This window comes from Hemiscyllium ocellatum, chromosome 26, assembly GCF_020745735.1.
Source record: "Hemiscyllium ocellatum isolate sHemOce1 chromosome 26, sHemOce1.pat.X.cur, whole genome shotgun sequence".
Taxonomy (NCBI): domain Eukaryota; kingdom Metazoa; phylum Chordata; class Chondrichthyes; order Orectolobiformes; family Hemiscylliidae; genus Hemiscyllium; species Hemiscyllium ocellatum.
Window position 1 is genome coordinate 51867295 of NC_083426.1, and position 72089 is coordinate 51939383.

Sequence of the window (72089 nt, forward strand, 5' to 3'; positions counted from 1 at the left end):
CTCTCTGCTTTCAGCTTCAGGTTTTCCTGGACTGCTGTGCCCTGCTTAGACTGGGAAGGCTCCTGACCCACAGGAGAAACTTCACCAAAGATAAATGGGCTACTTGGATCCTGACCCATTATGGTATATTCAAACCAGTGTCTGTTCAATACAGGGTATCAAGAGAGATGGATTAAAAGGAGTTGGGGTTCAGATTGGAACCGGTCCAACAGAGAACAAGCAGTTCAAGCAGCTAATTGGCTGATGTGTGCACCTAAGTGTCTGGATGTGAACTTGCAGTTGCTGGTTTCACCCCATTCATGGAAGTCCCTCAGAAGTGATAGAGCATCACCTGTGCGATAGTTGAAACAGTGGCACTGTTATTAATTTTTACAGGCATCAGTTGAAGTGCCAACCACAGACCCGAAACAGATATCTGAATTACCCAACAGCTATGCAACTCAAAATGTCAAAATCCATTTCTCTGCTACCAGTAAGTTCAATGGTAGCACACTTAAATTGAGACCAGAAGGTTAAAGATTCAAATGCCTCACCGGAGACTTAAGCAACATCCTCATTGACACTCCAAGTGCAGGACAGAAAGGATTGTCCCCCATCTATTGCCCAATATTTAAATTATTTCTAACTATACTGCTTGGACATGTTATCTGGGGCAAGTTAATCCAAACCTTCAGGCCCAGAGCTAGAGACACTACCACTGTGCCACAGGAGCCCTTCCAATGTCTCAGCAATACATCATTGAAACAAATTGTCACTGTTATCAAAATGTACACATTAATTAGCTGCCCACGTACTGGTCAGAGTCTTACGCTCGACATTCAGCCACTTAGGACTGTGATAAGAAGAAATTATATCACTCCAGGATTGATATACCTTTGGAGTTCTCTAGCGTTCCAGTAAGATAACATGGAGTAGGACATTCCAGCCGGAGCTCCTCTGTTCCACCCATTCTTTCTCTTCTTTATCTTTCTTTCTCCCCCTCTCACCCTTCTATCAGCCTCAGACACTTGGCTCTGGCCTCCGAAGCAGGGTCAGCAGAGATGCCAGTGGTCTGAGTGGGGACGCCAGCCATTCAGGGCGGTGCATGGTGACAGCGGCCCAGTGCAGAGTGTGGTGGCAGACTGTGGTCAGAACATATGGAGGCCACCTGTGTTGGCCTGCTGGAGAGACCCCTTGGAGACACACTGTGATGTTTGGCTTTTTGAGTTTGCTTCTTGTTTTTCTGACCTATGGTTATACTGTGTATAGCTGTAATGTAATTGGCCTTTGGTTATACTGTTTATTGATGTAATGTAACTGACCTTTGGTTATCCTGAAGAAGGGCTCATGCCCGAAACGTCGATTCTCCTGCTCCTTGGATGCTGCCTAACTTGCTGCGCTTTTCCAGCAACACATTTTCAGCTCTGATCTCCAGCATCTGCAGACCTCACTTTCTCCTATAGCTGTAATGTAACTGACCTATGGTTATACTGTGTATAGCTGTAATGTAACTGACATATGGTTATACGGTGTATAGCTATAATATAATTGATCTTTGGTTATACAGTGTATAGCTATAAAGTAACTGACTTTTGGCTATACTGTGTATAGCTGTAATGTAACTGACCTATGGTTATTCTGTGTATAGCTGTAATGTAATTGACCTTTGACTATACGGTGTATAGTTATAATGTAACTTTTTTTCTTAATTTCTCTTTTCTGTAACTAAGGATTGTACCTGGAAACTTTGTACCTCAGATTGCATTGTAAATGACTTTTCATTGTATTCATTTCAGTATGTGACAATAAGCTAATTCAATTCATTTACTACATACAAGGGTGTTTGTCCTTCAAAAATCCACAGTTGGGTCTCAAACACTTGGGAGAATCAAAGAACTTGTGAAAAGCCAATTGAATACAGTTTTTAAAACTTTGCAACATCTAGATTGATTCCAGATTTTATGTTTTGTTATGCCAGGGAACTATAGGAATGCTGGCTTACTAAGCCATGAGCTGGTGTTAAACAGGAAGTAAGAATTCAAGTTAAGGAGGGATTCCAGCCAGTGTGACTGAGAGCCTATGTCCTGAATGTGAGCATTAAGCCTTAGATGGCTCAAATGACAGCATCCACTCTCTGTAAAATACTGACATTAACGCAAACATAGTGCAGTGCACAGCAGCAGCACCTCACCTGAGTGTAAATAAAGAGTTTGCACTTACATGGTGCCTTTCAAGATCTCAGGACAACACAAAACAAACTTTTGTATTGCAGCATTTGTATTGTCCCTTAGACAATGAGATCAATGAGCAGAAGACATGGTAGTGATAATAAAAGCAAAATACTATGGGCGCCAGAAATCTGGAACAAACGCTGAAGGAAATTAGCAGGTCTGGCAACATCTGTGGAAACAGGAACAGTTAATGTTTCAATTCTGGTATGACCCTTCTACAGAACTGAAAGGGGTTGAAAATGTTGATATGTTTTACACATTTGTCAGAAGTAGAGGAGGAGAAGCGAAGGGAACAGATGGTGTGGAGACCCAACACAAGGCGATTGCTAATTTTGATGAAAGAGAAATGGAAATATCAAGTGGGTGTACCATAAGATGTGAAAGGGAAAGGATGGCTCCCCTCAGCTGAGAGCAACATAAAAAAGCTGTGGGAATGGGGAGAGAGAATGGAAGAAAAATTGGGGTCAGAGGTCATGAATTCAGGCTCTAAGTTGTAGAACACAGCATTGAGTTCCAGAAGCATAAAATACATAAATGGAAAATTGGGTGATGTCTCTTCAGTATGAAAGGTGCTTCATAAGAATGTGTTTTTGTAAATGGCTGTGTATTAAGGTCAATATACGTGATGTTGACTGATGGACAAATATTGGTCACAATAACAACAATTATTTTGGGGTTGGGGAGAGGCAGGGGCATGTAATGATGTAATAATGTAATGGGAATATTGCTGTAATAATAATTCAGAGATCCAGCATAATGCACTGCAACAGCTGCTGAATTTTTAAATTCAATGAGTAAAATTTGGAATGGAAATAATTTAAAGGTCACCTTTACAGAAACTACCAATGATTGTTGGAGAAAAGCATTTTTAAAAACCTTTTTCAAGGGATGAGAGTGTTGCTGGCTAGGCCAGCATTTATTACCCATCCCAGAGGGCAGTTAAGAGTCAACTGTGGTTCTGGAGTCACGTGCAGACCAGACCAGACCAGTTCAAGATAGTAGTTTCCTTCCTTAAGAGACATTTATGAATCAGATGGTTTTAGTGAAGAAAATATGTTGTCTTCGAGTCATAGAGCTGTACAACATGGAAACAGATCCTTCGGTCTAATTTGTCCACGCCAAGGAGATATCATAAATTAATCTAATTCTATTTTCCAGCATTTGACCCATATCCCTCTAAACCCTTCCTATTCATTAGGTATTCATAAGATACTTTTAAATGTAGTAATTGTACCAGCCTCCATCACTTCTTCTGGCAGCTCATTCCATACACGTACCACCCTCTGCATGAAAATGTTGTCCCTCCGATCACTTTTAAATCTTTCCCCTCTCACCTTAAATTCTAGTTTTAGTCTCCCCTTCCCCAAGGAAAAGACATTGGCTATTCACCCTATCTAAACCCCTCATAATTTTGTAAACCTCTATAAGCTCACCCTCGGCCTCCAAATCTCCTGGGAAAACAGCCCCAGCCTATTAAGCCTCTCTCTCTAGCTCAAACCCTGACAACTTTATCCTGGTAAATCTTTTCTGAACTCTTTCAAGTTTCACAACATAGCAGGGAGACCAAAATTGAATGCAGTATTCCAAAAGTGACCTCACCAATGTCCAGTACAGCCTCAACATGACCTCCCAATTCCTATCCTCAATGCACTGACCAACAAAGGCAAGCATACCAAATGCCTTCTTCACTATCCTGTCTACTACTGACTCCATTTTCTTGGAACTATGAACCTGCACTCCAGGGTCTCTTTGTTCAGCTTGCTTTTTCAATGACCATAGTTTCCTCCCCACTGTGATTGACCAGGCCCTCAACTGCAACCGAAATATCACCCATACTTCTGCCCCTAGCCTTTTCCATTACTCATAACACGTGATTGGGTCACCCTTGTCCCCAGTTTTCATCCCACCAACCTCCACATTCAAAAGATCATTCTCCGCCATTTCAGACAACTGCAGCAGACGCCACCACCAAACACATCTTCTCCTCACTCACCCTGCCTGCATTTTAAGGGACCATTCCCTCAGAACACCCTCGTCCATTCTTCGATGATCTCCAACCCTATGGCACCTTCCCATATCACCGCAAAACCTACCTCTTTCCTGTTCACCATCCAAGGGCCTTGTTATGAACTTGATGACATGTACTGTACCTTTAAGAGAGAGTAAAAGCTGTGTTGCACTGAGAACGTCCAGGCACCTGTCATGTGACTGACTAGCAGTCTCAGAGTGTACTGGAGACTTGAAAATATGCAACATTTGGCTATGAAACAAAGACCTGAGTTTTGGTTGCTGTTTTCACAAAAGTTCAAGTTTAACCAATCAGTTTATATTATGTTGTGAAACTTGAAATAGTTCAGAAAAGATTTACCAGGATAAAGTTGTCAGGGTTTGAGCTAGAGGGAGAGGCTGAATAGACTGGGGCTGTTTTCCCAGGGGATTCAGAGGCCGAGGGTGAGCTTATAGAGGTTTACAAAATTATGAGGGGTTTAGATAGGGTGAATAGCCAATGACTTTTCCTTGGGGAAGGGGAGACTAAAACTAGAATTTAAGGTGAGAGGGGAAAGATTTAAAAGTGATCGGAGGAACAACATTTTCATGCAGAGGGTGGTACATGTATGGAATGAGCTGCCAGAAGAAGTGATGGAGGCTGGTACAATTACTACATTTAAAAGTATCTTATGAATACCTAATGAATAGGAAGGGTTTAAATTATGCCCCAGGGTACTAAAACCCAATCGAATTTGATTTATTGTTTTTGCCAACTTCAAGCAATGAGACGATCCGATGTGAGGGGTATAAAGATGCAAACATTTTGAAAGACAGAGAGTGACTGCCATCTAGAGAGAGACTACCATTCAAAACACTCTCTATCAAAGGTATCTTTTCAGGTGAAACAACTTTGCAGCAAAAGACCGAAGACAACCCAGGGAAACCTTCAACCAGAGCAAGACAGACACCAGAGCTGTCAGCCGCTGTGGGGTTTCGAAATTAAGTTGCTGTAATTTTAACACGGGTGGTTATTAGATCAGTATATCATTATAGAAGTGGAGGTAATAGCTAGCAGTTAAGAAAAAAGGAGGCTGAGATTTATAAATAGTCATTGTTGTAGTTTTCACTTTTAAAGTTAAAGAAAATAGTTGATATTTTTCCTTTAAGTAGTGGAATTTGCGAGTTCTCTGTCCCTCATACTTTAACAGATTACAAGGTGAGGTGAGCTTTTCTGTGTGTTTGGGTTAATTAACAGAAGGGTTCACCATTGTGTCATAACAGTTTGGAAGCTCGGGCCCATGATTTGGAAAGGTTTAGACAATCCAGTCTGAGGTTTGGACAGATTTTGAACAGATTTGGGGTATGAAAGATCCCAGCAGATTTAAACAATTGCTAATTAGTGTCCTAGAATTTTAAATAAGATGTAGATGAGACAATTTGTTTACTTTAAGTTACTTGTGGTTGGTTAAATTAAAAGTGAGAGAACTGGCTCTTAAAATTGCTGAAGAGTTTCTGGGGTTTGAAGATGATTCCCAAATTCGCCAAGAAAGGTTAGAAAGGCAAAAGAAGGCCATCCTTTTAGAATTAGCGAAGAGGTTAGAATTGGGTCTAACCAGGGACAAAAATAAAGCTGAAATTGTAAGGGAGTTTGTCAAGCACTTAGGTGTGTCAGAGAAACAGACAAGTGTAGTAGAGTTAGAAAAACTTAAATTACGAATGAGGCAAATGGAGTTAGAGGATAAAGAAAGGGAGAGAAGGTTCTTAGCTGAACAAAGAGATAGAGAAGAAAGAGAAAGGGAGAGAGAATTTAAACTTCAGAAATTGTGATTAGTCAGGAAACGAAAATGTGTTACTGGAAAAGCGCAGCAGGTCAGGCAGCATCCAAGGAGCAGGAGAATCGACGTTTCAGGCATGAACCCTTCTTCTTCCTGAAGAAGGGCTTATGCCTGAAACGTCGATTCTCCTGCTCCTTGGATGCTGCCTGACCTGCTGCGCTTTTCCAGTAACACATTTTCAGCTCTGATCTCCAGCAACTGCAGTCCTCACTTTCTCCTAGTTGATTAGTCAGGAAAGTCAAGTGAACAGAATGGAAATGAAGAGAGAAGGTTGTGATGTGTACAAATATGTTAAAACTTTGCCACGTTGTGATGAGAAAGATGTTGAAGCCTTTCTTTATTTCATTTGGAAAACTGGCTTGGCAGATGGACTGGTCCGAGTGGTTAATGCTAGTTCAGACTAAGCCGGTCGGCAGAGTTAGTGAGGTATCTGCAGTGCTGTCTGATGAGGGATCAAGAGATTATGAAGCTGCTACACAGGCTATTTTGAGAGTTTATGAATTGGTACCAGAAGCATATAGACAACAGTTCAGAGACATAAAGAAGGAACTAGGTCAGATTTATGCTGAGTTCAAAAGAATTAAGCGTGGTAATTTTGATGAAAGGATGCAGGCCTTACAAATAGATAAGACCTATGAGGCTCTCAGAGAGATTATTCTGCTGGAGGAGTTTAAAAACTCACTTCTAGAGATGATAAGAATTCATGTGGAGGGATAGAAAGTTCAAGAAATGAGAAGAGCAGCAGAGGTGGAGATGAATATGCATTGGTGCATCAGGCAAAGTTTAGCTTCCGGCAAGAATTTCATCCTGTGAGGGATAGAAGTTGGGAGAAGGGGAGATCCTACACTACAAAACAAAGATTAGAGCACACTGTAATAGTTTACCACAGGTTAAAAAAGAAGCCCAAGAGAGTGGACAGGAGGTGAAAGGCCTTTGGTGTTTTCACTGTAATGAAGTGGGACACAGAAAATTACAGTGCTGGTGGTTTAAGAAGGGCACTGGGAAAAGGTGTTTTCACTGACAGAAAGTGGGACACATAAAATCACAGTGCTGGTCGTCAAAGAAAGGCACTATGGGAAAAGATGTGGTAAAAGAGGCTAAGCCAATGGCATTAGTGAGGGTAGTAAAGAAAACCCCAAGAAAAATCGAGGAGCTGCAGAACAGTGCACAGCCTCGGCAGGGACTGGATATGGAGTTAGTGCCTGATCTCTATAGTGAATTCACCTCTGTGGGTCAAGTTTACTCAGAAAGAACCAGGGAAGAAATTTTGAGAGGTACAGGATCTAATCAACCTTTAATAGTAAGATATGAATGTAGGTGCACTCGTTCTGACCTGTTACCTAAGAGAGTGGTAATTTGTGGGATAGACGGACAGTAATTTAGCATACCTCTATGTAAGAGCAGGTTGGAGTGCCAACTCAAGACTGGGGAATTAACATTAGAAGTGATTGACATAGTGTCAGTTACAGGAATACAATTTGTTCTTGGGAATGATTGAGCAGGGTCCAAGGTGGGAGTGACAGCCCTTGTTGTGGAGAAGCCAAAGGAAGACCAGGAAACTGCGGAGTTAAAAGAAAGATACCCTGGAATTTTTCCAGACTGGGTAGTAACAAGATCCTACTATCATAAGTCACAGCACAAAGCAAAAACTAAAGAGAAATACGAAGGCGTTGAGACTCAGTTGGCGGACACCCTGTTTGGCATAATGGTGCAGGAAAAACCTGAACAGGTAGCGGGTCAGGCAGAAGTACTTTGTCCTGAAAAGCTACAGAAAGCTACAACAGAAAGACAAGACAATAAAAGATCCCTATTGATGCATACTCAGAAAAGGAGTCAGAATATATTCCTGAGGATTATTATCTTAAAGATAGAATGATAAAATGAAAATAGAGACCATGGCAGGTTAGTACAAAGGAGAAATGGACAGAAGTGTGCCTGATTGTATTGCCAGGAACACCAGACAGGAAATGTTAAGAGTAGCACATGGATTAGTTGTTGGAGGTCACCTTGGTGTACGGAATAAAAAATGCTAAGGTACAAAAGCATTTCTGTTGGCCTGGAATTCACAAGGATGTGGTTAACTTTTGCCATACAGGTCATACGTGCCAAATGGGAGGTAAGCCACCAGCAGTAATAAAAACAGCAGTTTTGTTGCCAATTCACACATGCAAAAAAAATTTCATACCTGTTATAATTGATTGTGTAGGTCCCCAGACTAATTTCCCTCTGACTAATGCACCTAAGATTACGGGCAACTTAGCATGGCCAATTCACCTGACCTGCACATCTTGGACTGTGGGAGGAAACTGGAGAACCCGGAGGAAACCCACACAGACACGGGGAGAATGTGCAAACTCCACATAGAGAGTCACCTGAGGCTAGAATCGAATCTGGGTCCCTGGTGCTGTGAGACAGCAGTGCTAACTACTGAGTCACTGTGCCACCCCAATTAGTTAGTGTTAGTTACTGCCCTGCAGAGTGAGGAATCAAATCCTGATGTCATGGAGTTTGGTGTGCCTCATAATATGTTAAACAATGAGGAAGTCCTTGAGGAGTGGAATAGGTTAGTGAACTATCTGGCTCAGGAGAAAAGAATCCAGTTGAAAGGTTCGTTGCAGCAGTGTGTGGACTTATGCAGGAATAAGATGGGGAGAACTAATGCTATTGTGCATGAGGTAGAAGTAGGGAATGCTGTTCCGATAAAATAACACCCCTATAGGCTTAATCCTTTCAAAGCCACAGAGGTGCAGAAGTAAGTGGATGTGATGCTGAACAAAGATATCACTGAACCAACTCAGAGCAAGTGGAGTTCGCTGATTGTACTAGTTCCCAAACCTTATGGGACTCAATGATTTTGTGTGGGTTACTATGAAGTCAACATCATAACAAAATCAGACTCATATCCAATACCGAGATTGGAGGACAGCATAGAGAAAATTGGATAAACCAGTTACATCACAAAGTTAGACTTACTGTCTGGTTATTGGCAGGTACCTTTATCAGAGAAAGTGAAAGAAATTTCTGCTTTTGTAACCCCAAATGGGCGATATCGATTCAAAGGGATGCCCTTTAGCGTGAAGAAAGCACCAGCCACATTCTACAGACTCATGAACAGAGTCGTGGCTGGGTTAACAAACTGTGCAGTTTATCTGGATGATGTACTGATTTTTAGTGAGTCCTGGAAAGATTACATGGTACAGTTGGCAGCGCTCTTTGAATGATTAAGAAAAGCAAAACTTAAAGAAAACATAAATCATGAAGGCAGAGGTAATATTCATGTTACATAACATCAGTCATAGAACGTTGACCCCAAGGAACGCAAAGACGAAGGCCATTGAGGAATTTCCATCACTAACCTCGAAGAAAGAGGTGCTTCAATTTTTGGCACTAAGCAGATTCTACTGGAAGTTTGTTCCAAACTATAGCAGCGTTGTGTCACCGCTAGCAGATTTACTGAAGAACACAAAGGTTTGACAGACAGAACAATGTCAGAGGCATTTAACAATTTAAAAGCCATATTAACCACCATACCAGTTTTAGTTATACTAAATTTTTTGAAACCCTTCAAAGTTGTAATCAGTGCTAGCGATATAGGAGTTGGAGCTTGTATTGCTACAGGAAGATGATGATGGAATTGAATGGCTAATTGACGACTTTGCAAAGAAACTCAACACCCACCAGAGAAAATACTCTACCATCGAAAAGGAATTATTGAGTTTGGTACTGACCTTACAATATTTTAATGTTTATGTGACGAGCAATGTGTCAGAGACAGTTGAGTACATGATCACAATCCTCTTACATTCTTGGAACGATTTGAAGACAAGAATGACATTATTTCATTGGAGTCTAATGTTACAAACTTTTAATTTGCAGATTGTACATGATGCAGGTCGCAAAAATATGATAGCAGAAGCGTTATCGCAATTTAAGGGATAAAATATGGGTAAGATTGAACCGATATCAATGTTTTACATATATGTGTGTGTAGAAATTAATACGTATTTAGGCTAATGCCCTATGTATTTCATTGTAATGGTGTTAAGCAATAGAAAACAAAATGAAGCCATCTTTTCATTATGATGGGTCATTATTTCTTAAGCAGCGAAGTATTATGAAGTTGAAGGCGTGTAGTGTACTTTTAAGGGAGAGTGAATGCTGTTTTGCACTAAAAGCTTGCAGGCACCGGTCATAAGCCTAACTAACAGTCTCAGTGTGTCCTGGAAAATTGAAAATATGTAACAATAAATACCTGAGTTGGTTGCTGTTTTGACAATTTGAATTTAAATCATGCCCCAGGATACTAAAACCTAATTGAGTTTTAATTTATTGTATTTGCCAGCCTCGAACCAATGAGATGATCCGATGTTGGGGGAATAAAGAAGCAGGCATTTTGAAAGTTAGACAGAGGATAACTGTCATCGACAGAAGAACTGCCAGCAAAACACTCTCTATCAAAGGTACCTTTTTAATATGGAATATCTTCACAGTAAAAAGAAAGACAATGACCCAAGGAGATCTTTAGCCAAAAGAAGATAAGATACCAGAGATGACAGGCACTGTGTGGTTTTGAAATTAATTTGATACAATTTTAATACAGGTTTTTATTGGAACACTATTATTATAGAGTTGGAGGCAGATAACAAATGTTTAAGAAAAAGGAGGCTTAGAATTGTAAATAGTTCATGTTTAATGGTCACTTTTAGAATTAAAGAATAAATTGACATTTTTTTCTTTAAATAGTAGAATTTGGGAGTTCTCTGTCACTTATATTATAACAGATTATGAGGTAAGGTGAGCTTTTCTGGTTGTTTGGTTTAGTTAACAGAAGGGTTCACTGCTGTGTTAGAACACAAGCATTACCCCAACCTTCCCGTAGCTGCTCATTTTTTCTACACTGACTTACTTGGTCTTCTAAACTTGCCTGTGCATCACACCCAGTGGGGACTCCCATCCTGCTGCAAGATTAGTTTAAATCCCCACCAAAACTGCACTAGCATATCACTCCAGAAGGATGATGATCCCTTTATGGAACCATCGGGACTTGTAAATGCCCTACTTTCCCAAGAAATGAACCCAGTGATCCAAAAATCTAAAGCCCCCCCTCTACTCCAGCACACTCATCTGTTCTATCCACCTATTCCTACATTCACCAGCACATGATACTGAGAGTAATTCAGAATTACAGTCTTTGAGGTTCTGCTTTTTTAATCTGCTATATAGCTCCCTAAATTCTTGTTGCAGGACCCCTTCCTCCTACTACCTATTATTGGTATAAATGTGAACCACCTCTGACTGTTCATCTGCTCCCCCATCAGAATGCTCTGTAGCAGTTCAGTGACATCCCCAGTAAGGCAAGTCACCATCCTGCAGTGATGTCTGTGACTGCAGAAATACCTGAGTCCCCCTCATGACTGATTTTCCCACCATTATTCTTCTCCCTCTCTTTCTGCTCCCTTTGTGCAGCTGAGCTCTGGCTGCACTCCCCAATGGAATCGTCATTCTCACTGTTTCCCAACACAGAAAATCTCTTCTTGAGAAAGGTGCACTCTGGGGGTTTTCCTGAGTCACTGAGTACTTCCCTTTTTCTGAGGGAGTCAGTCAGAAGCACCTCCTTAAGCTGCCAGGTGACCATGTCCAAGCTGTGAAACCCCATTCTCAAGCTGATCAACTCAGTACTACTTCCTGCAGGTGTGGGCAGTGAAAGTGACTGAAGACCCTGAGTCTTGCTCTCTTTTCATCCACAGCCTGGAAGAGATGACCCCTAATGGTCCAGCAGTCTCCAATCCCAAGTGGGTACATTTATAGGATATGTGCAGGTCCAGCAATATTGACACGCTTTATTTTAATGAAACAGAATATTTATTTCCAATAAAATTAATTCTTTACAATATGTACAACTTTAACTGGGAGAAGGGTCCATTGCTTTTATGAACTGGAGACTCTTGATGAAGTCAACCAATACGATGTTTTTGGATCAGTTTCTGTTACAAAAGAGAGGCTCTGGAGGAGATCAATTCTTGTTACAGTGTCCAGGATCTGCAGGCAAGCAATGCTAATACAAAGTGAGATCACTTGCTGTTGGAAACTTGTGGATCTGACAGGGATCAGATGCCATTACAAAGTTAAGGATCTGAAGCACATCTGATGCATTTTGGGAAAGCAAATCTTAGCAGGACTTATACACTTAATGGTAAGGTGCTAGGGAGCGTTGCTGAATAAAGAGACCTTGGAGTGCAGGTTCATAGCTTCTTGAAAGTAGATTCACAGGTATAGGGAACCTCGATTATCCGAATACCAATTATCCGAAGGAGATCTTGAGGTCCTGACAGAAACATTACATCAGTGTTCAACACTGATCGCGTCTTTTTTTTAACAGCGAATAAAAGTGCTGCCGAAAACAGTCCTGGACTGATGGGAGTGCAGGCACCATCTCCAAATGACTCACCTCCCACCCCCTAACTCTCTCTCTCTCTCTCCCCCCACACTTTCCCTGGAGTTCTACATGGGGTATGTACCCTAAACCCCCTTCCCCAGATAATCTCTCCAACATTGTCCTGTACAGGGCAGAGGTGGAACCTGTCAAAAAGTTGCAACAAAAAGTTGTGCGTGTGTGTGCGCGCGCTATTTCGAGACTCACCCCACCCCCCCCAAAAGAGAGCAGCAGCAGCAGCAGTCTTGTTGGTGTCCAGTCTGGCTGCCCCGGAGAGGGGTGGGGGCAGACTGGGGGAAAGTGGTGTTAGGCAGGGATTTGAGGTGGGGGGGTGAGCAGCACTCTGTGCTGCTGCCTAGTCTTAACAGGGACCAGCCTTAACAGAAATCTCTGATCCCCAGAAGAAAGGCATTGAATCGATTAACCAAATAATCAATTATCCGAACAAAATAGTGCCCACCCATCTTATTCGGATAATCGAGGTAGATAGGATAGTGAAGAAGGCATTTGGTATGCTTTCCTTTATTGGTCAGAGTATTGAGTACAGGAGTTGGGAGGTCATGTTGCGGCTGTGCAGGGCATTGTTTAGGCCACTGTTGGAATATAAAGGTTCAGAAAAGATTTACAAGGATTTTGCCAGGGTTGGAGGGTTCCACCAATAGGAACAGGCTGGGGCTGTTTTTCCTGGAGCGTTGGGGGCTGTGGAGCAACCTTATAGAGGTTTATAAAATCATGAGGGGCATGGACAGGAAAAATAGACTTTCCCTCTTTTCCCCCTGGGGTGGGGCAAGTCCAGAACTAGAGGGCATAGTTTAGGATGAGAGGGAAAAGATATAAACAAAACCCAAGGGGCAACTTTTTCACACAGAGAGTGGTATGTGCATGGAAGGAGCTGCCAGAGGCAGTGGTGGAGGCTGGTACAATTACACCATTTAAAAGGCATCTGGGTGGGTATATGACTAGGAAGGGTTTGGAGCAATATGGGCTGGATGCTAGCAGGTGGGACTAGATTGGATTGGGATATCTGTTCGGCATGGAAGGGTTGGATCGAAGGGTCTGTTTCTGTGCTGTACATCTCTATGACTCTATGTTGTGATGAAGCTGAGATGATGTGTTGGTATTACACAAGTCTTGATATTCAGAAGATCAGTCTGTATTTTGAAGGTGAGAATCTGGAGCAGATCAGTAGGTGGTAGGAAAACAAGGGTCTGGGCCATATTCAGAGGCTGATGTACTGAAGCCTCATTTAGGTGCTACACAGCAGCAATTGTTAATTAATATTTTGTGGCAGAAGGTCCATTGGGTGAGTAAGAGCAATGTGTGTGCTTCATGAGGAATGTCACCAAGGCCAATGCATGGTCATGGAGATAGTCCTGATTGGAGCTGAAGGACACACAGATAAACATGTATCAATTTTTCAGGTTGGGGTCATTGTCAAAAGGTTGGTGTGAAATACATCTGAGAAAGTCCAGGTAACTCCAACTTGGTGCCTCTAGCTACCTTTCAATTGAAGAGCAAGCCTTTGTCAATCCAGTGGATGAGAAGATGATCTACAATGTTGTCCTACAACATGGATGATTTTCTCATTCTCACACCCCAAGTGCAACAGCAAGCACACAATGTTGGTGTGAATTTATTGCTGGAAGTACCAGACTCCCCAAACTTGGCCAATGTTCCCAATGTTTGGAAAGCTCCCACTGAGACCTACTCCTTGACCCAAACAGTAGCTGGATCCTGGTAAGGATGGACTTGGTTGTTTCTACTGATGCCTGAAGAATATTTCTTCACAGGCAAGACAACACTGCAAGTGTGAAGACGTGTTCCCGTTATTCCCCAACAGGCTCACCAATACATCGGTCACAATCCAACAGCGTCAACTCCCTCTGAAATCAATGTTTTCTAAAGCTCTGACATGGAAAACTGGATAACAGGTGAGGAGTTGTGCCAGCACAGATATCGGATCAAGCTGTTAATCACAACATCTCTGAGACCCAGCTCAGAAACACAGAGCTTTCAGAGTTCCCTGAAGACGACAATCACAGGAACTGTCTGAGAGTTGCAGAGCCAAAAGATTTGGGTGTTGGCAGATGCAGCCATTGCTCTGGCCTGCACAACAACTCCCTGATCAAATTCAACCCCGACGGGCTGTTGCCAGGTTCCTACTGTCACCATCTTCTCACTAATGTCACTTCGACCAGTCAAACATGGCCAAGTGACCTCACACACCTGTCATTCAGTGACTGACTTGCATGAATATCAAAACCAACTGTGAAACCCCTCCACTGTGATTCAATATGAAAATCACAGGGCAAAAAGAAACACCACATTGGTGAGAGATACAGGTAGGCCACTGAATCTCTATGGGGACAATGCCATCACCTCGTCTGCCATCTGGCTGAGGATGACAGTCAGTGAGACATTGGCAGTGTACATGTCCCCACAGATGGGACAGGGTTTTCTCTCAAGTGAGTACACAAAACGTTTGATAGTAGTCACCACGCAGGCTCTATCCTCAGCTACTGCTTTCCACACATCCCAAATGAACATGTCTTGAGGTGGTGCGGGCGGGGGTTGGGGGGTGTCGACAGACCAAGAGCTGGGACATAGCTGCTGTCGAGTTCTAAGAGGTCAAAGTGGTTATCCCTCATAAAACCCACTGTTTCACCTCATGGTAAGGAATTAACTCCAACTGAAGCCCCAGCACATGGAGGCTCTCGGAGAACACAGAACCGATCCTTTTGGAGCACTGCTGGCCACAGGTCTCCAGTCTGAAAAGCAACCCTCCATGACCTGGCTGTCTCCCACCATTAAGCCAATTATGTATCCAATTGGCAACCGCACCCTGAATCCCATGTGACCTAGTGTTACTAATCAGAACCTTGTCAAAGGCCCCACTAAATTACAAGTAGGCTACATCTGCTGCTGTCCTCAATCTTTTTGGAAGCTTCCTCAAAAATCCAAATTTGAGACATGATTTTCCTTGCACAAAATCTGCTGACTATACCCAATTAATTTTTGCCTCTCTAAATGTCCAAAATCCTAAGTTGTCCTTATGCAGTCAGGCCTACATGTGACCCCAGGCCCAATGTAACATGAATGACACAACAGCCTGCTGCTGAAGATCACTCATTGATGCCCACATCTCAAGAGTGAACTTTTAAAGCTGTGCTTTTAATCCCAAGTGTTAATACACCAGCTCCTCAACGTGTCCTCACTCCCGGACGTTCACATACCCACTCCCAATGCCTACACCTTCACTCCAGTGGAACTGAGCAAAATTGTTGCTGTGAAGCTGGTGTGCAGATTCGGGAGTTGTGTAATTAATAGGAAAGAACACAGACAATAGAGTTTGAGTAAAAAGATTTATTCATTGAAAGATGTAAAATACAATACTGATTGAGAAGTGTTTCATGTACACGTACAACCCTGCCAATTATCTAAACACAGCCTCGGTCCATCAACTGAAGTACAAGGACAGAAAAGCATGAATTAGACAATCTTCTGCCAACTCTAGTTTTAATTTTTGTCACATATTATCCCAACGTATATCAATGTGGGCACTATATAGAGCAGGTATCCCATACTGACTCAGAACAATACCTCCACGTGTGATGGGGAGAAACATACCTCCAACTCCATCAACCTTATTCACCCATGTGACTGTAAATCTGACCAAAATCCAACTGGTGGGACAGGGAAGCCAGTTATAGGCAAGGGAGGCTAAAAGATCTCTAAAACATAAACTGTAACATGGAAGGCCTGTGCTTTTTATCCAAAGCTCAATTTTCAGCTTAACGTTTTGGGCTCAGGTAAGCCCACAAAAGTCAGGCCTGCACAGGAGTCCTGTTGAACTCAGAGACCAGAGGCACACTGCTATAAATGCTACAAAACCAGGATACATCAGGCATAATCCAGAGGTGAAAAACAATACCAAGTGGACTTTCGATAGCTACAATCCCAGTACCATGCAGGTTAATTTTACAACCATGGAGATTTTCACAGGAAGGAAAAAGGTTTGAGCTGCCACATATGATCCCCTAAACAATGCTAAAAATCCCAGGTCTCATGCAATAAAATCAATTTAATTTTTTTTCAGATACAGCTCACCTTAGATTACCACAAAGAGTTTATTCCACAAATGTAAGGGTCAGCAACCAGCTATGGCCCAGCTGGCATATAACTTGGTGTGGTTACAGTTAACACACAGCCCACCCATGGACTTCAGAGATGGGAGGATGAAAATCAGGGCAGTCATGAGATTGTCAAATGCAGGTCACTTGCTATAGCATACACCAGAGTTATCAATACTCTGCATTATCCTGGAAATAATTATTAATCTCCTACATCAGAAGAAAATCATAGGGGTGTTCCTTTCTCCACTTTTGTACTGATTGGACTCACAAGCAGCAGCGGACTCACAGTGGACCCAATCAGGTCCTATTGTATGAATGCAGTAACCAGTAAAATAGATAGAGCAGTTTGGGGTGCTCAGAGAATTGTGGGTATTGCAGCAGACATTATTGACTAATTGCTGTGTACAGCAATCAATAGCAAGAGTGTGGGAGTGCTTCAACTGGATGTGATAAAAACTTTCTAGAATTCAGGTCAAGTGCAGTTGACAACTATCACAACACACACACGCACACACATATGAGGTCAGGAACCACACAGAACCACCTCTAGGTAATCTACCTCCCCTTATGACACTATTGTATATAAACACACAATAGTGAGGTAGCTGCAAACAGAGGTGATGTTTTTGGTTTGACATTTGCTTTGTGAGACGCTCTAGTTATTTAAATAATTTGCAAATCCCACTTTTATTTGATGTGGCTCAAAAGGGCTCAATGACTTACTTACATTACTGTACTATTAACAATCATTACTAACTTCAGAAACAGGAAATGTCAGAATACAACCCAATGTCTCAGTCTATTCTGACTCAATAAGTACTTTGAAAAACCCAAACTTAGTTACAATATGCTATTCAGAAACCAGCCTTAGCCCTTTCAAACTAGCAGAGTACCAGACTGGGTATCGAACAAAGCAACCATTGTTTACAATGCATGAACAGCAGGAAGCAACAGCTCAGATACAGGAGGATGTATTTCTGCTTGTTTATCGACGTTTTCAAATACAGGGTATGGAACACTCCTAGCTGGGTGGGTGACAGGATTAGTTCTGTTCAACCCACACTTTGCATGGGGCAGACAGAGCTAGGTGTCTGACAGGGTTGTGTTTGTGTGAAATGGGGAGTTCCATTCCCCAAAACCAACAGCCATCAGCCAGAAAACTTACCAAAAACACGGGTCTCAGTAAAATATTTTCCCACAGCTCAGGTTGTGGGAATATCGATAGTAAAGTCGCAACAATCGACAGCAAGGACATTGTTGTGAAGACAAACAAAGTTTAAACAGGAAACCAGAAACAAAGGAGATGTCAATTCATTTGGAACAAAATTCATCCCCTGTTCAAATTCAACATTCACAGAAAGATCACTCCATTACAGGGGAAGGGGGGTAGCTCTTGAAACATTGCCATGGCTTAGGTTGGGATGGTTAGCCTCACACACTGCATTTATGAGGCCTACTGTCACCCAGAGGATAGCTGATAAGCTGGGGCTCCTTTGTTGCTGTCTTTGTGTCTCACTTGCATTTAAATGAGAATTCAGTTAACTTCAGCATGTTTTCTCTTGACGATTGGAGGATGGAGGTTAGAGGGGGATGCAGGGGGGCATGGGGTAACATCTCCCATGGTGACAGCAGTGCTCAGACTGCCCTCTGATTGGGGACACGGAAAAGATTTAAGCTTCTCTTCTGTAGGTGAATTGGCTTCCATGGATGGATCAGCTCCCCAGGTGTCCCCAGGTCGCCTGATGTCCCATTCAGGGAAAGCAGTACACATCAGGCAAGAGTCAACTTCAGAGGCTGATGCTTCCAACAGTCTGACCACAAGCTTCCAGACAAAATGGTGAATGTCACAACCCCTCCCCACCCATACCCCTCCCGTAACCAACAAACTGGTACAGTCCAGGTGATGTGTGTCCATATCAGGCCCCCGCAGGTTGACTCGTTAGTCAGATTTGTCTTTCTTCTTAGATGTGAAGGGCACTTTCCCAGCCACAGTTGACCCCACTGTCGAGACACCTCCTGCCACAGCCGACACGCCACCCTTTACCAGTCCCATGCCAACCGCTGGCACTGAAGTGACCGCTGTCTTTGTCACCGCTAGCCCTTTGCCGCCAAGCCAAACAGCACCACCCACCGTGGCACCAACAGCTCCCTTGGTGATATTGTAGAGGCCCCCAGTCACTTTCCAGATCATTCCACTTTCTGTGTTGGGGTGATCCTTTGATGAGTCAGGAACTGGAACGCAAGGAGTGAACATTGTTAATGGTCAAGAGAAAACAAAGCCATCACACTAGAGTGTGACCAGCAGCAAAAGACCCATCTCCCCAGAACCAGCGTACATTCCCCCAACCAACCAACAAGCCCTGAACCTCCCACTGTTCAAACCAAACCAACCCAGTGCAACATGCCCAGCCACACCCAACACTAAAGCTCTCACCCAGACCAACCTCTACTCAACAGCCCCCTTGAATCATTCCCTGATCCAGAGGTCCTGAAGCGAAGCGAAGGAAAACAAGCAACTCAAATCTCCCAGATTCCTGAAGAAGTGCTTATGCCCAAAACATCAAATCTCCTGTTCCTTGGATGCTGCCTGACCTGCTGCGCTTTTCCAGCAACACATTTTCAGCTCTCCCCTGCTTTTCACAGGCTCAAGTTATCCAAATATACTTTCCAGTCAATCAAAATCTTTTCAATGGCAGACATTACAATTTGTTTGCAGCCAGATGCTGTGAACAGCAATGACCAGAATAGCCGGAGCATGCTTTTTGAGTCAGCAGCAAGTAATCCCCTCCTCCTCTACACCTTGGGATATTCTGCATCGGGTGGAAGTGGTGGACTGGGCCTGGGTTGAACACCATCTCTGACAGATGTCATGCTCACTCAGTGCTGGGGTCAGCCTGACCTGTGTATTTTAGCAGGAATTAAACACATCCAGTGGGCGAGAGGTGAGAATTGCTCCCCACGGCCAAGGCTGAGGCTGGACCTCATAAAACCGCAGAGGCATTCGTTAGCTCCCTCAGGAATCAGGGATTGATCCACCTTCTATTTTCCCATAAAGCAGCATGTTTCAAATCGCCCATTTGGCCTCTACCCTCCCCCATCTAAGCAGGCCCATTGCTGACACACAGTCACAAGAACACCAGTCAGCCCCTTGCCTATATGAAGCACAGCTCCAGCATTGTGCAGACTTTCTGCTACAACCTGGATCTGATGGTGCACGAGATTAAGAGTTTGCCCGGACACCCAGCAAATTCCATTCAATAGGGTGTGCCGCTGACAGCTGGCAGCACCGTGCCATAGATCACCAAGGTCTCAAACAGTCAGCCAGAAGGAGATTGTATTTGGTCACTTGGAGACAGAGATCAACAAAAACACCACTCCCTGTGAAGGACGGCAGAACAAGAGGACAGTGAGAGCCACAACATTCATGGGAGGTCAGGAAACACAAGATTGTGGCAATCAAACTCTTCTGGGGCTAAACTGGAAACTTCCTAGCAGTTAGAAAGAAATCAGAGTCGATAAAGTGCGGCGTTGGAAAACGCACTGCAGGTCAGGCAGCATCTGAGGAGCAGGAGAGTCGACATATAGAGCTTAACTCTTCATCAAGACTGGGCTGAGAAATAAATAGGGGAAGGGGTTGGCACGGGGGGAAAAGTAGTTGGGGTGGAGATAGGTGGGCGAAGATAGGAGATGCTTGTGATAGGTCAGTGGAAAAGATGGAGTGGCTAAGTGGGAAGGAAGATGGACAGGTTGGACAGGTAGGTCAGGTCAAGAGGGTAATGCCAAGTTGGAGGGTTGGATCTGGGATGGAGTGGAAGGCAGGGACAGTTGGAAACTGGTGAATTCAATGTTGAGGCCGTGTGGTTGTAGGGTCCTGAGGCAGAAGATGAGACGTTCCTCCTCTAGTTTGTAGATGGCCTTGTTTAGGTGGTGGAGGAAGCCACGAATAGACATATTGGGACAAGGACTGGGAGGGGGACTTGAACTGGCTGGCTACAGGAAGGTAGAGTTGGTTGATGTGTATGGACCAGAGATGTTCCCCGAATTGTTCCGCAAGTTTGCACTCAGTCTGTCCGACATAGAGGAGACCACAGAGAGCACCGGATCCAACAGATGAGGTTTGAGGATATGCAAGTAAATCTCTGCCAGATTTGGAATGATTCTCTGGAGCCTTGGACGGAGGTGAAGGGGGAGGTGTGGGCACAAGTTTGGTTCCTCTTATGGTGGCAGGGGAAGGTGCCAGGAGTGGAGGGTGGCTGGGTGGGCAGTATGGACCTAATGAGGGTGTTGTGGAGGGAATGTTCCCTATGGAATGCAGACAGTGGTGGGAACTTAAATATATTTTTGGTGTTGGAGTCTGACTGTAATTGGTGAAAATGGCAGATGACGATCGGTGGAATGGGAGGACGAGGGTGCAGTTGAGGTTCGAGGGCAGAGGTGCAGGAAATGGAGGAGATATGATGGAGGACATTGTTGATAACAGTGGAGTGGAAAGAATGGTCCAAGAAGTAGGAGGACATCTGGGATATCCTGAAGTGGAATTTGTCCTCCTGAGAGCAAATACAGCAGAGGCAGAGGCGGAGGAAATGGGAGTAAGGGATCATATTTTTACAGGAGGGGGGCTGGGAGGAGGTGTAGTCCAGGTAGCTGTGGGAGTCAGTGGGTTTGAAGTAGATGCCCGTGTTAGTTTGGTCGCCGGAGATGGAGAGATCCAGGAAGGGGACTGAGGTGTCAGAGATAGTCCAGGTGATTTTGAGGTCAGCCTGAAAGGTGTTGATGTGATGAATGAACCGATCAAACTCCTTCTGGGAGCACGAGGCAGTGCCAATACAGTCATCGATGTAGCAGAGGAAGTCCTGATGAAGGATTATGCCCAAAACATTGACTCTCTTGCTCCTTAAATGCTGCCTGACCTTCTGTGTTTTTTCCAGTACCATACTTTATTGACACCAGTTTCATAGCAGAGATTGTTAAACTGAGATTTATCGAGAGGTTGGCTGGAGTTGTGGTACAGTAACCCCATTAGGAGTTATTTCAATTCAACAATGATCAGTCACAAGTAAGTATGTGCATTTAGAATTGATAGTTTCACTTTAATTGTGTCCCACGCCAAGTGTAGTGTTAGTTCTGGTAAGAGCCATTTCAAAGTGTATCTGTCATGCCATTGTCTCCAGTCATGACTCACTCCACTACTCAAGGCTGCTCTTGCTCTGATACAACCTATTCCCACTGCTCATTGCCCAAGGGTTAGGGAGAGACAGGGAGTAACTGGAGACAGTCAGCAATGAGGAAGGCTGGAAAGACGGAATGAATTTAGCACAGGGAGGAAGAGAAGGGCAAGGACAGTCCACAGGGGGCAAGTGAGAAGAGACATCATGTTTCTTTTCTATTTTTGAATGTATTGCATGAATAAAAGAATTTTGGCAATAATTGGGTATACTGTTTGAATCTACCCACTCCCTCCCTTACCCAAGGCAAACCAGGGCCTTTGGAGCATAACTCCAGCTTTTATATCTGGGAAAATCTGATTCGCTTAACACGGTTTATTTTAAAAATTGCACTTTACAGGAGCTCAACAGAGCACTACTACATTGAGTGAGGAATCTTCAGAAATGGGAGTGAGGAACTGCAGAATAAAACCAGCCACGATCCAACTACAGAATAAATGGCCAATTCGTAATAACTATTTTCAAGACTTTCACAGGTGGCTCAATGTTGTCCCTGTGAATCTGCATGTACTATGCCATGAGTCCCTACCTCAGTTGATTGCAGTGGCTGGGATAAGTTCTGTGTTACATGGGCTGGGACCAGTTAAAGGAGGGGAACGGAGTTCCTGATAACCAGTGTCATTACTGAGGAACGCCAAATACCACAAGCTCATCTAAATATGGCAATGATATTAAGTATTGATTCCTTGATTTCTACTTCTCCTCAGTTGACAGATTGACTTCCTTACCTTCAGTTTGTTCATTCTCAAAAATGTCATGCTCCTTCTTGCTTTGGGATGGTGATCGGTTCATTTCTGGACCATTCACAACCTAAAAGACAAAGACAGGAAGAGGTAAACTTCACAACAAACTCCACTGCAACAGCAGGATACAGTGTTTCTTTGGGTAGAATTGTTGGCAAGGTAACTCAGGCCGTCAATCTCCCAAGGTCAGTCGGATTTCCTTTCCCGTCTCTCACAAAATCTGCACAGTCCAAATTACGTTATATTGCAAGGTCTGAGATTTTTTTTGTATTGCCCTTTGTGCTGAGGTGTAAATAAAGTTAGTTCAAAAATGCTTGCCTGCAGGACAGCATGTGTTTCTTAGGCTTACTCAGAACAACATACAACAGAAAGACAAAAGCTGGGATGGAATTCTTTTCTCCACTTTATCTGAGACTATAGCCATGGAAATGGCAGAAAGAGATCATTGCAGATGAGGGATAAGGGAGGAGGAGATAAGGAATCTCTTTCCCTGAGCTGATGGGGTGGAGAGATCCACTGGATTTCAACAAGATCCGGTCTCACAGCCAGAAATAATGACACAACCAATGCCAGGGAGGTCATCAGTTATCAAAATTCCCTATTTCCAGGCAGTGTGTCTGTGGGAAAGTTAATTAGAATCATAGAATCCCTACAGCATGGAAGCAGGCTATTCAACCTATCAAGTCCATACCAAACCTCCAAAAACATCACACCCACACCCTTACCTTATTCCTGTATGCCTTATTCTAGAGCGAATTATACAATAAATGGAACAGCCTTGGGAAATGTTGATGAGCAGAGAGATCTGGGAGTTCAGGTCCATTGTGCCCTGAAGGTTGCTGCACAGGTGGATAGAGTGGTCAAGGAGGTATGCTTGTCTTCATCGGACAGAGTATTGAGTATAAGAGCTGGCAGGTCATGTTAAAATTGTACAAGACATTGGTTCGCCCACATTTAGAATACTGTGTACAGTTCTGGTCGCCACATTACCAAAAGGATGTGGACGCTTTGGAGAGGGTGCAGAGAAGGTTTACGAGGATACTGCCTGGTGTGGAAGGTGCTAGCAATGAAGAGAGGCTGAGTAGGTTAGGTTTATTTTCATTAGATAAAAGGAGATTGAGGGGAGGGGACCTGATTGAGGTTTACAAAATCGTGAAGGATATAGACAGGGTGGATAGAGATAAGCTTTTTCCCAGGGTGAAGGATTTGATAACGAGAGGTCATGCTCTCAAGGTGAGAGGTGAAAAGTTTAAGGGGGATACACGCAGCAAGTACTTCACACAGAGGGTGGTAGGCGTTTGGAACACGTTGCCAGCAGAGGTAGTAGAGGCAGGCACTGTAGATTCATTTAAGATGCATCTGGACAGATGCCTGAGTAGGTGGGGAGCAGAGGGATACAGATGCTTAGGAATTAGGCGACAGGTTTAGATAGTGGATTTGGATCGGCTTAGGCTTGGAGGGCCGAAGAGCCTGTTCCTGGGCTGTAAATTTTCTTTGTTTATATCCCATGGCTAATCCAGCTAACATGCACATGTTTGGTCTCTGGGAGGGAACCACGGCACTGAGAGGAAACCGATGCAGACACTGGTAGAATGTACAAAACATACAGTCGCTTGAAGCTAGAATCAAAGTCAGGTCCCTGGTGCTAACAACTGAGCCACCATACTGTCCCAAATTATATCCTAACAGCAGACAGGAGGAGCAGAAAGAGTAAAGCTCTAGGTCATTGTAAAACTCCAGGAAGATGGCTCAGGACTGTGCAAGCCCTTGAATACTCATGAGACAGAAATGGAAACAGAAGTTGATGGTATTGAGTAGGGAGATCCAGAGTAATCCTCAGTCAGAGAACAAGACAATTAGCGCATGGAAGATGAGAGGAATAGGCTGAAGCGAGAACATCAGCCCCCAATGGAAATAGAAATGGGAACCAGAGACATTTGGTTCAAAGGTAGAAGACAGAGGGTGGTGGTGGAGGGTTGTTTTTCAGACTGGAGGCCTGTGACCAGTGGAGTGCCATAAGAATCGGTGCTGGGCCCTCTACTTTTTGTCATTTACATAAATGATTTGGATGTGAGCATAAGAGGTACAGTTAGTAAGTTTGCAGATTACACCAAAATTGGAGGTGTAGTGGACAGTGAAGATGGTTACCTCAGATTACAACAGGATCTGGACCAGATGGGCCAATGGGCTGAGAAGTGGCAGATGGAGTTTAATTCAGATAAATGCGAGGTGCTGAATTTTGGGAAAGCAAATCTTAGCAGGACTTATACACTTAATGGTAAGGTCCTAGGGAGTGTTGCTGAACAAAGAGACCTTGGAGTGCAGGTTCATAGCTCCTTGAAAGTGGATTTGAAGGTAGATAGGATAGTGAATGCGGCGTTTGGTATGCTTTCCTTTATTGGTCAGAGTATTGAGTACAGGAGTTGGGAGGTCATGTTACGGCTGTACAGGACATTGGTTAGGCCACTGTTGGAACAATGTGTGCAATTCTGGTCTCCTTCCTATCGCAAAGATGTTGTGAAACTTGAAAGGGTTCAGAAAAGATTTACGAAGATGTTGCCAGGGTTGGAGGGTTTGAGCTACAGGGAGAGGCTGAACAGTCTGGGGCTGTTTTCTCTGGAGCATCAGAGGCTGAGGGGTGACCTTATAGAAGTTTAAAAAATTATGAGGGGGATGGATAGGGTAAATAGGCAAAGTCCTTTCCTTGGGTTCGGGGAGTCCAGAACTAGAGGCATAGGTTTAGGGTGAGAGGGGAAAGATATAAAAGAGACCTAAGGGGCAACGTTTTCACACAGAGAGTGGTACGTGTATGGAATGAGCTGCCAAAGGATGTGGTGGAGCCTGGTACAATTGCAACATTTAAGAGGCATTTGGATGGGTGTATGAATAGGAAGGGTTTGGAGGGATATGGGCCGGGTGCTGGCAGGTGGGACTAGATTGGGTTGGGATGTCTGGTCGGCATGGACAGGTTTGACCAAGAGTCTGTTTCCATGCTATACATCTCTATGACTCTATTTACAACCTTGTTTTGTCAATGATTTAGCTGCAGCTGTATCTGGTATCATCAAAAGCAAGCAGATGAAACCCAGGTCACATTCCCTTACTCAAAGCTGCTGTGTACACAAAGCTGCTGCGAGACTGGTTATTCCAATATTAGTGTCACAGCAGGATATGATGATGTCCTCCTACTCAATAGCGGTCATATTTGGAGGCAACAAAGTCTCTCAGATTGGAAGCATCTCTCTTTCCAAGATATGGTTAAACTGGGCCAAGATATTTACAGTTGGGGTAGGTGACTGCATCCAGTAGAGAAAGCACTATGGGAATACAAAGCAGTCTGTGAGGAAGGAGTACCAAAATGAAATGAAATTTGCCCTCATCAGACTGGAGTCTAAAGACAGTTGGAGAGGGAATGGTATAGTGGTCAATATTAGACACTAGAAGATAACAGTTTTTGAACAGAGCGCAAGTCCATACTTGTTTTAAAGAGAGTTTTATTTCAGTTAACCACATTCCATAAAACACTCAGCCCACTGATTACTGGCTCACCATCTTTATACCCAATTTATCACCCAATTAATTTTTCCATCAGTTTCCTTGTTTCATTAGCTCTCAGGCACCCTTTCAGAACTTACTCGACCATAACAGTAAATGTCACTGGACTAATAATCCAGAACCCCAGACTCTAATATTCTAGCGACACTGCTTCCAAACCACCATGGCAGATGATACAGTTTGAATTCAATGAATAAAAATCTGGAATTAAAAGCTTGCCTAAAGATGATGGCGTAACCAGTGTTGATGGTCAGAAAAACCAAAGGGTTCACTAATGTCCTTTCAGAAGTGAGATCTACCATCCTTGTCCAGTCTGGCCTACATGAGACTCCAGATGCACGGTGACGTAGTCCCCTCCTAACTGTCCTCTAAAACAGTCCTACATGAACCCCTCAGGGCAATTAGGGATAGGCAACAAATGCTGTTCTTGCCAGTGACATCTACATCCAATGAAAGAATATAATAAAAAAAAGGACAAATGAAACATTAATATTTTGCAAGGCAAGGCTTCTGCCTTAGTGAGAACTGGGAGCAGTAAAGAAACAACAGGAGTAAGGATCCCTACCCCAGACTGGGATGTCCAGGTTCAAGACCCATCTGCTTCAATGGTAGGGAATAACATCTCTGAACAGACTGATTATAAAAATAGATTAAATAAAAGAAACAATTGGAGAGATTAGTCAAATATGTTTAATAAAGGAAAGAATCAGGTGGAGAGAGTAGAAAGAACAGGGAATTTTAGGAAATTGGAGAGCAGTGAATAAACTACACCCATTGTGGTCATTCACAAAGCAGGCAGCTCCATTTAGATTTATGGAGATTACAAACAAACAGTAAATAATGAGACCAAGAACGATAATTGCCTGCTGGTTTCCTCACTCAACAAGTGGGGAGGCAGTCAATAAGATAGATCTGTCAAATGTATACAATTATAATTAACTATCAAAAGTTACTTTTCATTCATAAGGAGACTTTGATGTGTCTACTGCTCCTGCAGTGTTCCAGAGAGTCTCAGGTCAGTTACGAAGTGGGATGAAGAGAATTGCTGGTTTAATAGTAATTAATAGGAAGATGGAGAATGAACACATAGCATGATGGAACAAAGTCCAACACGGACTTCAAGAGGATGGTGTCAAAGCAACAAAGCACAAAATGTTGTACACAGTGTCATGTGTAATGTACCTGGGTCACTAATGACAGTATCTGCCCAATGAAGGGGAAGAGGAGGGTATTTTGAAAGCAAAGAGACCAGAGAACAAAGATGCTCATCAGGATTGTTGTGTATTATTCCAATCATTAGGCTAACTTTTAATTCCAGATTTTTATTTATTGAATTCAAACTGTATCATCTGCCATGGGGATTGGAACCCATGTCTCTAGAATTATTCTAAGTTAATGATCTTAGGTCATGCATTCAGCCCTTGCATCAACCCCTCAAGGATAGAATAGTTTAGGAGTGGCCTGTGGCCCAACAGAAGACAGTTGAAGCAGGCAAGAACTAACTGACCAGTGATGCTGTTAAGACCCAACGTGAACAACAACACTGGTGTCAGTGCATGGTTCCACACCACAGGGGTGGGTGTGTGTGTGTGTGTGTGTGTGTGTGTGTGTGTGTGTGTGAGAGAGAGAGTGTGAGAGAGTGAGTGAGAGAGAGAGAGAGAGAGAGTGTGAGAGAGAGAGTGTGAGAGAGAGTGAGAGAGAGAGTGTGAGAGAGAGTGAGAGAGAGAGTGTGAGAGAGAGAGAGTGTGAGAGAGAGAGAGAGTGTGAGAGAGAGAGAGAGAGAGAGAGAGAGAGATCTCAGGATAGAAGACATTGTAGAGATGCCTGGGGTATATGTTTCACATACTTTTGAAAGAAGTCAGAATAATTTATATAATTAAGAAAGAGGCATTCAGGGATACCATAGTTCATGAATATTTGTACAGTTGGAAGTCCATTTTAACTATGAAACAAGCCCTCGCTAACACATTTGTTTCAAAGAAGATAGAATCTAGCGTGGTTTCAGAGATAGGTGTTGACTGTGACAGTTCCTCAGTATGAGATTGATTTATTGACTTACAATATTTATTCAAATCATGAACATTCTTGAGATTTCTCAAGACGACAGATTAATTTACAACTCCTGGGTCACCTGTAAATTAGTTTACCGACACAAATCGCAAATTGGTACCTTCCAGAAACTCAAGGACATACTGCTCAATGAAGTGCCCAATTGCCCAGACCAACAGGGAGGGAGCGCCAGGATTTTGACCCAGTGACAGGGAAAGAACAGCGATCTATTTCCAAGTCAGGATAATGTCAGGATGAATCAAAGTCATGTTTTACAACAATATTAGTTTACTGGCTGGAATCCACTTGGTGGATTTAAAAGGAAGGACAGAAAATTCCAGTGACCTGAAACCACAATTGGCTGAATATTTAAACAGGATAAATTCCAGATATATTATCCAACCTGTCTAGAGACCCTGAATACAGGCAATAACCCAAAAGGAGTTTGAGTGCATTATCTCCAAACCCATTCAGAGAACTTGCAAACAATCACCTGGTGAGGGACTATGTTTCAGACAATTTCACATCAGATAAAGTACAGTGGCTGAGAAAGAAATCCACTCAGCCATAACTTAATTAAATCAAAACCACCTCGCTGGAACACACTAACCATGACAATATCCAGCTCACTGGTCAGTTACAGAGAGAGGGTAGAGAAAGACAGCTAACTGTTGTTGTTTGATTAAACTATGTTCTCCAACAGGGACAGAAGCAGAAGAGATACTAAAGTGACAAGATCCCTGCGTTGGTCTCTTTCCCCCACCCCCCCCCTCAACCCCCAGACATCTTATGAGCTCTGCCAATTGGCAATCCACGTGCTGCATTTCGCAATTTTAAACACGTCAACATACCAGAGTCTGCCTCCAGAAGAACAGATAAATTGTCCGCCTACAAATTTTAAATCACCTCCACACTGAAACAATGCAGACCACTGAGCACAGCTGGATCACCATGCTACAAGACCACGTCACGTTCATCTCGACTGGATTTTAATGTTTCACTTTGTCCATCTTCCCACTCATTAGTGTGTGCCCAAGTGTGAGTTCAAAATGTTTTTATTATTTGTGCTTAACCAGCACGAAATAAAATAAGACCTTCCCTAAAATAAGACTATAGGTCTACTCTTGATCAAAGTGATGGAAGGGGTTATCAGCAGTGCTGCTCACTGACACCCAACTGGTGTTCCATCTGGGCCGCACAGCTCCTGTTCTCATTACAGCCTGACTCCAAACTTGGACAAAAGTGCCAAGCCCCAGTGATGAAGTGACTGACTGGCTTTGACATCAAGGCCTTAGTTGATTGAGCATTGCATCAAAGTGCCTGAGCAAAAGTGAAGTCAATGGAAGCAGAGGAGCAACTGCCCACTGGTCAGAGTTATCCCTCACACAAAGGAACAGAGTTACAACTGTTGGAAGTTAATTATCTCAGTTTCAGGACATCACTTGAGTTGTTCCTCAGAGCAGTATTCAGCTATCCGCAGCTACTTCATCAAAGACCTCTCCACCATCATAAATAACATTAGAATTGGGACTGTTTACTAATAATTGTGGAACATTCAACACCATTCACAACTCTTCAGAATCTGAAGCAGATATGTCCACTACAGGGTATCAGATACTGACAGAATCCAGGCTTGGCCTGAAACATGGCAAGTAACTTTTGAGCCGCCTGGCAATGACTGTCTAGAAAAAGAGAGAATCTAACCACCCCCTCTCGTTGTTTAATAACATGACTATTGTGGAATCTCACCATCAATGGCCTTGCACCTCTCATTAGTCAGAAACTGAACTGGACCTGCCATTCTATATTGTAGTTATAAAAACATCAGAGGTTAGAAATTCTGCATTGAGTAACTCATCTTCTGACCCCCCAAAGACCATCCACATGCAACAACGCACAAAAGGGGTGTGATAGAATGCTCCTCACTTGCTTGGATGAATGCAGCTCTAACAGCACAAGTAGCTTGAGACCATCCAGGACAAAATAGTCCACTTGATTATTACTTTAGATCTAGATTAGATTACTTATGGTGTGGAAACAGGCCCTTCGGCCCAACAAGTCCACACCGACCCTCCAAAGAGCAACCCACCCAGACCATTTCCCTACACCTAACACTACGGGCAATTTAGCATGGCCAATCCACCTAACCTGCACATCTTTTGGACTGTGGGAGGAAACCGGAGCACCCGGAGGAAACCCACGCAGACACGGGGAGAGTGTGCAAACTCCACAGACAGTCGTCCAAAGTGGGGATTGAACCTGGGTCTCTGGCGCTGTGAAGCAGCAGTGCTAACCACTGTGCTGCCCAAATTCATGCAGGATAAATCTTAAATATTTACCTCCCATTATTGTTGGCGCAGTGGCAGTGTTGTGTACATCAACAAATTGCAACATACCATCCAAACCCACAACCTCTACCTCTTAATAGGACTTGGGTAGATGATACATGGGAACGCCATCAGCTGAAAGTTCCACTTCAACTCTCACCCCATCCTGACTTGGAATTAGATATCACTGTTCCTTCAGTGTCACTGGTCAAAATCCTGGGACTCTCTCTATCCAACAGCATTTGGGGTACACCTAGATCCCTCTTACTGCAGCAATTCAAGATGGCAGCTCACCACCACCTTCTCAGGGCAATGACAGAAGGACAACAAACACTGCTCCAGTCAGCAATGCTCAATGTCCATGATAGAATGTTAAAAAGAATTTCTGACAAACTTGGGCAAGGAACTCTATGCTCTCCACCATTAAAAAAAAATTCCCCCCCCCCCCTTTGACCAAACACTTAGTTATCCCCCCAAATATCTCCCTTTGATCAATGTTGGTTTTTACCTATGGTGCACCTGGGAGGTATCTGGAGTATATTTTAATTTGAATAGTATAACCTGAGAGATATGGACCCTGCAGGTATTTTGTTTCTGATTCACCCATCCCTCTTTGCTTTCAACACTCTTGTAAAGGGTCTGTGCATCAAATACCTTTCCTGATAAAGCCTGAAACACGAGCTGCGTCAAATGGTGGCAGAGGCGTGTACTTCTCCAGGTGTTCCAGCACAAAATGTAGCTCTGGGTGCTGGGGATAGCTCTCTGATACAGGGATAGGAAACGGTGCCAGTTACCACTTAATCAGCAGTCACACTATTCACTGAACTCAAAGGCCACCTTTTATCTGTGACCATCAAACTGCACAACAGGGAACCAGTGAACCTTGCCTAGTACTCAAGTGATAACAAAATACAGCACGCCGTGTTGCAATCCAGCCTAAAAATCAGAGATAATTCAAAGTGACTGCCTTTAATGCAGATCAGCAGAATAATCATCCTTCTAAAAATATGAGCAGTATTCCAATGTGCGCTGTCTCAATTAACACATACTCCCTGCGGCCCTTCAACTGTGAGAAAGCACCATTCATGCACAACATCCTTAAACTGCCAGAAATCTCACTGGGATTTCAGTTCCCCATCAAACTGTCATACGTTTTTTCTCAAATGATAAAAAATGCTAAGCGGTTGAATTGAACACACTTTCATGTAACACTTACGTTCATGAATTTTTAGCTATATACACAAAGATATATACCACCACCTGCAAGTTCTCTTCTGAGTCTTATAGGTGATCCTGGCTTGCTGCTCCTTTACTATTGCTGTGTCAAATCAAAGAACTCTCTGCCTAACAGCACTGTGGGTGTATTCATCCCACTGGTCTATGGTGGTTCAAGCAAGCAACTCACCATCACCTTCAGAAGAAATAGATGGTAAATCCTGGCTGACCCACATCTTATGAATGAATTTTTAAACAAAGGATAATTAGTAGCCCCAATGAAGAAACACACAATTGTTTGCCTTTAATGTGGGGGTGTAGTCAAAAAAAGGATCGATACTGTGTCAAAAAGTTGTTTTATAGCACAAGTAACTAAAATCTTGGCAAGTTTTAAGAAGGGTCTTCAAGTAGGAGATAGAGACAGTGTGATAGAGGCAGAGATAAGGCCTAAGGCAAGTGGCATGGCCACCAATGGTGACACAAAGATAGTTAGGGTACAAGAGACCAGACCTGCAGGAAGTCAATGGTTTCCAATGGTTGTAGTCTTCCAGTTGATTGAGGTAGAGAGATGTGAGGAAATGAAGGAATTTGAACACAAACACATATTCGAGAACTTTAGAATCCTGACAGCTATGGACCAGAATCCAATGCACATTGTCAAGCACAGGAGTAGTAAGTTAGCTAAATTTGGTGCAAGTTACGATAGTTCACTAGAATTTTAGAGAACCGGAAGTTTGGAGGGCGAGACAACAATCAGGAATGAGACCGTTGGACTGGGTGAATATGGAGGTAATGAGATACGAGAGAGGGCTTCAACAACACAAGAGCTGAGGATAGGCCAGACACAGGTGAGCTTACCAACTTACTGGCCTTGGTGATGGAGGGGCCACATAGGTCAGAGACTCAGCTCAGGTTCAGCTAGCCTGGAGTCACAAAGTCACAAAGTCAGTGCAATTCAAAAGGAGGCCATTTAGCCTATCAGATCAATGCAGGCTCTCCTCAGAACAATCCTATCAGTCCCATTTACTGAATCAATTCCACAAAGTTCTGATAGTTCAGTTCTCTCAGCAGCCTACTGCCCATTCAATTTATTTTGGAAGTTCCTGATGATCATTGTTTCATTATCCTGTAAACAGCTAGCTCCAGGAATTCCACCCATCTCTCCTGTCCAAGCCTGCATCTACAAAAGACTACGCCATGACTGCAGACAGTTAAGTTCAGTCTGGGACAGTAACAAATGAGTGGGTTGGAACTGCTGTCAAGGGAACAGAATTTGTGGGAAAATTAGGGAGGGGATGAGTGGATGTTGGCTCAGTCACAAATTCTAATTAGATTCACAGGCAATTGAATGCAGTAATATTAACAGAAATCTCATGGGTGAATATGCCAGAATACTAGCATTAACATTAATGAGGAGACAAAGTGCAGCAGTTAGCTAAACACACAGTAAGACCCAAGACAGCCTTCGTCATAATAACATCAGATTCTAATTTCATCCAGAAATGAGTATGACACCCTTCTGGCAAAGCAACTCAAAATCTCTCTGGGACAACCCTCAATCACAAAATTGCTCCTATGTTCCAAGTGCAACACTAGATTATGAAAAAAAATCAGAATTAAATGTATTTAGGGGATTAAAAAGTTGAAAATATCTTGTTTTCCTTTCAAGTGTAGACATAAATTAAGAGCTGATCAACACTACTCTATAGACTGTTTCTAGTTACTGTAATGATGCACACACAAAGTAAAAGATTATGAGGATTTGGCCAAGACTGAAAAAATGCAGATGAGGGAAGGTCAGACAAATTGGGGTTGTACTGTTTGGAATAGCTACCGAACTGATGAAGGAGCAATGAAAGCTTGTACTTCCAAATAAACCTGTTGGACTTTAACCTGGTGTTGTGTGATTTTTAAACTTTGTCCACCCCAGTCCAACAGCAGCATCTCCACATCATGGAATACAGGAGATTAAAGAGAGATTATATTGAGGTGTCCAAGGTGGTGACATGTCTGGAAAGAATAGATGGGAAGCAATTATTTCTCTCACCAGAGAGATCAATGACACGGGAGTTATAGATTTGAAGTAATTGTTGGAAAGAATAGAATCACACAGCACGGAAACTGGCCCTTCAATCTAACAGTTCATGCTAACCATAATCCCAAACAAAACTAGACCCACCTGCCTGCACTTTGCATATCCCTCCTAATATTTCTGATTCATGTACTTATCTAAATATCTTTTAAACGCTGTAACTACACCCACATCCACCACTTCATCTAGAAGTTCATTCCACACACGAACCATCCTCTGAAAAAAGAATTTTGCCTCCCATGTCTTTTTTAAATCTTTCACCTCTCACCTTAAAAATATGCTCCCTACTCTTGAAATCTTAAGATGAAGAAAGTATTTTCATCCAGACAGCAGTATGGATCTGGAAGTCGCTGTGAGAAAGTGTAGCGGAGGTAGAAACCCTCACCCCATTTAAAAGATGTCTGGATATGGACTTCCATGTTCTGTAACATCCATGAATATGGACTGAATGCTAGGAAGTTGGGTGACTCATTTCTCAGCTGGCACACCCAAGGTGGGCAGACTGGCCTCTTATGGCACTATAAACTTTATATTACCCCATGGTTAGAAGCTAACAAAGAACATAGACCAATACAGGAGCAAAATCAGCCCAGAACCTGAATACTGCTGATAAAATCTTCGAGTAAAAAGTGAGGTCTGCAGATGCTGGAGATCGGACCAAACAACCCAACCACCCCGTGGCTCAACACTAACTCTCCCTCCCACTCCACCAAGGACATGCAGGTCCTTGGACTCCTCCATCGGCAGAACATAACAACACGACGGTTGGAGGAAGAGCGCCTCATCTTCCGCCTGGGAGCCCACCAACCGCAAGGGATGAACTCAGATTCTCCAGTTTCCTCATTTCCCCTCCCCCCACCTTGTCTCAGTCAAATCCCTCGAACTCAGCACCGCCCTCCTAACCTGCAATCTTCTTCCTGACCTCTCCGCCCCCACCCCACTCCAGCCTATCACCCTCACCTTGACCTCCTTCCACCTATCACATCTCCATCGCCCCTCCCCCAAGTCCCTCCTCCCTACCTTTTATCTTAGCCTGCCTGGCACCCTCTCCTCATTCCTGATGAAGGGCTCTGGCCCGAAACGTTGAATTTCCTGTTCCTTGGATGCTGCCTGACCTGCTTTGGTTTGACCAGCAACACATTTACTGCTGATAAAAGACATATTGCCAAAGCTTTTTCCCTCTTCACTTCATCATGACATTTCACAAGAACAGCAATTCAAGAGGAAAAACAATATTTATACTGCTCAAGAGGAAAATGCAGATTGGTTGGCAAGTGGACTCTGATTGGTGGAGGCATTGTCATGGAGAATTGCACCCACTAATGCTGACTGACAGTTCTGAGGAAGGGTCACCAGACCCAAAAACAATAACTCTGATTTCTCTCCACAATTGCTGCCAGACCTGCTGAGCGTTTCTGACAAGTTCAGTTTTTATTTCTGACAGTTAACAGCCAGCATTTATGGGCATATTCCCCGTGGCAACACCTCTGCCAAATCAGCGATTTCCTCTCTCACAGTATAAATGTTTGTTTACCCCTTAACTGTTTTCTTTTGAAACTAAAAGCTTCGACAAAACATGTCATTTGCACAACATCAACCCCATCATTACAGTGGAGAAAACCTGACACAAGCAAAATCTTCAGAATATGTCAGTTATGTCGAGTTTCAGAGTGGAGGTGCAATGTTAGGAGGATATTAGTCAATACTAACAACATTTTGATGTATTGGTTGGTATTGTGTTCAACAAGGCAGCTCTTAAATGGAAAATGACAATATTCATTTCTTACCACAGGATTCAACACCATACCATTCAAAATATGTCTGTCATGTGAAGCATTGGACTGCTCCTCACATTCAGAAGGTTACACCAGTCATTTAAAGCAGACAACTGCAACAGCAAGGTGACCCAGAGAGAGGCTGGAATGGAAACTGAGTCACAATGGTCAAGTGACATTCCAGCAGCTCCAGTCTCATTCAATGACTTCAGCCTGCCCTCACCTCTTCCTATCCCTCGCTGGCCCTCTAGTAACCTCCCCCCTAAACTGGAGTTCATCCAAAACTCCATCACTGTCTCCACTCACAAGCAACTCTTTGATTTTTACAATTCTCCTCCTTGTTTTCAAACTCTCAATAAACTGGGCCCTTCCCTATCGTTAATCTCCTTCTGCCCCACAACCCTCAAGAGATCCGTGCTAGCCCAATTCTGGCCTTTTCTGTAGTTCTCTTGGTTGCACTGGCAGTTGCACCTTCAATTGCCCAGGCTCCAAGATCTCGAATATTGTACCCAATACATCTCCACCTTCCTTTCCTTCTTTATGTCACTCACCAAAACCCACCCCCTTGGCCTAATATCTCCTATGGGGCTTGGGGGTCATATGAGAGCATTTTATTATACTAAAGGTACTTTATAAATGTAAAGTTGTTGCTATTTTCAGTGATCTTCCAGCTGTTGTCAGATTTGGCAGTACAGATATGATCTAGTGAAACGTGGTACAGGTTTATGGAGCTGAATGGCCTCCTGTTACTGCTATTGCTAACATAATATATGTAGCCTGTCTTACATAGACCCCATTGAAGCCAACTGGCTGCAAATCAGGTGAATGGTATCACAACAATTTGATATAAATTGACCACCAAACTCCTATCTCTGCTTAAATGCATGTCCAAAAATCCCTTCAGTGGGCCGGCAGATAATTCTCCATTTCACAGAACTTCAGAAAACCCAATGACCTTAAATCTTGAAAATTGTAATTATCCCTCAGAATTTACAGCCTTTAAGGGAGACCATTTCGGACAGTGTGTGCGTAAAGTGGAACATGCTTTCTGATCTTACTCCTACATAGCCTGACTCATGTCCTCCTGTTCTAGACTAGTCTTACCCAGCGGAAAATGTGTCTTGATATTAGATTAGATTCCCTACAGTGTGGAAACAGGCCTTTCAGCCCAACAAGTCCACACCGACCCTCCAAAGATTAACCCACCCAGTCCCATTTCCCTCTGGCTAATGCACCGAACACTATGGGCAATTTAACGTGGCTAATTCACCTGACCTGCACATCTTTGGACTGTGGGAGGAAACCGGAGCACCCGGAGGAAACCCACGCAGGCACAAGGAGAATATGCAAACTCCACACAGACAGTCGCCCGAGGCTGGAATTGAACCCGGGTCCCTGATGCTGTGAGGCAGCAGTGCTAACCACTGAGCCGCCGTGCCACCCATATCTACCCCATTGGATTCCTCCATCATTTTAAGCTCCTTGATATCTCTACCCAACCATTTAAACTGAAAGGACACAATCCATTTTAGTGGCCCATCCAAAATAAAAAGCACTTCTGGCAGTGCAGCATTGCCTTATTACTGCACTTGGATTAGCAAACCTGGATTACAGGCTGAAGTCACTGTAGGCTGAGTAGAAGCCACAACCTTATGACTCAGAGGCAATGGTGCTACCATTAAACTAGGCTGACACCCAAACAAAGTGCACATCTGCCCTTAAAGGGGAGCCAATGGCCCCATAGTATTATTGCTGGACTATTAATCCAGACACCCTGGTAATGTTCTGTGGGCCTGGGTTCAAATCCCACCATGGCAGATGGTGGAATTTGAATTCAATAACATCTGGAATTAAGAGTCGAATAATGACCATGAATCCATTATCAATTGCTGGAAAAACCCCGTTTGGTTCACTGACGACATTTAGGGAAGGAAACTGCCATCCTTACCTGGTCTGGCCTATATGCGACTCTCGACCCAGAGCAATGTGGTTGACTCTTAACAACCCTCTAGCCAATCAGGGATGGGCAATAAATGCTGGCCCAGCCCGGCAATGACCTCATCCCAAGAATGAATTTTTAAAAATGTGAAGAGCTGGAGGAACAGGAAGACTGCACCAGTCTCAGTTGTGGTGGGTAATTCCCACAGCAAAGGGGAATAAACGTACACCAAAAATGGCTGAAGTGAATCAGAGCAAAGGAGGCTTGGAAAACATTAAACTGCACAAGAGTCCTGGTTCAGATAAATATCCCTTCACAGCACATGCAAACACTTGTACCAGCATTATATACATATTCATAAAATCTCTACAGTGCAGAAGCAGGCCATTCGGCCCATTGAGTCCACACCAACCCTCCGAAGAGCATCCCTACCCAGACCCATTCCTGTAACCCTACATTTCCCATAGCTATTCTACCTGGCCTGCACAGCCCTGGACACTATGGGCAATTTAACATGGCCGATCCACCTAACCTGCACATCTTTAGACTATGGCAGGAAACCGGAGCATCCAGAGGAAACCCACACAGACACAGGGAGAATGTGCAAACTCCACACAGTCGCCCGAAGGTGGAACTGAGCCCAGGTCCCTGGAGCTGAGGCAGCAGTGCTAACCACTGAGCCACCTTGGGCATGTGTAGAGTATAATTTTGTCTGTATGCATGTGCATGAGAGAGTGTTACCCAGATTTATATCAATTGGGCTGTGCTATTTTTTTGTTTTCTTCTTTCTTACACCAACCATGACAAAAGATTCACCCACACTCAAAATTCACACTCACATGAGGAATGGTCACATGGGAGGAATGGGATGGACAGAACTGCCTGGACTGTGAAGTATGCAGTTATGCAAACTCTAGTTAATCACACTTGGAGCACGGAGTGCAGATCTGGACACCACATGTTAGGAAGGATATATTGACCTTGGAGGGAGTACAATGTCGGTTTACAAGAATACCACCTGGATTTCAAAGGATAGTTATGAGGTGAAATTATTCAAATTAAGTCTGCTTCCTCTACAATGTAGAATGTTAAGGAGTGATTTGATCAAAGTCTTCAAGATATTATCAGGGTAGCAAAAGAAACTACTTCTACTGGTTGGGAATTTTAGAACCGGGGCATAGTCTGACAATTAGGACTGGATTCTTCAGGAGAGAAGTTAGGAAGCACTTCTACACACAAAGGATGGTAGATGTTTGGAACGCTCTCCCACAAACAGCAGTGGATACAGGAATGGTTGTTATGGAGTCAGAGTGATACAGCACAGAAACACGCCCTTCAATCTAACCAGTCCATGCCGAACATAGTCCCAAATTAAACAAGTCCCACCTGCCTGCTTCTGGCCTATATCCCTCCAAACGTTTCATATGCATATACTTACCCAAGTGTCTTTTAAACATTATAACTGTGCCTACATTCACCACTTCCTCAGGGAACTCAGTCCACACACAAACCACTTTCTGTGTAAAAAATTTGCCTCATGTCTTTTATAAATCTCTCTCCTCTCACCTTAAAAATGTAGTGGCCTAGTCTTGAAATCTGCCATCCTAAGGAACAGACATTGACTAATAATCCCTCCATACCTCTCACGTTTTATAAACCTCTATGAGGTCACTTTTCAATCGCCTATGCTCTGGTGAAAGCCCCAGTCTATCCAGGCTCTTATAACTCAAACCTCCACATCCAACGTGTGCTAAATCTCTTCTGACCCTCTCCAGCTTAATAATATTCTTCCTATAACAGGGTGACCAGAAATGGACACAGTGTTCCAGAAGAGCCCTCACCAACGTCCTGTACAACCTCAACTTGACGTCACAACTCCTATACTCAAAAGACTAAGCAATGAAAGCAAGTAAGCTAAATGCCCTATTTACGCAAAAGTATTAAGGGATATGGGCCACAGGCAGGTGTACGGAGTTAGGGCACAGATCAGCCACGATCTCATTGAATGGTGGAAGAGGACAAGAGGCTGAATGACCTAATCCTCATCCTATATAATAGCATAGTGCTTCAGTGACAATCAGTATCTTCTGAAGAGAATACAGAGGCAAGAGTAGGCCATTCAGTGCCTCAAGCCTGCTGTTGTCTCAACTCAATTTTGATTTGGAGGTGCCCGTGTTGGACTGGGGTGAACAAAGTTAAAAAATCACACATCATCAGGTTATAGTGCAACAGGTTTATTTAGAGAATCCCTGGCGAGTTACTAAGGTACAGTAGAGCAGCTCTCTGAGCACATGACCTCACCTCCCTCACCTGGATGGAGGAGAACACACCAGCGGGTCTTCGAGGTGCTGTAACTATGGCCACCTTCAAGAATGGAGAGTAGACCGATTGTGGGAACACCCATGCAATCTCCCCGCTGTCCATCTCAGAGAAGGCCATTGGAAAAACCGTCCTCAGCCACTTCCTCCTCGTGGCTGAACAGCTGCTCCCAGAGTCACAATGTAGATTCCATCCATCCAGGGGCACAATGAAGATGCTCTTCACAGCAAGGCAAGTCCAAGAAAAGTGCAGAGAGCTATATATGGCTTTATTCAACTTCACAGATGTCTGGGACCCTATCAAATACGATGGATTATGAAATGCCCTCCTCAAATTTAGCTGTCCACAGAACAATATGCACAACATGTGAGCGGTGATCCTGACCAGTGGATCCACAGACACAATGCGTGCAAACTGGGGTCAAGTTGCATCATCGCACCAACACCCTTCTCGATTTCCTCTACCCCTTCTCCATGAAGCTTCTTGCTGGATTGGAGCTTCTCAACAGGATGAGCAGGATTGAGTTCAGATTGCATCAGCTCCAGTCCAGAACCAAGACCACCACATCCTCTATCAAAGAGCTACACTAGACAGAGAACCGTTGTGTGTGTGTGCATACTTTGAGGGTGAGCTCTAAACCATCATCTTCTGGAAAGACATCCAGGAGACAAAGACCTTTCTCCTGCTGGACACCACTGACCAACTATTGGTGGGCCACTAAATAATTTATTTTTCCTCAGGCATCTCCACTCAATGAGGATGAAATTCAACATCATTGCCAGTCACGTATACAACCTCAGCCATCTGAGGAACAGAATGTTTGACAACAAAGACCTCAAACCCAGCACCGAGTTCCTGCTCTCCAGGGAGGTAGTGTTACCAGCCATACACTATGTGGCAATTTGGACCATATATGGACAATGTACAGCAGACTTCAAAATCTCGAGAAATATCAGCAGCAATGCCTCCACAAAAACTTGCAAGTCCAGTCAGCACTCCAGTATCAGCGTCCTCTCTTCAGCTCAAATTGCCTGTAATCTGTGCAATACTGGTGATCAGCTGCATCTGGTAGGCCACATGCCGAATACTAGACTTCCATAACAAACTTTCCAATCTGAACTGCATCACAGCAAGTGGTTAGCAGGAAGGCAAATACCTCAGAGTACAATGGGATCTTGATCAGATCAACCAACAGGCTGAGAAGTGGCAGATGGAGTTTAATTTAGACAACTGTAAGGTGCTGCATTTTGGAAAAGCAAATCAGAGCAGGACTTATACACTTAATAGTAAATCCTGGGGAGCGTTGCTGAAAAAGGTACCTTGGAGTACAGGTTCATAGCTCCTTGAAAGTGGAGTCGCATAGTGAAGGAGGCATTAGGCATGCTTTCATTTATTGGTCAGAGCATTGAGTATAGGAGCTGGGAGGTCATGTTGCGGCTGTACATTACATTAGTTAGACCACCTTGGGAATGTTGCATGCAATTCTGGTCTTCTTCCTATCGGAAGGATGTTGTGAAACTTGAAAGGGTTCAAAAAGGATTTAAGTATGTTGTCAGGGTTCGAGGATCTGAACTCTAGAGAGAGGCTGAACAGGCTGGGGCTGCTTTCCCTGGAGCATCAAAGGCTGAGGGGTGACCTCAGAGGTTTATAAAATCATGAGGGGCATGGATAGGATAAGTAGACAAGGTCATTTCCCTGGGATGGGGGAGTCCAGAACTAGAGGGCATAGGTTTAGGGTGAGAGGGGAAAGATATAAAAGGGACCTAAGGGGCAATTTTTTCACGCAGAGGGTGGTGTGTATAGAATGAGCTGCCAGAGGAAGTGGTGGAGGCTGGTACAATTACAACATTTAAAAGGCAATTGTATAGGTATATGAAAAGGAAGGGTTTGGAGGGATATGGGCCAAGTGCTGGCAAACGGGACTAGATTAGGTTAGGATATCTGGTCAGCTTGGACGAGTTGAACCAAAGGATCTGTTTCTGTGCTGTATGTAATATCCCCACTGATGTGTGGGAAAGCCTTGCCCAAGGTAGTGCTAACTGGCAAAGTAGTGTCTGTGAAATTGCCAATCATCTTAAGCATTTTCAATAGGCCCAGGTGAAGCCTGTGTGGAAGGAGCATGCAAAAACCTGGGCATCCCAATAACTGTTTCTTTAAACACCTTCCCTACCTGTGGTAGGCTGTGTGCACCCAGACTCTTTAGTCACCTCAGGACTCAAGCCCCAAGTGGAAGAAAGTCATTTTCAATCTTGAGGAGGAAGACAGAGAATGAAGTGCAGTAAAATGTTGTTAGTTGTCGAAATGCCTACTGATGTAAAGTGCTCGGGGTCTTTCGAATGATGGTCAGATGTTGCAATTTGATTATCGCAACCTGGCTGAGGGGATGAACATTGTTGAGGGAGACTGCAATGGGAACTCTCAATGTCCACAGGGAGGGGACAGATGGAGCAATTCTTTTTCAACTCATCTGAAGGAAGGCACCTCCAATGATGCAACACTCCCTCAGTCCTGCCCTCAGCTTAGATTTTTTATGCTCGGCTCCTGGTGCGGAATGTGAATCCACAACAAGCTTCTGATTTGGAAGGACGTTACCAACCAGCCTTTAAGAAAAGCAATAATCAACTTACCGAGGGAGGGTGTCTGAGAAACAAACAGTAATCATTTCCTTGCTGGTTTGTCTCTTGCTCTGCAATCACTCAGGAATTGTCTTTCTGCCTCTAGCCATTATGTGCAGGGAGAAGCCTTTGTGACCTAACACAAAGTCTAATATAACTAGCAACTGCCGAACCTGGACCCAAAACTTGGCCCAGGGATTAAACATCCTGCTGAGGGTATAGGGAGAACCATGACTCACAATGCCATCTGGAAATGTGCCAATTCCATCCTCCTGATTGCAATATGAACACACATACGTACACAGACACCTTCTTCCAGTAAGCAATGGTTCTTGCTGCTGAAGGTTCAGTCATAAAAGCAATCCCTCAATTCCACCAACAAGTTTCTAAATATCTGCAGTCAGCAGGGTTGAAATACCCACGACCAGAAATAAATTTTTAATGTAAAACCCTGAGCCTGGTGTTCATGTACCACAATATCCTTTCCCGTCCCTTTGTCTGTTACCTCTTGCAGCCCAACCAAAGATTCTGTCTTCCTCCAATTCTGCCCTCTTGTGCTGCTCAGACCACCATTTGCAGTCACACCAGTTTTTTTCTTGGCCTCAAGTCCCAGAATGCTTTCTCTCAAACTCTTCTCACTCCCCTCCCCACCCCACAACCCCTCCTCCCAAACACAGCTTAAAATCAGACTTTTGGTCATGTGTTCTGCAACCTCCTTAAGCAGTTCAGCATCAGATTTTATCTCTTAGTATGACTGTGAATCATCTGGAGACATGTTAATAAGCTAAACTCCCTAATCTCATCAACCCATTTTGCATTGAGCATTGACCCTTACAGGTACATTGTTTGAAGGACAGTCACCTCTTTAACACCTAGTTGCTTTGAATTGTGGATATTCATTTAATGAACTCCAACTGAATGAGGTTTTGCTGTTATTGCAAGCAAAACAAGAAATATGACCCACATTCCAGGCTACCACTTAAGATTGTGGCTGATCTTCAACTCCGTCTGTTTCCAAATCCCATGACTCCCTTAGTTTATCGATTTTTGATCTCAGCCTTGAATACATTCAACTACTAAAGGTTCCATAGTCCTCGAAGGATTAGAATTACAGAGAATTCTTCACAGCCCACTGTGAAGAAACTTCCCTTCACCTCAGTCCTATATTGTTGACCCTTCATCATAAGACAGTGGCCCCAGTTCTTAAAGTTTCCGTGTCAATAGATATGGAGCTGGAGAAGCAAAGCAGGTCAGACAGCATCAGAGGAGCAGGAAAAGGCTCAGCCTGAAACACCAACTTTCCTGCTCCTTCGATGCTGACCTGCTGTGCTTCCCCAGCTCCATATCTATTAACTCTGGCTGCCAGCATCTGCAGTCCTCACTGACTCTTAAATTTTCAGTGACTGGAAATAGCCACTAAGGCACCAAACAGACACATCGACCTAGACCCTATATACCGGCCACTGCAGCGGACAGCAACTGACAACCGGAAGCGGCAGATTCAAACCACTATAAATGCCGGAGGAATCAGCACAGAAGCACTTCACAGGAAGCTCCCAAGCACTGAGGATGTCACCTAGAAAGGGGACGAAATGTTTGCAACAAAAACTCCCAGCTTGGCGAACAGAACCACAACAACGAGCACCCAAGCTACAAATATTCTCACAAACTTTGAGCACCAAACCTCCTCAAAATCTCATGTCTCAGTGAAATTCCCTCTCGTTCCTCGAAATTCAAGTACAGGCTCAACCAGTTCAGTCTCTCCTCATAGGACAACACTTCCATCCCAGAAACGGGCGGCACGGTGGCACAGTGATTAGCACTGCTGCCTCACAGCGCCTGAGACCCGGGTTCAATTCCCGACTCAGGCGACTGACTGTGTGGAGTTTGCACGTTCTCCCTGTGTCTGCGTGGGTTTCCTCCGGGTGCTCCGGTTTCCTCCCACAGTCTAAAGATGTGCGGGTCAGGTGAATTGGCCATGCTAAAATTGCCCGTAGTGTTAGGTAAGGGGTAAATGTAGGGGTATGGGTGGGTTTCGCTTCGGCGGGTCGGTGTGGACTTGTTGGGCCGAAGGGCCTGTTTCCACACTAAGTAATCTAATCTAAAAAAACCAATCTGGTGAATCTTTTGTCCAGACAGGTTTCCTCCCACAATCCAAAGATGTGCTGGTTAGGTCAGTTGCCCATGCTAAATTGTCCATAGTGTTCAGGGATGTGTAGACTAGGTGCATTAGTCAGGGTAAATGTAGAGTAATAGGTGAGGGGAATGGATCTAGGTGGGATGCTCCGAGGGTCGGTGTGGACTTGTTGGGCTGAAAGGCCTGTTTCCACACTGTAGGGAATCTATGATTCTTAGCTGCATTCCCTCTGAAGGCAGTTATCTGTCTCACCATGTGGAGATGTAAAGAGTTCTCCAGGTCTGGTCTTACACAGCCCAGTCCAGTTGAAGCAAGTCCTTCTTAATCAACCACTTTACATTAGCCAATGCACCCCTTGCCTAAATATAATCAGTGTGCTTTCTATATTTTGTTTACAATGACACAAATTTAAATGGTGGTTGACCTTGTAAAACATTTCAAGTGTTTCTATTTTACCACACAACATAAGTAGGCTGTCGTTCACCTAATCTGGATATATTCCTTTGCTGTCCGTGTCCTCCTCAGTGCTTACCCTCCCACTTGGCTTTGTACCAATATCAAAGTTGGATGCCTAACTCTCAGTCCCCTCCCCTAAATCATACAGACTGTAAATCCTCCAAAGCCCCAAGTGCTGGCTCTTGTGAGATCCCACCAGTAAAAATTTAGCAACCGAAAAATGACCAGTTTCTTCCTTCAAAAATTCATTGACAATGCTAACAGTTACCCCAAACCCATGGCCCCTCATATTATAGCACAACGTTTTACTATGGCACTGAAAATCCAAATTTATACCGCTTCACTGGTTCCCCCTCACCTAGGTAAGAAAGCATTACAGGTTTCAAAATAACTGTACAATTGCCTACTAACAGATCACCTTTTCCCCCATTTCGGTCAACGACTAAGGCAGACACCTCCTGCTAATTGAGTTCTGTAATGTTTCCGACAACAATCCAACAGCAGATGCTATAACACAAGACAAAGAGATAAAAACAGACAAAGGCAATTGCAGATGGTCGAGGGAAGGGAGCGAAGTTAACCGCCCCATCTCCCCTCCCCATGGTGACATGGCAGCGCTGACTTGTCACTGCCGACCTGAGATGATGGGAGTGGGGCAAACTGTGTCTGAGTTGGACACATATCAAAGCGTTTGTATACATAGATTGGACGTGTTTGCAAACATACAGCGCAGGTTCACAAAGTGCACCGAAATGTACAAAGCGTGTCGCTTTTACCTCGTGGTGACTCCGGGCAATGAACAATCCTTTCCTGCTGCAAACATTTGGAACAGGTTTTGGGAGAGAGAGAGAGAGAGAGAGGAGATCTTTTAGCTCCGTAAATAAGGGCAACCCTGCCCGACCGCTTATTGGTAAAAGTTTCGGAAACATGTTGATAGGAGCATTGAGGAACTGGTCCTTGCTATGCTTTTTAAACAATGCAACTGAGTCGAGCAGATCAATAAACAATTTAAAATTTGAGAACTTTCTCCAGACACAGAAAAACCCACAGAGTTGTGTTATTTTTGCTCTGTGACCATTAAGGGCTGTCCTACCTTCACCATTCTGCGGTATGCTTCCCCGGCTCTGGTGATCGGGGGAACGCCGCTGCAGGCTCCCTCAACCCCGGTCTCTCACAAACACTTTCCCGGTCCCTCTGCAAATCCAACGCTGCCGACGTGGCGCTCCACCCCACACTACAACCGGACGTGGCGTCAACTACAGCGCAAAAAAAAACTAAACTACACTAAAAAAACAAAGTCTGTTAACCGTCTCTGCACAGATGTCTGTGTTTGGGGCTCTGGGAAGGGTACCCACACCGACTGCAAACCCATCTGCTCCTTTACCTCTCTCTCTCACACACACACACACACACAAAAGGTGGAACTCTCTGTGAAAAGGCTAATTTCAACTGACTGCTGTTATCCCACACAGATTAGTCTGCATGCAGCAATCCCCAGTAAATATTGACTCACCCTCGGGCAGCCAATGTTAATTTTGATCCTTTTTGCAAGCTTTTGTAAAACTATTTATTGTCAATATTGACATACTCCCCTGTTCACGAGATTTTGGGTCACTCCGTCCACATTTACAAAGTCAGCCAGACCTCCTGTAAATATTGATCAATTCTTGGACCTGCTGCGATTATTGATACACTGTGGGTTACTTGCTGTAAATCATCAGCCATTTCTTCGATCGGGGCTCTTTCAAAGTCGATTGAATTAGATGGTCCAAAATTTTACACAATCCAGTGGGAAAGGCAAGGTGGGAGGGAGGTGATCATAGAGTCATAGAGATGTACAGCACTGGAAACAGACCCTTCAGTCCAACCCATCCATGCTGACCAGATATCCCAACCCAATCTACTCCCACCTGCTGGCACCCAGCCCATATTCCTCCAAACCCTTCCTATTCACGTACCCATCCAGATACCTTGAGGGTGTTGCAATTGTAGCAGCCTCCACCACTTCCTCTATCAGCTTATTCCATACATGTACCACCCTCTGCATGAAAAACATATGAAAAAAAATCTTTCCCCTCTCACTGTAAACCTTTGCCCTCTAATTCTGGACTCCCCCACCCCAGGAAAAGACTTTGTCTATTTATCCTAACCATGCCCTTAATGATTTTATAAACCTCTATAAGGTCACCCCTCAGCCTCTGACGCTCCAGGGAAAACAGCCCCAGCCCTACCCAACCTCTCCTGATAGCTCAAATCCTCCAACCCTGGCAACATCCTTGTAAATCTTTTCTGAACCTTTTCAAGTTTCCCAAAGTCCTTCCGATAGGAAGGAGGCCAGAATTGAACGCAATATTCCAACAGCGGCCTAACCAATGTCCTGGACAGCTGCAACATGACCTCCCAACTCCTGTACTCAATACTCTGACCAATAAAAGAAAGCATACCAAACGCCTTCACTATGCTATCTACCTGCGACTCCACTTTCAAGGAACTATGAACCTGCACTCCAAGGTCTCTTTGTTCAGCAACACTCCCTAGGACCTTACCATAAAGTGTATAAGTCCTGCTCAGATTTGCTTTCCCAAAATGCAGCACCTCGCATTTATCTGAATTAAACTCCATCTGCCATTCTCAGCCCATTGGCCCATCTGGTCCAGATCCTGTTTTAATCTGAGGTAACCCTCTTCACTGTCCACTACACCTCCAATTTTGGTGTCATTTGCAAACTTGCTAACTATACCTCATATGCTCACATCCAAATCATTTATATAAATGATTAAAAGTAGTGGACCCAGCACCGATCCATGTAACCCTTCACTGGTCACAGGCCTCCAGTCTGAAAAACAACCCTCCACCACCACCCTCTGTCTTCTACCTCTGAGCCAGTTCTGTATCCAAATGGCTAGTTCTCCCTGTATTCCATGAGATCTAACTTTGCTAACCAATCTCCTGGAGGAACTTTGTCAAACGCCTTATAGATCACGTCCACTGCTCTGTCTTCATTAATCCTCTTTGTTACTTCTTCAAAAAAAACTCAATCAAGTATGTGAGACATGATTTCCCACGCACAAAGCCATCCCTAATCAGTCCTTGCCTTTCCAAACACATGTACATCCTGTCCCTCAGGATTCCCTCCAACAACTTATCCACCACCGATATCAGGCTCACTGGTCTATAGTTCCCTGGCTTGTCCTTACCACCTTTCTTAAACAGGGGCACCACGTTAGCCAACCTCCAGTCTTCCGGAACTTCACCTGTAATTATCAGTGTTCCAAATATCTCAGCAAGAGGCCCAGCAATCACTTCTCTAGCTTCCCACAGAGTTCTCGGGTACACCTGATCACGTCCTGGGGATTTATCCACTTTTATGCATTTCAAGACATCCAGCACTTCCTCCTCTGTAATATGGACATTTTGCAAGATGTCACCATCTATTTCCCTACAGTCTATACCTTCCATATCTTTTTCCACAGTAAATACTGATGCAAAATGCTCGTTTAGTATCTCCCCCATCTGTGGCTCCACACAAAGGCCGCCTTGCTGATCTTTGAGGGGCCCTATTCTCTCCCTAGTTACCCTTTTGTCCTTAATATATTTATAAAAGCCCTTTAGATTCTCCTTAACTCTATTTGTCAAAGCTATCTCATGTCCCCTTTTTGCCTTCCTGATTTCCATTATAAGTATACCCCTACTGCTGTTTATACTTTTCTAAGGATTCACTCGATCTATCCTGTCTATACCTGGCATATGCTTCCTTCTTTTTCTTAACCAAACCCTCAATTTCTTTAGTCATCCAGCATTCTCTACACTTACCAGCCTTCCCTTTCACCCTGACAGGAATATACTGTCTCTTGACTCTCGTTATCTCATTCCTGAAGGCTTCCCATTTTCCAGACGTCCCTTTACCTGTGAACATCTGCCCCCAATCAGCTTTTGAAAGTTCTTGCCTAATACCATCAAAGTTAGCCTTCCTCTAATTTAGAACTTCAACTTTTCCATCACTATTTAAACTAATAGAATTATGGTTGCTGGCTCCAAAGTGCTCCCCCACTGACACCTCAGTCACCTGCCCTGCCTTATTTCCCAAGAGTAGGCCAAGTTTTGAACCTTCTGTAGTAGGTATATCCACATATTGAATCAGAAAATTTTCTTGTATACACTTAACAAATTCCTCTCCATCTAAACCCTTAACACTATGGCAGTCCCAGTCTATGTTTGAAAAGTTAAAATCCCCTACCATAGCCACCCTATTATTCTTACAGATAACTGAGATTTCCTTACAAATTTGTTTCTCAATTTCCCTCTGACTATTAGGGGGTCTATAATACATCCCTTTCTTATGTGATGGCTGTTCCTATCCATCTCCCATTCCCATTGAAATAATTGCACAGAGACTAGTATTCTGTCACTAAGGCACCCTTTATTTACACGTGGAGAGGCCTTGACACTGATCCAGCTCCCTCAGAGTGAGCAGAACCTCTGACACTCCTGTTCTCATCTGCTAGCCAGGACTCCCTGATTGGACCAGATTAACAACCCCAATCCGGGAACTCCTATTTTATGAGGTCCACCTGACTGACCTCGTTACGTCCCTCCCTCTCTGAGGCCAAGCACATGAACTGGTTCTTTGTATTGTAGTTCTTCCTGGGGCATTTTAGTACCAGGTTAGGCTCCTCCAACTCTGCCTGTGATATGGGTGGCATTTAACACACAGTGGTTTGCCTCTTGTACCCAGAGCATCTCAGAAGAAATTCATTCTCTTCCTTCGGCAGCAAAGGCATCAGGGCGACAACATCCACCATGTCCATCTCAAATTCTGAGTTATCTTCAACGCTTAACTGAGAGGGAGAACCTACAGGTTCTGGAACACTCAGAAAGGCAATCGAGATGCTGGGAAATCTTTTCTCCCTTAGCATTTGCAGCTTTCATTTGGTCTACGTACTTATTGAGGAATGGCACATCTCATGTTCTGGGGACCTGGCTTTGAATCCCATTGTGGCAGATGGTGGAATTTGAAATCAATAAAAATCTGGAATCAAGAGCCTAATGATGACCATGAATCCACTGTCGATTGTCAGAAAAACCCCATCTAGTTCACTAATGTCCTTTAGGGAAGGAAACTGCCATCCTTACCTGGTCTGACCTACATGTGACTCCAGACCCACAGCTGTGTGGTTGGGCATTTAGGGATGGGCAATAAACGCTGACGTAGCCAGCAATGCCCTCATCACGTGATGAAAGTTTTTAAAAATCTGAACTTTATACATCACTGGACTTGCCCTTGCATCGACCACATCTCTTACCCGTCCATTCCCATAGTTTCAGAACCCAACTTCATCCTCTGAAGGAAATGGTCTCTCTCACTTAGAGGAGTCTTGTATCCAGCATTGGTGTTCCCGATATTGTTTCACCCTGCACCCCAGGTCCAGGAAGATTAATCTTTGGTGGAGTTTTCTCCTCATTAGCAACTCTGTTGGAGCTATCCCTGTGGTTGCTTGAGGGATGATCCTACAATCAAATAGGAACTCTGACAGTTTGGTACCTTATGAAGCTGTAGGCTGTTTCTTTCAGCCTGTCTTCAAAGTTTGGAGTGGAATCTCTCCTAGACCATTGGATAATGAATGGTATGGAGCTGTCTTTATACGTCAAATACCTTTCAATTTTCAGAAATATTCAATTCCCTGCTGGTAAACAATGGCTGGTTATCTCTGGCCAACACTTCCAGGAGTCCGTGAATTGCAAAAGATGCCTGCAGTTTTTCTATTGTCATTCCTGTGTTTGACAAATGAACTCTGTACACATCCAGCCACTTTGGGTGTCCAAACTGAGTAAGAACATTAAGCCCATAAAATGAACAGCAGGGTCGATGTTTAATCCAGTCCAAGGTTTACGTGGCCATTCCCACAAATACGGGGGAGCTACTGGTAATACATTTTATCCTTGTGGGCGCTCTGGGCACTGCCCTATCAATGTCGGCTATGTCTGCATTCAATTCTGGACACCAGACATGACTTCTCACCCACATCTTCATTTTGGAAACCCCTGAATAATCCAAGTGGAGTTCAGCCGTATCTGGCAGAGCCCTTTACTTGGAACAATCACTCTTGTTTCCCATAATAATATGCCACCCTCTACTGTGATCTGGTCTTCCCAGCTCCGGTAAGGTTTCAGTTCTGCTTGTGATGGCCCTTTAGTTTCCCACATCCCCACCAGCCTGTCTCAGTTTTGCCAGGACCGGATCCTTCTGCATCCGAAGTTTGAGATTGTCAGCTGTGACTGGAGGTGTATCCAGAAAATTTTAAAATTTTGCAGACTCTTTCAGTGGCAGTATCACCAGTGGCGCATCCACATGTGGAAGGTGGCTCGATGCATCCACATTACAACTTGGCCTCCTAGATGGTGTTCCAACTTGTAATCATATGTATTTAGTATTAGAGCCCATGGCTGAATTTGGCCTGAAGCGATGGGTGGCACTGCCTTGTCCTCTTTCAGTTGACCAGACTTGCAGTCTGTTATTATTACAAATTTACATCCATAAAGATATTGGTGGAACTTCCTGACTCCAAATATGACGGCCAAATCTTCCTTCTCTATCTGGGTGTTTTTACGCTCTACATTAGCCAAAGTCCTGGATGCATACACTAAGGGGCATTCATCACCATTGGGCCACCATGAGCTAATACTACCCCAATGCTGTACAAGGAGGCATTACATGTAAAACCAGATCTCACTTGGGATTACAGTGTGCTAACACTTTAGACGATGCTAGCTGTTTCTTCAATTCCCTGAAAGCTCTGGGTTGGCTACGCAACCACCTCCAAGGCTGATGCTTTTTTAAGTGTTGATGTAAAGGTGCCAGGATGGAGGCCAGGTTATGTATGAACTTAGGTAATAATTCACCAGCACAAGGAAAGACTTAAGTTCCAGTACAGGCATGTGACCGGGGCACCTTTGATCACCCTCACTTTAGTTTCCAAAAGGTGTAACACAGTCTTGTTGACTCTGTAGCCCAAGTGGGTCATGAGGGGTGCCTGGATTATACAATTTTCCCCTTCTAACGCATATGCCTACCTGGAAGCAATGTCTAAGGACCATGTCCAAGTTCTCTGAGTGCTCCCTATTGGTCTTCCCTGTTATTAGCACGTCATCTAGATAAGTGGTGACCTGTGGTAGACCTTGTAAAATATTCTATATCGTCCAATGAAAAATTGCACAGGCAAAATAGCCATCCCATATATTTGTACAAACTCTTATGGATATTAATTGTAACAAAGTTCTAGGAATCCTCATCCAACTGCAATTCCAGGTATGCATGGCTCATATCCAGCTCCATGAAGGACAGCACTCCCTGCCCCACCAGCTTTGTATATAAATCCTCTACGTGAGGGATTGGGTATTTCTCCAGCTGTGAAAAGCAGTTTACTGTGTGTTTAAAATCCCCGCAAAGGAGAACCAACCCCCTTGGGTTTCACAATCGGTACGACTGGTGCTGCCCATTCCACAAGCTGGACTGGTTTGATGATTCATTCGCTTTCCAACCTGCTGATCTCTGCCTCTACTTTTGCACATAAGGCAAATGTCACCGGGCAGGCTCTTTCAGAATCATGGAATGACTGCCTGGTCAACATGCAAGGTGGCCTTAGCTCCTTCAATAGTCCCAAGATCTTCATAAAAAATGTCGAGGTATTTAATTAGGACTTCACTCAGGCAGCCATTTTCTAATCGGAAAATGTTGAGCCAATCAAGGTGAATATTTCTCAATCAATTTAATCCTACCAAGACTGGGCCTGAGCCTTTCCTACATTCAGTGGTAATGAACCAACTATGTCTCATAAGAGACCAGGGCCAAAGTTGTACCCTTCACCTGTAAAAGGTCCCCGGTATAGGTCCACAGTCTAGAGGTCTTGTGCAGTCTAAGGATTGGCGTCCAAAACAAATTTTGTTAAAGTCTTGTTCTGCAATCAGTGAAATGGCTGTGCTGATATCAATCTTCATTAGAACCAGGTGACCATTTAATCAGTCATTTTATTTTGATTCATTCTGATTTGGATGTTGCTAAGTGATTTAACTGATCCAAGCCAGATGTAGGTAGACTTTCCAGGGTGTGCACACTCCTGGATACGAGACTTTGTGTACTTTTACTCAATTTCGGTCTAGCAGGACTGCCTTGCTGTCTCGAGTCCACCTACTAGCAGCAACTACAATAGATGGCCAACCCTGATCCTGAAGAAAGTTTTAACCTTCTGGCCGAGGATTGGCTTTGTTTGAGATTTTGCTGTGGGCTGACCTGGAGTCTGTCTGCTCAGCGTATGTCCTGAGTAAGGCTATGCAATGGCCTTCACTCAAGTTGTGTTCCTCAAGCTCAGTTAGACTAACAAGGGTGTCCATTTCCATCAAAATACCTTGCAATTCATATGTTCCACTTGCCACATTTTCCAATGATCAAGGCAGTTGTATTGCCTGTTGGATGTCCAGTTAGGCTTTAGCTAGTAGGCACTTTTGCATGGTTATATATTAAGTGGTCTGTCAGCATCTCAATAAGGGCTAAAACAAAGTTACAGGCCTCTGCCAGTTATCTTAACCTAATCAAAACTCCCAATACGGATTCCCCTGGTTATTGAAGTACCAAGTAAAACCAATAGTGTCTCAGATTTTAGTATCTGGTGACTAAGGAAACATTAGACTCTGAATAACTAAGAAAGCTGTGAATCCACAGGCTGTCAGGAGAATTACTCGTTGCTTTTCATCTACCCCAACGTCATGTCCCAGAAAAATAATGCATTCTTTTCACATACTGGGCCCAGTCTTTGACGGCAGAATTGAACAAATCAAGCTTACTAAGTGATGGCATGATGCCAGAAATGTTTACCCCAACTCAAAGATGAATGTAGTGAGAGAAGATTTTCAGGTGCATGCTTTTCTCTTGTCACTACTGAAATAACTCCATAGAGGCCGGTATTCTGTCGCTGTTTATTTACACATGGAGCACCCTGGACACTGATCTCAGAGTGAACAGGATATCTGACACTCCTGTTCTTTTTTTTTGTGTGTGCAGGTGTGAGACACAGTGAAAGACACAAGGTGTACAAATCTTCATTCAATTTCCACCACCAGGAAGAAAAGAAACACCCGAGTGGCCAGTGACAAGCAGTGCCCTTCACGTCAAAGGGCAATGCTGCATGATCAAAGAGTGAATGACACTCCTGTTCTTTTTTATTCATTTTTCTTTCCTTTATTACCCCCACACTGCCACCTAACTGCGGTGGTGCTTATTTTTCCCTCAGCACCCATGTTGTGTGTGTGCAGGTGTGAGACACAGTGAGAGACACAAGGTGTACAAATCTTCATTCAATTTCCACCACCAGGAAGAAAAGAAACACCCGAGTGGCCAGTGACAAGCAGTGCCCTTCACATCAAAGGGCAATGCTGTGTGATCAAACAGTGAAGGGGACACTCCTGTTCTTTTTTTTCAGGTGTGAGACACAGTGAGAGACACAAAGTGCACAAATCTTTAATTTCCGCCACCAGGAAGATAGGAAAACACCCGAGTGGCCTGTGACAAGTTAACTCTCATTTATTTTTTTTTTATTTTTTTCTTCTTTTTAGTGCACAAATCTTTATTTAATTTCCACCACCAGGAAGAAAGGAAACACCTGAGTGGCCTGTGACAAGTTAACTCTCATTTATTTATTTTTTATTTTTTTCTTCTTTTTAGTGCACAAATCTTTATTTAATTTCCACCACCAGGAAGAAAGGAAACACCTGAGTGGCCTGTGACAAGTTAACTCTCATTTATTTATTTTTTTTAGTGTGTGTGCAGTTGTAAGACACAGTGAGAGACACAAAGTGCACAAATCTTTATTTAATTTCCACCACCAGGAAAATAGGAAAACACCCGAGTGGCAGGTGACGAGCAGTGCCCTTCACATCAAAGAGAGCAATGCTGTGTGATCGAACAGTGAAGGGGACACTCCTGTTCTTATCTGTCGGCCAGGGCGTCTTGATTGGAGCAGGTTAACATCCCCAATCAGGGAACTCATACTCTATAGGGTTCACCTGGCTGACCTCATTACAATCATTACACTTATTGTCACCTCATGTGCGCTGGTCAAATAACAGACAGCAGCTAGGGTGATCACCTTTAAGGTGATAGGAATGGGAGCTGGAACAGGTCATTTGAATTGGATGGAATGTATGTATGGAGCTGAATGAGAACAGTTGTGTGCTAAATCGTGCAGAGTTTCCTTTATTCTTTCATGGGATGTGGACATCACTGGCATTTGTTTCCCATTCTAATTGCTTTTGAGAATATGGTAGTCAGCACCTTCACGAAGCACTGCAGTTTCTGTGATGTAGGTACACAAACAAGACTGGTGGGAAGGTGTTCCAAGATATTGATCCTTTAACAATGAAAGAACAGTGAAATTATTCCAAGTGAGTATATTGGAAGTAAAATACAGGTAGTGGTGATTACAAGAATCTACTGCCCTTGTCCTTCTAGATGGTAGTATTGCAGGTTTGGAAGGTACTGTAGAAGAAGCCTTGATAAATTGTTGCAGTGCAGTTTTTTAAGTATAACTATTACTTCTACTGTGTGCTGGTGGTGAAGGAATTGAATGGTGAAGGTAGTAGCTGGAGTGCTAAGTTAATGGTTGCTTTCATCCTGGATGATGTCAAGTTTCTTAATTGTTGTTGGAACTGCACCCATTCAGACAAGTGGGGAGTATTCCATCACACTCCTGACTTGTGACTTGGAGATGGTGAACAGGCTTTGGGGAGAGAGAAAGTGAGTTACTTGGCTTAAAGTTCTCATATCTGACCTGCTCTTGTATTCGAGGAGAAAGTGAGATCTGCAGATGCTGGAGATCAGAGCTGAAAATGTGTTGCTGGAAAAGTGCAGCAGGTCAGGCAGCATCCAAGGAGGAGATTCGACGTTTCGGGCATGAGCCCTTCTTCAGCCATTCCTGAAGAAGGGCTTATGCCCGAAACGTCGAATCTCCTGTTCCTTGGATGCTGCCTGACCTGCTGCGCTTTTCCAGCAATACATTTTCAGCTCTGCTCTTGTATTCCCACAACAGTATTATGATGAAACTTTGGCTTTAAGAGGTGTATTTTATGATGTATTTTATTTTAAGTGAAGAAAGGTTGAGATAGAGGTGCTGAGCAATCTGCTCCAAAACCATTAAATAGCCTGTTAGGCCTTGAGTTTTTTTTAAAGTCAGAACAATAGAAGCAGCCTGAATGGGTGGGGTCAAGCTCCCACAGAATTAGAATTTTTTACTTTTAGTTTTTCAGTAGCAGCTGTTAGAGGTTTGAAGCTGGATGTGGAAGCGGTTTCTCTTCTCTCCATTACAGCTAAAAGTTGGGTTCTCTTCCTGCTGCTAGAATTGGATGTGAGACCATCTGTTTTTACTAGTTTGCCTTTGCCAGGAGTATGTTTATGGGATGTTACTATTTTGGAACAGTTGCTGTTTAGTAGTTAAATGATCTACTATTCTGTTAAGATTTACAAAAGAGTTACGTTATTCCAATTTTTCCTTGTTTTGTTCTTTTTTATCTATAGTATACGAATAAAATGTGTTTTGCTTCAAGATTGGTACTTTGACCAATCAAATTGCATCCAGAATGCAACACCTGGCACTTACAGTCGTAGAGATGTACAGCATGAGAAGAAGTTGGGCCTAGGCTATCTTCTTAATATATTTTGAGGGGGGGTTGATTTGGTCTCTAATTTTGGGCGGCACGGTGGCACAGTGGTTAGCACTGCTGCCTCACAGCGCCTGAGATCTGGGTTCAATTCCCGACTCAGGCGACTGACTGTGTGGAGTTTGCACGTTCTCCCCGTGTCTGCGTGGGTTTCCTCCGGGTGCTCCGGTTTCCTCCCACAGTCCAAAGATGTGCAGGTTAGGTGAATTGGCCATGCTAAATTGCCCGTAGTGTTAGGTAAGGGGTAAATGTAGGGGTATGGGTGGGTTGCGCTTCGGCGGGTCGGTGTGGACTTGTTGGGCCGAAGGGCCTGTTTCCACACTGTAAGTAATCTAATCTAAAAAAACAGTATGTACTAAATAGTATTTATATGGCTGATTCAGTTCTGTCTCTGATCACATGTAACCCTCAGGATGTCAACAGTGGGAGATTCCACGATGGTAAAGTGACACTGAATGTTAAAGATAGATAGTTAGATTTGCTCTCATCAGAAATGGACAATGCTACAGTTTTGGCCAAGGTTAGAGGGTACACAATTTCTCATCTCACTTCTCCACTGGCCAAATCAAAACATTAAATATAACCTATCATTTGGCTTTTATACTGTGCCAGATTCAGTATGAGCACAAGTCAATCTAATGTCTTTACTTAACAATAAATAACTGACTTATTTTCATTGATAAAATTCCTCCAACAAAGATGCGATGATTATTGAGAAACCGTTTGGGTAATACAAGTTAATATCTATCCTTTAAAACAAAACACACAAATCTGGGGAGCAACAAAGAAAATGAAAACTCTGAAGGATGTTAATGTCAGTGTACTTGAATCAAGTAATATTTAACTCAGGATAAATTGGCAAGTCATGAATTCCAACAAATCTTCTCTAGGAACCCTCTATGAGTGATAAAGATGACTTCTGGTAGGGTTTCAGCTCACACATTGCTAAGAGGAGTAACAGAGAAAGAGTCAGTGGGCAATACTTTGTTGCTGTTCAAGCAGGTCAAATCCTCTGATTAAATTCAAAAATGTAATTGTTTTATCCCATTCACAAAGTGGGCCATGTCACCTCTCACTAAAGTTCCTTCAGACTGAATGACTCCATCTTTGCAGTTGCTTACGTTATTGCTGTTGAACCCAGTATCTTTTCCTTAAAGTGTCCTTTGTTTAACAGTTCAAGGGTATATTGATATGGATCAACCTAATTTTTTTTAAAATTAATATTTGCATTCGTCTCTTCCTCCTCCACCCTTGGCAGAAGTGAAAACAGTTCATCGATACACTTCATTGCTGGATGTCAAAACATAAGTGAACAAATTAAGAGACAAGCTTACACTCACACACCACAATACACTCTAAGACTAACTAGTGCAATTATGCTTTTCCCATCTTGGTACGCTGGTAATTCAGAACCAAGTTAAATTCTGCAAGTGCATCAACCTCATTACTTTTCCCTGCACAATGGACAATCTTCAAGTGAGAGGGCTGCAATAGCAAACTCCATCTAAGTAGTCTTGCATTCTGGTTTTTTAAACTTTTTCCACTCAGGGTCAGGAAACACCAGTGTCTCCTTCCACCTATGATGGACATATAGTTAAAAGTATTCCCGGTAATAGTCACAAGATTTCCTTCTTTTCAGTAGTATTTCTCTTTTATACTTGATGTCTAAAACTACCGTTTACACATATAAATTTTGTATATCAGGGAAGTATCCCTGTCAATGCCTGTACTTTTGTTATTCCTGGCAGCATTCCTGTCCCTAATCCACTGTATACTCCAAGTATGTCACCCTTGCTGGTTAACGTAAACTTAACCAGAGTAATCATTAAATCAACTAGGAGAAAGTGAGGACTGAAGATGCTGGAGATCAGAGCTGAAAAATGTGTTGCTGGAAAAGTGCAGCAGGTCAGGCAGCATCCAAGGAGCAGGAGAATCGATGTTTCGGGCATAAGCCCTTCTTCAGGAATGAGGAATATGTGCCAAGCAGGCTAAGATAAAAGTAGGGAGGAGGGACTTGGGAGAGGGGCGTTGGGAATGCGATAGGTGGAAGGAGGTTAAGGTGAGGGTGATAGGCCGGAGAGGGAGTGGGGGCGGAGAGGTCGGGAAGAAGATTGCAGGTCAAGAAGGCGGTGCTGAGACTGAGATAAGGTGGGGGGAGGGGAAATGAGGGAGCTGGAGAAATCTGCATTCATACTTTGTGGTTGGAGGGTTCCTAGGCGGAAGGTGAGTTGTGTTGCCAAGTTCAACACCCGCACCAACCAACCCAACCACCCCGTGGCTGAACACTTTAACTCCCCCTCCCACTCCGCCAAGGACATGCAGGTCCTTGGCCTCCTCCATCGCCAGACCATGGCAACACGATGCCTGGAGGAAGAGCGCCTCATCTTCCGCCTAGGAACCCTCCAACCACAAGGGATGAATACAGATTTCTCCAGCTCCCTCATTTCCCCTCCCCCTACCTTCTCTCAGTCCCAACCCTCGGACTCAGCACCGCCTTCTTGACCTGCAATCTACTTCCCGACCTCTCCGCCCCCACTCCCTCTCCGGCCTATCACCCTCACCTTGACCTCCTTCCACCTATCGCATTCCCAACGCTCCTCCCCCAAGTCCCTCCTCCTTACCTTTTATCTTAGCCTGCTTGGCACACCTTCCTCATTCCTGAAGAAGGGCTTATGCCCGAAACGTCGATTCTCCTGCTCCTTGGATGCTGCCTGACCTGCTCCGCTAATCATTAAATCAACTGACTGTAACCTTTCAATAAAACTTTTCCAGTTGTTCCAAGTGATCCCTCAAAGTGTTACTTTATAATAGTGCTTCATTAAAGTAAATACTACATAATTAGGAACATGAGTTACTAATCGGTTCACTAGCCTATGGGAAGTGATCAGAGCATGTATTTTTGTTTGAATGATATGAACCAGCATTGGAAAGGACCATTCAGTCTGACAACGGACTATGTTTGTTTATCTAAGTGTGCTCTATGAACCTGCCAGAAACCCTTTAGCAAATTTATTGTAGTTATAAATGTAGCACTTCCAAACCTGTCAATACAAGGAATACAAAATAAAAAAGAAACATACAAATTATAAGAGGAACCATGTAAGGGTCTGCGCTGGTTACTGCATTCACCTTTCTGAAGTTAATGCAAACTGTTGTTGAGCCATTAGGCTCAGGGTCAGGCACTAACATGACTGAGGAATCCTAGCCTGCCTTGACTGTACGATCAGGTGGTTCTCCTGGTTTTGGATCCAGGCAAAAGGAGAGAGTTTTATAGGAAGGGCCTACGACAACTTCATGTATGGCACATAGAAGGTGATGCATGTATGGAATGAGCTGCTAGAGGCTGGTACAATTACAACACTTAAAAGGCATCTGAATGGGTATATGAATGGAAAAGGTTTGGAAGGATATGGGCCTAATGCTGACAAATGGAACAAAATTAATTTAGGATCTCTGGTTGGCATGGAAAGGTTTTTAAGTATAAATACTACATGGACAAGTTGGACCAGAGGATCTGTTTCTGTGCTGTATAACAATGGCTAAGCCTCCAAACGCTGGTTTGTTCCCACAGAGTGAAAGGGGAATTTAGAATGACACCACACAATGATACACATTAAATTCAACCATACCTTTCCCTGGAACTGCGTTCTTTGGACTGCTGTTTTGAAAAGTCAAGTCACGGATTCTTTTCCTAAAGTAGCAGCAAAAAGTAAGGTGTGCACTGAAGCATCCTTTTGTATTTCTGACAACACACAAGAAATCATTTACAGATGAAGTGCTGAAAGAAGGAATGACTGTGGTTATTGACTCTTTATTTAAAGACTTCAAGACAGAGGAGAAATAACAGTAGCAATCTAGAACATCACTCTTGGGGCTTTGACAGTCACAAGATTACCTCTGTCTGAAAACATTTTTCAGTAAGTTCAGCAGGACCTGAAGGACTATAATTTGATGAATCCATCAATATGGCTAACAGGCCCCAGCTGATGGTGCATAGTTTTTAAGAACACAACCACTAAAGAGAATCTTCTCACTCTTTTTCCCCTTAGACAGAACAAGATGTGAGGAAATCTAAAATAAACTCAAAAGATGCAAGCTTGAGAAAAGCATCCCAACTGAGAAATCTGGTGCCATCACAACCATACTTGGTGTAAAATCTGGGCTTTGTTGTGTTTTATGGAAATGATCCTGGTTTCACTTCTTTTGTCAATTACCTGAAATTCCAAAAACACTCAAAAGTTTGACATCCAGGACAAGGTAGGCCCGTTTGATTGGTACTACTTCCAAAATCGGTCAGTCGCTCCACCACTGACTCTCAGTACAGCAGTGTGTACCATCAACAATATGCACTGCAGAAAATCACCCAAGTTCCTTAGACATTTTCGTCCAAACCCATGACCACTTCCATCCAGAAGGACATGGGTTACAGATTCACGGGAACACTACCACCACTCCTTTACTGCCACTGGATCAAAACCCTGGAATTATCTCCCCCTAATAACTCTATGGATGTCCCTACAGCACCCGGATTACAGCAGTTCAAGAAGGCAGCTATGTTGGTCTGTCCAAGCTAGTCATAGAGTCATACAGCATCGAAATAGACCCTTCAGCCCACCATGTCAATGCCAGCTAACAAACAGCAAACTATACAAACTCATTTCCCCACACCTGGTCCATAGCCAAATACGCCCTCACATTTTAAGTGCTCATCCAGAAGCTTCTTAAATGTTATGAGGGTACCTGCCTGCACCACCCTCTCAGACAGCATGTTTCTTATTTCTACCATCTCTGAGCAAAAAAGAAATTCTTACTTTACACTTATGCCCTCTAGTCTTAGACATGTCTACCAGAGGGAGACATACTCACAATCTACTTTATTTTTGCAGCTTCCATATGTCAGTGTAATCCCTCCCCACTAGGACCCCGCCTCCCTCACCCCCGCTCCCCCCCCCCCCAAGCCTCCAGCCTCCTCTGGGAGGAGGACAATCCCAGCCTATCCTACTCCACCTGAGACCTTTCCTCCCAGGCAAAATCATGGTAAATCTCCTCTGCACCCTCTCCAGTACAGATACGTCCTTCCAATAGTCTGGCAACCAGAACTGCGCACAGTATTCTATCTGTGGCCGAACCAATGTTTTATAAAGCAAGACTTCCTTGCTCCTATATTCGAGGCCTCAGCTGCTTGTGTGCTGTGTAGAGTCTTTGGTTGAGTCCATCAGAAAGGATTGCAAGCCTGAAACTATCTCAGGCAGTGGAGGCCTGCAGGTCAAAGCCTTTCTGTACATGAATGACATTGCCATTTTCTGCCATTGTCAGAGCGGACCCATAAGCACCTGCAACAAGTTCAAACTGGCCTTGGGAGCCAAGGTGAATTGAGGCAAGAGTGAGGCCCTGATCTTTGGGAACTCACTTGACTGATCTTTTATCCCCTTCACTGCCAGGACACATTACCTGAAGGTGCTGGGAATATGGTTCAGAGGAACTGGGACGTGCACAAAATCTTGGGAGAAGCATATTGAAGTTTAGCATGTCCATGGTGTTATGAAGGATGGGACTGGTCTTTTTACCGCAGAAAACTCCAAGTAATTGGACTGTTCCCAACCACTTAGCCCCCGTGGAAAAGTATGTAAAAGAAAACACTTTTGACCACAAGGATGTCTGGAAGTGGTCAGCACAGAATGTTAATAAGACCGTCCGGGAGAAGGAGAGGATGGATCCTGTTAGGTCGTTCCCTGAGCTAACTGTCAAAGTCATTTGGCAGAACGTCTCATCGCCAGAACCTTCCAAAAAGCACCAAAATGTGGCTTAACTGATGGTGAAAATGGCACTGCTGATCAGATCCTTCATGCATGCCTGGTCTCTGTGCATCTTTGAAGTGGCTGCAGGAGTCAGGTGCCTAGAGGCTGTCACACATCTCCTTCTGATATGTGCCTTTGGACAGAGTTCTAGACAGAGGTGCAATGGTTTTAGTTGATGTTTGTCCCAAGTAGCTCCATGACACAGGACTGTGTTCTATGGGCTGTTCCCCATGACGCACACTGAGACAAGCATTGACTGTGCATGGAGGAACATCAACTCAGTGAAAGACGTTCATTGGTCTGTGCAAAACTTGCTGCTCTTCCAGAACAAAGAGCTGACCTAAACCAAGTTGCAGAGTGGCACATTCCAAGGTCCAAGACTACGTGCTGAGAGACGCACTAGATCCTGGAGCAGCAGCTGCCAAGGCACAGTTGGGAAAAATCCTGGTCTGAAGTCTTTTGATCAAAGTTCAACAAGGGATCCATTCAGTATCAGACCCGCTCTGTGCTGCAAACGTTTATAAATATTATTGTCTGTAAGTAAGAAACGCCTCGGGTTGTATGCAATTGCAGGGAATGTCAAAATCCAATGTTTTTTGTTCTTCAGGTGCAAAGACTCTACAGAACTGCTTCAGTAATTGTGTATGTACATAAAGTGTTTTTGTGAATAAAAGATGGCACAGTAGCTCAGTAGTTAGCACTGCTGCCTCACAGTGCCAGGAACCTGGGTTCGAATCCAGCCTTGGCCAACTATCTGTGTGAGTTTGCACATTCTCCCTGTGTCTGTGTGGGTTTCCTCTGGGTGCTCCGGTTTCCTACCATAGTCTAAAGATGTGCAGGTTAGGTGGATTGGCCATGCTAAATTACCCCATAGTGTCCAGGGATGTGCAGGCTAGGTGGAATAGCTATGGGAAATGTAGAGTTAAAGGAATAGGGTAGGGGGTGGGTCAGACTCGGGATGCTCTTCAGAGGGTCAGTGTGGACTCAATGGGCCGAATGGCCTGCTTCTGCACCGTAGAGATCCTATGAATATGTATATAATGCTGTTTGCATGTGCTGTGAAGGGATACTGATCAGCACCAGGACTTTGGTGCGGTTTGATGTTTTCCAATCCTTCTTTGCTTGGATTCACTTCAGCCATTTTTGGTGCATGTGGTCCTGCCTTCAGGACGAACCAGAAATTCAGCCTGGTATCTTTCTGTTCTCAATATAGGCATTGCAGTAGTCACCACTGAGCCATTGAGTGACTTAATTTTGCTTTTTTGGTTTCAGTTTGATCCACCAGTTAGTTACTTTCCTGTGTTTTCAGCACTGCAGTATGCAACATACACAAGTGAGCTAATCACAGTGAAGGCAATCAGTCACATCTTTAGGTTTGTGGTTAGTTTTAGGGGATCATAGACGTTACCTTGGCTCTTCACACTATAGATCTCTGAGCTAACCTGTCAGGCTGGTACGCAACCAGAGGTTGGTGCTGCCAGAGTCAGTCTTTTAAACAACTGTGATTATGTGAACAGTTTTGCAAAGTCACCACGCACTGTGAATTTGAATAGCACGTTTTATTGTAGAGAATTAATGCAGTCTTTGACTCCCATTTGTTTGATAAATGGTCAATTCCGTGTGTTCTGAAGGAACCTGTTGCTCTAAAGTATGAGCAGGATGCTAATTTGTGGAATGGTATGTTTGGAGATCAGTCCAGGACATGTTCCTGATTTCTCCAGGTGTATCAGAGGACCGAGCTTTAATAGTAACACAGCTGATTGCCTGTGGAATTGGGAATAAGCTGGATGTTCACCCAGCAAATCCTAATTAACAGCACATTTATTTCCCTTTGCTGTAGGAATTACCCACAACAACTGAGACTGGTGCAGTCTTCATGTTCCTCCAGCTCTTCACATTGTTTAGAAGACTGGAAGGTAGCGAATGTTGTGCCATCAGTCAAGAGGGCTGCAAAAAAAAAAGTTTGGGAACGACAGACCAGTGAGCTTACCATCTGTGGTGGGTAAACTACTTGAGAAGATTCTGAGAGATAAGATCTACATGCATTTGGAAAGATAGGGTTTGATTAGACATAGTCAGCGTGGCTTTGTGAGTGGGAGATCATTTCTCATAAATTTGTTAGAGTTCTTTGAAGTCAGCAGAAAGGTTGATGAGGGCAGGGCAGTAGATGTAATCTACATGGATTTTAGTAAGGCCTTTGAAAAGGTTCCACATGGCGGACTGCTCTGGAACTCTAGATCACATGGAATCCAGGGTGAGCTGGCAAATTGGATACACAATTGACTTGATGGTAGGAAGCTGAGGGTAAGTGGAAGGATGCTAGTCAGACTGGAGGCCTGTGCCAAGTGGAGTGCCTCAGGGATCAGTGCTGGGCCCATTGCTGTTTGTTATCAATATCAATGGTGTGGATGAGAACAATAAGTATACCGCTTTGGATACTGTTGGGGGGGACGGCCTAGCAGGGGTAAGCTGCAGTGACCAGGTCTATGGCACAAGGTCTGGCTCTGAGGCTTAGAAGGGAAAGGGGAGAGGAGGAGAGCGCTAGTTATAGGAGACTCTATAGTTAGAGGAACAGACAGGCGGTTCTGTGGACATGGGCGAGACTCTCGGATGGTTTGTTGCCTCCCGGGTGCTAGGATCCAAGATGTCTCGGACCATGTCTTCAGAATCCTTAAGGGGGAGGGTGTGCAGCCAGAACTCGTGGTGCACATTGGCACCAACGACATAGGTAGGAAGAGGGGTGGGGAGGTCATTCAAGAGCTCAGGGAGTTAGGCTGGAAGCTAGAAGCTAGGACGGACAGAGTCGTCATCTCTGGGTTGTTGCTGGTGCCACGTGACAGTGAGGCAAGGAATAGGGAGAGAGTGCAATTGAACACATGGCTGCAAGGATGGTGTAGGAGGGAGGGCTTCAGGTATTTGGACAATTGGACTGCATTCTGGGGAAGGTAGGACCTGTACAAGCAGGACGGGTTGCACCTGAACCAGAAAGGCACCAATATTCTGGGAGGTAGGTTTGCTAGCACTCTTCGGGGGGGGTTTAAACTAATTTGGCAGGGGGATAGGATTCGGACTTTTAGTCCAGCAAGTAGGTTAGCTGTTTTCAGGATGTCCAAAAATGTAAGGAGGCTGTGGAGAAGGTAGCACTGACAGGGAATACTTGCGCACACAGAGATGGGTTCAAGTGTGTATACTTCAAGGCAAGGAGTATCAGAAATAAGGTGGGTGAATTTAAGGCGTGAATCGGTACTTGGGACTACGATGTTGTGGTCATCACGGAAACGTGGATAGATGAGGGACAGGAATGGTTGTTGGAGGTTCCTGCTTACAGATGTTTCAGTAAGATTAGGGAGGGTGGTAAAAAAGGAGGGGGTGTGGCATTGCTAATTAGAAATGGTATAATGGCTGCAGAAAGGCAGTTCGAAGGGGATCTGCCTTTGGAAGTAGTATGGGCTGAAGTCAGAAATAGGAAAGGAGCAGTCACCTTGTTGGGTGTTTACTATAGGCCCCCCAATAGCAGCAGAGATGTGGAGAAACAGATTGGGAAACAGATTGGAAATGTGCAGAAGCCACAGGGTAGTAGTCATGGGTGATTTCAACTTCCCAAATATTGATTGGAAGCTCTTTAGATCAAGTAGATTGGACGGGGCGGTGTTTGTGCAGTGTGTCCAGGAAGCTTTTCTAACTCAGTATGTAGATTGTCCGACCAGAGGGGAGGCCATATTGGATTTGGTGCTCGGTAATGAACCGGGACAAGTGATGGGCTTGGTAGTGGGTGAGCATTTTGGTGATGGTGACCACAATTCTGTGGCTTTAACCTTGGTTATGGAGAGAGATAGGTGCGCACAACAGGGTAGGTTTTACAATTGGGGGAAGGGTAAATACAATGCTGCAAGACAGGATCTGAGGAGCATAGGCTGTCAGGGAAGGATGTCATTGAAATGTGGAACTTTTTCAAGGAACAGATACGACGTGTCCTTGATATGTATGTACCTGTTAGGCAGGAAAGAGATGTACGTGTGAGGGAACCTTGGTTGACGAGGGAGGTTAAATGTCTTGAAAAGAGGAAGAAGGAGGCTTACATAAGGTTCAGGAAACAAGGTTCAGACAGAGCGTTGGAGGGATACAGGATAGCCAGGAGGGACCTGAAGAAAGGGATTAGGAGAGCTAAGAGAGGGCATGAAAAATCTTTGGCGGGTAGGATCAAGGATAACACCAAGGCCTTTTATGCGTATGTAAGAAACATGAGAATGACAAGAACGAGGGTAGGTCCAATCAAGGACAGTACTGGGAGACTGTGTATAGAGTGAAGAGATAGGAGAGGTCTTGAATGAGTACTTCAGTATTTATAAATGAGAGGGACCGTATTGTTGAAGAGGAGAGTATGAAACGGACTGGTAAGCTAGAGGAGATACTTGTCAGGAAGGAAGATGTGTTGGGCATTTTGAAAAACTTGATGATAGACAAGTCCCCCGGGCCTGACGGGATATATCCTAGGATTATGTGGGAAACAAGAGAGGAAATTGCACAGCCGTTGGCAATGATCTCTTCGTCTTCACTGTCAACGGGGGTGGTGCCAGGGGACTGGAGAGTGGCGAATGTTGTGCCCCTGTTCAAAAAAGGGAATAGGGATAACGCCGGGAATTACAGGTCAGTTAGTCTTACTTCGGTGGTAGGCAAAGTAATGGAAAGGGTACTGAGGGATAGGATTTATGAGTATCTGGAAAGACACTGCTTGATTAGGGACAGCCAGCACGGATTTGTGAGGGGTAGGTCTTGCCTTACAAGTCTTATTGAATTCTTTGAGGAGGTGACCAAGCATGTGGATGAGGGTGGAGCAGTGGATGTAGTATACATGGATTTTAGTAAGGCATTTGATAAGGTTCCCATGGTAGGCTTATGCGGAAAGTCAGGAGGCATGGGATAGTGGGAAATTTGGCCAGTTGTATAGAGAACTGGCTAGCCGGTCGAAGTCAGAGAGTGGTGGTAGATGGTAAATATTCAGCCTGGGCTGAGGAATGGCAGATAGTGTTCAACCCTGTCAAGTGTGAGGTTGTCCATTTTGGAAGGACAAATAAGAATGCAGAATACAGGGTTAACGGTAGGGTCCTTAGTAAGGTGGAGGAGCAGAGGGATCTTGGGGTCTATGTTCATTGCTCTTTGAAAGTTGCCACTCAGGTGGATAGAGCTTGTAAGAAGGCCTATGGTGTATTAGCGTTCATTAGCAGAGGGATTGAATTCAAGAGTCGTGAGGTGATGTTGCAGCTGTACAGGACCTTGGTAAGGCCACATTTGGAGTACTGTGTGCAGTTCTGGTCGCCTCATTTTAGGAAAGATGTGGAAGATTTGGAGAGTATGCAGAGGAGATTTACCAGGATGTTGCCTGGAATGGAGAATAGGTCGTACAAGGATAGGTTGAGAGTGCTAGGCCTTTTCTCATTGGAACGGTGAAGGATGAGGGGTGACTTGATAGAGGTTTATAAGATGATCAGGGGAATAGATAGAGTAGATAGTCAGAGACTTTTTCCCCAGGTACAATAGAGTGTTACAAGGGGGCATAAATTTAAGGTGAAGGGTGGAAGGTATAGAGGAGATGTCAAGGGTAGGTTCTTTACCCAGAGAGTGGTGGGACATGGAATGCGTTGCCTGTGGGAGTGGCAGAGTCAGATTCATTGGTGACCTTTAAGCGGCAATTGGATAGGTACATGGACAGGTGCTTAAGCTAGGACAAATGTTCGGCACAACATCGTGGGCCAAAGGGCCTGTTCTGTGCTGTATTGTTCTATGTTCTATTAGTAAGTTTGCAGAAAAAAATTGAACATTGAGGAAGATTATCAGAAATTGCCGCGGGACCTTGATCAGCTGGGGAAGTGGGCTAAGAAATGGCAAATCGAGATTAGATTAGATTAGACTTACAGTGTGGAAACAGGCCCTTCGGCCCAACAAGTCCACACCGACCCGCCGAAGCGCAACCCACCCATACCCCTACATTTACCCCTTACCTAACACTACGGGCAATTTAGCATGGCCAATTCACCTGACCTGCACATCTTTGGACTGTGGGAGGAAACCGGAGCACCCGGAGGAAACCCACGCAGACACGGGGAGAACATGCAAACTCCACACAGTCAGTCACCTGAGTCGGGAATTGAACCCGGGTCTCAGGCGCTGTGAGGCAGCAGTGCTAACCACTAATAGAGGTGTATAAAATCACGAGAGGCATGGAGAGGGTGAGTGCACTCAGTCTTTTTCCCAGAGCTGGAGAACTGAGGACTAGAGGTTATCCATTTAAGGTTAGAGGGGAAAGAATAAAAGGGAACGTGAGGGACAACTTTTACACAGAGGGTGGTACTGCCTCTGTGGAATAAGCTGCCAGCCAAAGTGATTGAGGCGGGTGCATTAACAACATTTAAAAGGCATTTGGACAAATACATGGATGGGAAAGGATTAGAAGGATATGAGCCAAGTGCTGGGAAATGGGGTTAGCGTGGGCGGACATTTGGTCAGCATGGACCAGTTTGGGCCAAAGGGCCTATAGGACTCTATGAATATTTTAATATTTCTGCTGAATTGCAGGAACTCTTTCCCTCCTGGTTTCAGACCTTTTAACTGGAATTCCCTTTCACTCTCCCTTTCTCTCTTCAGTAATCTAATCTAATCATTTGTGTCTCCCCGAAATGCTCATTTTCCTTCCTGTCTTAGTCTTTAAACATTAGTTCTAGTCTTGCCCATTCTGAGTTTTTGCTAGTCCTACCTTATTTACTTCCAGGCCTACACTTGCCCTTTTACTCTGCTCACTCAACACCCAGATTGTTGGTCTTCAGGTTTGCAATTGCCCATCTTTTGGCTAAACACCAAAGTTTCCCCCAGTCAGTGACGCCATAGAACATGAGCATATTTTAGTATGCTCTTTAATGTACAAGAAACCTGTACTGGCATTTCTTTAAATTACTGCCTCCACCTCCAATTACATTTCTTTATGTGTTCAGTCTCAGACATAAGCTCCCAAACATATGTTGCGATCCAGTCTGGAGAGGTCACTGTTTCTTTTTCTAGTCTCAGTTCTCCACTGCTCATAGCAAATATAAATTTCATCAGGTTGCTGAGATGTACATCTCTATGGATCTCAGTCTGTGTCAGGCTCAGTGATGAGAACAAGTCAGGAGAGAATGAGGACAGCAGAGGCTGGAGAGTCAGAGTCGAAAAGCGTGGCACTCGAACAGCACAGCCAGTCAGGCAGCGTCCGAGGGGCAGGAGACTCGACGTTTCAGGTATAAGCCCTTCATCAGCTCTTCGTCACATTCCTGGGAAGAGCTTATGCTCGAAACATTGACTCTCCTGCTCCTCAGTTGCTGCCTGACCAGTCTTTTCCAGCACCACTCTTTTTGACAATTGAGAACAAGTCAGTCAGGTTTCTTCAGTCAACAATGAAAAAGCTTATTGAAATAAAGATTCAAACACACTGCCAAATATTTTAGATTATTCAAATATAGGTGGATGTATTTTTAAAAGGAAACTAACCACATTCACATTGAACTCTGGGGAGAAACAAAGAGCAGAATTTTACAAGGCCTTGTGGTGAGGAACTTGGGAGAGTTCAGCGAGGACTTATGCAGTGTCAGGAGCAGCAAGTCCCTTTTCCCAAAGGAGTTCTGAGCATCAAGATGAGATTCTCACCAGGGAGTGCTGAAAAGTTTATAATGAAGAGTATTACACTCTTCATTAGCACCAAATCTCACCTCATTAATATGCAGGTTCCTAATATAGCTCAGGCCATATAGGAAGAATACACCATGAATTCTCAGCATGGAAGTCTGAGCGAGTGCCTAGTGAGTCCAGCTCACTGCTTGCTCCTTCAGACCCCTATCTTGAACACCCAGCACCAACATCTCAGGGTACACTCCATGGACAGTAATTGCATTCACTCTATGTCTATAGACTTTAGCTTCCAACATATGCCAGCCTCTCTACCCCACCGCTGCACATCTTCAGGCCACTTGCAGTACATTTCTGCACTTCAATGTTGCATTGTGGAGTGCAGCAGCGCCTTTCATTGCAATGTTGCTGCCAGAACAATTTTCACGCTGAGACAGTGAAGCAGCTGGTGGATTGTACCAGTCCAAATCTCTGGAGTATTCAATGGCTCTGCTAGTACACACCTTGCACCTCCCTGGATATTCATTGCATGTCCGTCTTGCCTTTCCTTTTAACATATACACACCAAGACAGGCAGCTTGTCATGGTTATTAACTAGTCACCAGTCCAAGGGAGTGGACATGTTGATATTATAGCAGACACACTGCATGTGTTTCAAACAAATGACCGTATCTGGAAGTCGTGGCCAGCAGCAAGGTATTAGTGTCCTGAAACAGAGTGTTTAAACACGAAATGTTAACTTTGTTCCTCTCTTCACAGATGCTGCCAGATCACCTGAGTTTTTCCAGAAATCTTTGTTTTTATTTCAGATTTCCAGCAACTGCAGCATATTGCTCACCTGTCTTGGAAACTATTAAACGTAAGGTTCACTGGATGTCGTCAAATCAAAAGGAAGCTCATTGATGTGCATTGTGTAGTGAACATTCCTGACGGGAAAAGGAATTAGTGAGCATGCCATATTAAAATGCTCAAGAAATAACACATACCTTTTGAAATGTACTTTTTAAAAATTCATTCCTGGGATCTGCGTATAACTGGGCCAATATTTATTGCAATCCCTAGGTCCCCTTGAGAAAGAGGTGGTGAACTGCCTTTTTGAACTGCTACAGTCCAATTAGTGAAGGTACGCCCGCAATATTATTTGGGAGGCAGTTCCAGGATTTTGACCCAGGGTCACAAGGTGATATATTTCCAGGTCAGGATGGTGAGTGGCTTGGAGGGGAACTCACAGGGGGTGGTGTTCCCATGTATTTCCTGCTCTCATTCTTCTAGGCTGAAGTGGTCATAGGTTTGGAAGATGATGTCTTCGTGATTTTCTGCAGGGCACCTTGTAGATCATACACAATGCTGCAACTGAGCATTGGTAGTGGTGGGACCAAATGTTTGTGTATGTAGTGCAAATCAAGTGAGCTGCTTTGTCCTGGATGGTGTCAAGTTCCATAAGTAGTGTTGGAGCTGCACTCACCTAGAGGATTCTGTCACACTCCTGACTCTTACCTTGTACGATAATGACACCATTAGAAATAGGAACAGGAAGTAGTCTGTTCAGTCCCTCAAGCATAACCTGCCAATAAATAAGATAATGGCTGCTCTGACATTCCTCATGTCCAATTTCCTGCATTTTCCGTTAACCTCGATTCCCTGACTGCTCGTGCATCTGTCTCACCTTGAAATACACCCAGGGACTCTGCTTCCACAGCTCGCTATGGCAAAGAGTTCCAAAGACTCTCAACCCTCTAAGAAAAGAAATTCCTTCTCATCTTAGTCTTAAATTGGTGTCCCTTTATTCAGAGACTATGCCATCTGTGCCTAAACTCTCTAATAAGGGGAAACATCCTCATTGACCCTGTCAAGCCCCTTATGAATCCCATATGTTTCACTGAGA

The 72089-nt window shown here is 44.0% G+C and overlaps 1 protein-coding gene across 1 annotated transcript; it reads right to left on the minus strand.

Annotated features, from left to right (window-relative positions):
• Positions 1-15815: 15815 nt before the first annotated feature.
• zgc:153675 (uncharacterized protein LOC768179 homolog) lies at positions 15816-46268 on the minus strand. Its single transcript, XM_060845631.1, has 3 exons — positions 46141-46268; positions 22554-22635; positions 15816-18832 (listed from the first exon to the last, which is right to left on the minus strand). Exons 1-3 carry the CDS (start codon positions 46147-46149, stop codon positions 18540-18542), a joined length of 384 nt encoding a protein of 127 aa, XP_060701614.1. The 5' UTR covers positions 46150-46268; the 3' UTR covers positions 15816-18539.
• Between the last annotated feature and the right edge of the window lie 25821 nt (positions 46269-72089).

Excerpts from the sequence above, each read along its gene's own strand:
- zgc:153675 (XM_060845631.1), bottom strand. Across the intron at positions 18,833-22,553 it reads TGAGAATGAACAAACTGAAG|TTCCTGACTCATCAAAGGAT; the intron begins GTAAGGAAGTCA and ends CTTGCGTTCCAG.